Below are 72,089 nucleotides of genomic sequence, written 5' to 3'. Positions count from 1 at the left end.
CACGATCAGAAATGATGTCGAGAGGAACACCATGATGGCGTATGACTTCATTGGTATAGACACGAGCAAGTCGTTCAACCTTGAAATCTTCGCGAATGGGAATGAATTGTGCGGACTTAGTTAAACGATCAATGACTACCCAAATGCTGTCGTAACCAGAAGGTGTACGCGGGAGTTTAGTTATGAAGTCCATCGCAATGCTATCCCATTTCCACACGGGGATTTCAGGTTGTTCGAGTAGACCAGAAGGTCGTTGGTGCTCGGCTTTGACTTTCGAACAGGTAAGACACTTGGAAACGTACACAGCAATGTCTTTCTTCATACCGGGCCACCAATAGGATGTACGTAGATTATGGTACATCTTGTCAGCGCCAGGATGAATTGAGTACTTAGATTTGTGTGCTTCGTTCATGATAAGGTCACGAAGATTGTCACGATCCGGAATCCAGACGCGATCACAACAATAGAGGAGACCATCAGGTTTTGAAACGAGTTGACTTTCAGATGCTCCACGTATTTCTACAGCCATGGAACCTTCATTGATAGATGAGTACTGTGCTTCACGAATACGATTGTGAAGATCACTCGAGATATGAAAACAACGAATGACATCTACACGAGCCTTACGACTAAGTGCATCGGCCACGACATTCGCCTTACCAGGGTGGTAGCGAATCTCGCAGTCGTAGTCGTTGAGCAATTCCACCCAATGTTGCTGTCGCATATTGAGTTCTTTTTGGTCAAAGATGTGTTGTAGGCTCTTATGGTCAGTGAAAACAACACACTTAGTACCATATAGGTAGTGTCGCCAAATCTTTAACGCAAAAACAACTGCGCCAAGCTCGAGGTCGTGGGTAGTATAATTTTTCTCATGTATTTTGAGTTGGCGAGAGGCGTAAGCGATGACTTTGTCTCGTTGCATGAGCACACAACCAAGACCACGATTCGATGCATCACAATACACCACGAAGTCATCATTCCCATCAGGGAGAGCGAGGATAGGAGCGTTGCAAAGCAAGTCCTTGAGGGTTTGAAAAGATTCCTCCTGCTCAGGACCCCAAGCAAAAGGTTTCTCTTTTTGAGTCAACGAAGTGAGAGGAACGACGATCTTTGAAAAGTTCGAGATGAATCGACGGTAATAACCCGCCAATCCTAAGAAAGAACGGATTTCAGAAGGAGATTTAGGCGCGGTCCAATTCTTCACGGCTTCGATTTTTGAAGGGTCGACATGGATTCCTTTTTCACTAACAACGTGCCCAAGGAATTGAACTTCTTTGATCCAAAACTCGCATTTAGAAAACTTAGCATATAAACGTTCAACACGCAAAAGTTCAAGTATAAGGCGGAGATGACGCTCATGATCGGCTCGAGATTTAGAATAAATGAGGATATCATCAATGAAGACGATCACGAAGCGATCCAAGTAAGGCTTACAAATACGATTCATGAGATCCATAAACACAGCGGGTGCGTTGGTCAAGCCAAAAGGCATAACCACGAACTCGTAATGTCCATAGCGTGTGCGAAAAGCGGTTTTTGGAACGTCCTCTTCGAGGACTCGAAGTTGGTGATAACCAGAACGAAGATCGATTTTGGAGAAACAGGTAGCGCCTTGAATTTGATCAAAGAGGTCGTCGATACACGGAAGGGGATAACGATTCTTAACGGTGAGTTTGTCGAGCTCACGATAGTCGATACACATGCGGAAAGAACCATCTTTCTTTTTAACGAAAAGCACATGAGCACCCCATGGAGAGGTACTTGGACGGATAAAACCCTTATCGAGGAGTTCTTGAAGCTGAGAAGACAATTCTTGCATTTCGGAAGGTGCAAGACGATAAGGAGCCTTGGCAACAGGAGTCGCACCAGGTACGAGGTCAATACGAAAATCAACAGATCGAGGAGGAGGAGGACCGGGTAGATCTTCAGGAAAGACGTCAGGGAAGTCGCGCACCACTGGAACATCACTTAAACTTTTTCCCTTGCCCTTTTCTTCCACAACGTGGGCTAAAAAAGCAAAGTACTGTTTGCGTAAGTACTTGTTCGCTTGTGTGCAGGACGTCAACTTTAGTCCCCTTGAAGGTCGGTCTCCATAAACGTGTAAAACGTCACCAGATGGAAGAGGTAAGCGAACAAATTTCTCGTGACAAGCGATTTCAGCATGATTCTTTTGAAGCCAATCCATGCCTATGATGACGTCGAAACTACCCAATTGCATGGGTATAAGATCAATAGAGAAAGCATGCTCGTTAAGAGTATGACGGCAATCGAGGAGAATGGAATCGACTAGGATAGACTTGCCATTGGCGACCTCAACGGAAAACGACTTAGGTAGCTTAGAGCGTGTGCAATTTAACAATGATTCGAATTCTAAGGACACAAAGCTTTTGTCCGCACCAATATCAAATTGTATCGAAGCATAAAGATGGTTAACAAGGAACGTACCGTTAACGATATCATTGTCGTTGCGCGCTTGATTCGCGTTTAGGTTGAAGGCACGTCCACGAGGAGGTTGTTGCTGCTCTTGATTCCATTGTGGGCATTGAGGACGAAGATGATTAACATCCCCACATTTGAAACAAGCTCTAGCGGGCCTTGCATTTTGAGGAGCAGGTAGGGCTTGTTGGGCTTGTTGGGCTTGCTGAGCTTGCTGAGCGGGTGGTGCTTGTTGTGGTTGTTGGCGACAAAAATTGGTAGTATGACCATAACGGTTGCAATTGCCACAACGACGGCACCTAGCATTGACGGGGTGATGGAAATTACAAGTGGCACACTTGGGGTGAATCCCAGTGTACGGCCTTTGGGTGTTATCAGGAGCAACAGGGTCAGGGTTAACAGGCGGCACAATCGCGTTACAAACGGGGTTGGATTGCTTTCGCTTCTTTCCCCTATTGTTATTCGATTGTTGGGTGATTTGGTTGGCTGGCTTCGAAGGAACGAGGTTTGCGGCTTGCTTGTCGCGAATACGGTTGTTGTTCAAGGACGCGGCCAAACGGTAAATGTCTTCGATGCTATCGAGTTTGGCTGCCTCGATTGTGTCACGCATATTAGGGGGTAAGCCATTGATATACTTGCTTTTCTTGCGATCAGGGGTCGAGACAAGGTGAGGGACAATGAAACAGAGTTGTTTGAAACGGGTGGTGTAGGCTAGGTTGTCATCACCAATCTGCTTTAACACCCAAAATTCTTCCTCCAACTTTCGTTGCTCATGCGGAGGACAAAACTCATCCATCATTAGGGCCTTAGTCTCTTCCCATGTCAAAGCATATGCCAGCTCGTTCGAACGTATGTTTCTTTCATTCGTCCACCACTCGAGAGCTCGGGCTTGGAATACCACAGTCGCGCTGTGCGTCTTGAGCTCATCGGGGCACTCGTTATTGATGAATGTGACCTCTATGCTGTCAAACCACTCAAGCATGGCGGTCACCCCATCATTGCCAGTGAATGGCTTTGGATTGCACGATGAAAAGTGCTTGAAGTTGAACGAGACAGGCTTGCGTGCTTCGACCTTAGAGTCGACGGAAGAGTGAGGAGTCTCAGAGGCTCGAATCTCGGAAATGACCTTTGGAACGACGCGAGCAAATTGATCGGCCATGAAAGCCATCATCTTCTTGGTGGAGCGAGACTTTGACTTCTTAGACGCGTTGGAGTGACGAGAAGACATCTAAGATTCAAAAGAACGAATAGGTGAGACTTGGTCATAATGTTTGTTTAAGAAAACGAAATTGATCACATAGCATAAAGGTTCACATAGCGTAAAAGGTTCAATTTGATTCACATTACATAAAAGGTTCAATTTGATTTACATAGCATAAAAGTGTTTCATATAGCATAGTCATGAATTCCACATAGCATAACATGGATAAACGAAAGCATCGTAAATTTAGTTTGTTCACGAGGAATTATTATTGTTTGTGATTGCGATAACGTGCGAAATGATTAAAACGACATTTGGAAATGAATGAACGTTCAAGTATAAAAATCACATATAAATTGAGATACATAAAAGAGAGGCTCAATAAAACATTGGATTGTTTCGGGTAGAGAAACGTCGACTATTCCAAAGTGGGTCGAAAGTTCTTTCGAATTAGAGATATTGTGCTTTGGCCTATAAGTAAGATACTCTCGTCGAGAAGCGATTAACGGTATCTTACCCTTCCGGTTACTACACATCTCTAAATGATTGAAACATTCGGGACTTTGGCGAGAATAAAAATCGAGGAATGGGATTTAATCGACGAGATGCGGGTTTCACCCCTAACTTGACGATTTCGTACCCTAAATGTGGTTGGTACTCGTCGATCAAAATAAAATTTTGACACTTTGACGAGGGTCCACTAGAGTTGAAATGGAAATTACCATTAAGTTGTGGATGTCACTCCTAGCTTAATGGTGAAATTTCGTGCAAAATAGATTAAAGGTAGAATGAGAGTCGTTTACCAAATTGTGGGTTTCACGCCTATTTTGGTAAATTCTTCTCGTTGGTGTTATAAGAGCATAAAAATAGCATAAGTGTATTAGTGTTAGCCTTAGGAAAGGCACATAATTTTAATAGAAAGTATAGCTAGGAAGCATGCATGGTAGAGTACAAAAGTTTTAAACAACAAATAAGAGGCAAAATTCCTAGAACTATAGATTAGGGCAAAAGCATGGCAATTTTCCTAATTCCCTATAGTTATGGCTCTGATACCAATCTGTCACACCCCAACCGATGGCGGAAACATCGGGATGAGACGAAGTGTGTATAGATTGCTAGAGACGTCATAACACTATGTGACAATATTTAATTAAATTCAAATTTCATTGCAATACTAAATGTCATACCAATTCAAAAGGAGATAACAACATTGTTTCAACAAAAATCATAACAACAAAAGATAGATAAATTTAGGTGTGTATCTAGCCACCCTAACTTGTTTCTTCAATCATCCATACTTCAATAATCAACCTGCAACATGTATTAAAATAGAGTTTCAATGCAAAAGCAAAGAGCGAGTATACAAGTTTGTTTACATAGCATATAGAATAAAAACTCATATCCAACATGAACATATTAAAATAGTTTCAACCATGCTAGTTTACGCAGTCCAAGTGATAGCCCAAGTTTCCAATGCGTTAAAGTACCTAACCCAAAGTTTCACGGGAGGTTAATATGTCTCCTCCTAACAATACCCCAAAGACTAACGGGGAGGTGCATTACCCCTATAGCGCTACCATTGTTAAGGCGGAACTACACACAAGGATTAAACGTTCACATAGCACAAAATAGTCTCAAGTTTCACAAGTTTCATGTTTTATGTTTAAAAGGATAGAGCATGATTCAAATAAGTTTCAAGTGTCACGTGGGTTTAATATAGAATACATGTTGCACCCAAAGTGTTTAAAAGTAAAATGGGTTCGAGTATACTCACGGTAGTTGCAAGCTTTCCTACTTGAAATCCCGCGAGCGAGTTTGGTGGATGGATTAAGTTGGAGCACCTAGTCCTTCTACACAATGAAACGTAGGTGTGTGAGTTTGGCGTACAACGGAAGATTATAGTTTGGGGTTTAACATAGCATAAAGTAGGATATCAAAATAATCATCCTTGACTTATACTCTTATATGACACTACGTAACCGCTAGGGTTATATTGTATTTCATGGGTAGTAAGCCCATTAGAATCATACTTGGAGTGTTAAGTCTTAGATGTCATTCTACTACTTTAACATATAAACACAAGTTTAATATTAAAGGTTCGAATGTGTATGTATATATATTTAAGTATTACATATTATTAAGTTCAATATTTCAAGTAGGAGGTAGAAGATTAGGATCTTCGTTTAGGTACCTCGAGTCATTCATGAATGTCATGTATGGGGTAGGAAGAACATGCTCCCATTTAGGGACCCCCTGAATGTTCACCACTTCACTTGATGTAAAGACAACCAAGGAGGGTCACGAACTAGGTTTAGTACAATAATACAAACAATCTAACTAAAGAGAAATCATCAAATCATGTGAGGATTTTATGTTGGAACAACCCAAGTTGTTCCATAATCACTTCTCATCAAGAACCAAGCTTGAACATGACTTGTGGGTGAAATACCCTAATAAAACAGAAAGTATTTGAGGTTTTAACCTCTGATTTATAGTGTCTCAACCTTGTTTTTAAGCTTTACCAACCATAAGAGAGGTTGTAAGCGTTAGGACATAGGCTTGAGATGTGTTAGACACAAGTTGGATGAGTTTAAACAAACTTTTGAAGAACTTGAAACAAAACAGAAAGTTTGTGGACAATTTCGGAGCAATTCCAGGTCTAATTTCTCCAAGGAGAAGTCAAGGAATCAAACCCCATGATTATCCAAGCAAGTAGGAAGAAGAATCGAGTGATTTCGTTAAGAAATGAGCAAGTTATACTCACTTTTGTGCAAGAGTATGAATCTGTCCGAAAATGCAGATTTACAACTGAATTGAGAGTGAATTTGGAGTGATTTGAGAGGTTGAAAGTGTAGAAATGCTTGGAGAAGGTGTATATTTATAGTGGAAGAGTTTGAGCATGATTGGAGGTGTTTAGAGGTGGCTTAATGGTGATTGGGGAGTGTTAGAACTTAGGATTTCGTGCTAATTCGCGTAGATAATCAGCTGTTGTGTTTTTTCCCGATCTGGCATCCCCACGCGGCCCGCCTGAGGTTTTTGGCTAAGTTCACACGGGCCGTGAGCCTTTTGTGGTTCTGGGTAAGTTTCATTTTTTTTACAATTTGGCCCCTGAAGTTGTGTAATTGATGCTTTTAAGGTGTTTTAAGGGCCATTCTTGTCACAAAAGCATGGATTAGGTTATGATTTAGTATGAGGAGTATAAACTAAGTATAATCAATCGTATAAGTATCAAATCAAGTGTCGTTCTCGTTCAAAATACGTTCAATGCATAAGTTTAGATTAATTGCAAGTTTCACACATAGTTTCCAAGAATCACGTTTAAACAGTGATTGATTCACGAAGTCGAACATACGAGCATATATAGAATGCGTATAACATAAATGTAACAAAATACAAGCTTCATTAATGATCCAAGTCTCGGTTTGACAATGATTACAAAGAAGGGAATGATTACAAGAATACAAAGTTTCCAAAAATAGAAATACGATCAAAACCTTCTATAAATGGAAAGTACAAAAGAGCCGGGCGTTACACTTGCAACTTAAAGCAAAATTCACTTCCTTCAATATCCGCCATATCAACAGGAGTGAAAACAAACCTGCGGATGCACTTTCAAAGCTCGCAGCCACCAGCTTCCAACACATGGCAAAGGAGATACGTATCGAGATTCTGCAAAATCCCTCAGTACCCCTGCGCCAAGTCAATGTCATCCAGCACGGTACAACATCCTGGATGACACCAATGATTGCATACTTGCAATCAGGTGTTACTCCTGAAAGCAAGGCAGAGGCACGCAAGTTGCAATACAAAGCGTGTCATTATCAAATGGGAGACGGTATCTTATACCGTAAATCATACCTACGGCCAATCCTACGATGCGTCGACCCTCAAGATGCCATGTACCTTATCAGAGAGATACACGAGGGAATATGTGGCATACATGCAGGACCACGCATGGTAGTGGCCAAAATTATGAACGCCGGGAACTACTGGCCCGGTATGCACCTGGATGCGATCAAATTCTTGTGCAAGTGTTTCAATTATCAGCGGCATGCTCCCAAGATCTTGCGCCCCAAAAACAACCTGATCCCCGTCACCACCGCATGGCCATTCCAAAAATGGGCAATCGATGTGGTGGGACAATTTTCGGACGCACCAGGTGCGGTGAAATTCATCATAGTGGCTGTTGATTATTTCACAACTTGTGTAGAGGCAAAACCGCTCGCCTCAACCGCCGCTATGATAACATGGAAATTCGTCTGGGAACATCTCATCTGCCGTTTCGGTCTACCGATGTGCATTGTTACCGACAACGGCACCAACTTCGCTGCCGACGACTTTCATAACTGGCTAAAGGAACTACACATTGAACACATATTCTCCTCAGTGGCGCATCCGCAAGGAAATGGCCAAGTCGAGAGTATCAATAAAAACTTAGTCGAAGGCATCAAAGCACGGTTGGGAACAGCCAGACGTGGCTGGGTCGATGAACTCCCGAGTATCTTATGGGCTCACAGGACAAGCCCAAAAACAAGTCACGGTGAGACACCCTTCAGCCTGGTCTATGGCTCCGAAGCGGTGATCCCTGTGGAAGTAGGTCTCCCCTCACCCAGAATGTTGGCTATCAGCAAGATAGACAACAGTGAGGAACGCAGGCTTGACTTGGACCTCCTAGAAGAAAGGCGTGAAAACGCTGCCATCAACGAGGCCAAGTACAAAACCAAGCTTGAAAAGTACTACAACTCACGCATCCACGTTTGTACTTTTAACCCGGGAGACTACGTCCTTCGCGATAACGAAGCATCTAACGCTGAGCGCCCAGGGAAACTCGCCCTCAAATGGGAAGGACCCTACCTCATCCAAGAGGTTCTGGGCAAAGGCGCGTATAAACTACAAACGTTAGAATGCGAACCTATCGCACACACATGGAATGCACAACAGCTTCGATGTTGTTACATGTAAGCCATGTTTTTACATTTTCCATGTAACCTATCGGGCCGCAGGCCATTTGCCAATAAATAAATAAACGATTCAATGCAATATTGTTTATTACTTCTATTACAAATGCGTGTTCCACTTTGCGGTGTCTGCAAAAACAGATTGGCGAAATCTTTATTCACGATACCTACACAAAGTGGCAACCACACACAAATATTGAAATATGCCAGCAAAGGCAAAACATTAAATGTCTATCCGGCTGGATACACGTTTACGGTTTTTGCAAACCCTACACAATTCCTAAGCCCTAACGGGATAAAAACAGGAATTGACTAATACTCATACGACAAAGGTACAGAGCATACTCAACTGCGCTTTACAGCTAACAGAGTCATATGCGCTCACACAAAGAAAGTAAATTTTTTTTACACTTTAAGCCACACATACTTGCATATCACCTAGATACGCAAAAGGCAAATTCAGACTTAATGCTATTCACAATAACATTAACTCATACACGTTCAAGCATGCAAGTAGTAAAAACAATTGTATAAATTGACCAAAACGATTAAACTTTGTATTCAAAAAATTTCTACACCTACGCGGTGCACAAGAGATTTACATAAAGTTTCTAACATTTACATCGAGGAAACAAAAAAGGGCAAGCAGGCCAACCTAGTCCTTCTTTGTACCACTGGTACCCGCACCACCCGTGCCATTACCAGCGATCTCTTCCTCCTCTTCCTCTTTAGGATCACCATACAACGACCGCAAGCGGTCCACATAATCTTCCGCCTCCAAGCATTTATCAACTTCCTCGAGGGCGGAAATGGACAGGTCGTTATACGCCGCAACAGCGACAGCAAGACGCGCTTCAGTATCTACGCCATGGAACCCAGATCTTTCATCGATAAATTTACCTTGAGGGATAAAAGGTTCATATGGCTGATACATCGGTTATAGCCAGCTTTAAAACCAGCCTCCCACGCGCGCTGCTTAAGCTCCTCTACAGCAGCTGCGTTCTCAGGTGCGTCAAGGATAGCTCCAACAATCTGCAAAGAACAAGCAATAAAGTTAGCAAAGGAAAAACTAAACGATAGCAAAGGCACCGGGTACTTACATGCCCGATACAGTGATCACGCATCCAATCGCGGTCTGCCTTCAGCTTCGGCCGCGCAGGTAGTAACCTCCGCAAGAATGGTCACACGGTTCTGCACTTCAGCCTTTCAACAACAAAGAAAACACAAGTATACAAAGATAATCAATCATACTTGTGAAACAAAGATACAAATTCAAGAGCAAAAACAACTCATACCTAGAGGCCCTCAACAGTTTTGTTTAAATTGGTGCGGTCAGCATTTGCCTCTTCAAGAGCCTTAGCAGCGCGGGCCTCCGCCTCCTTGGCCTCTTTGGCAACCACCTCAGCTGCGACCTTCTCCTTGATCAAAGCAGCATTCGCTGGCTTGACATTCGTCAGCTCCCGACGAACACGAAACAACGTTTCATTCTGTTTGGCCCAAGATTCTTTCCAACTCTTGCGCTCATAAGAAAGCGACTCTTTCCAACTCTTACGCTCATCAGAAAACAATTTTGCAAGAGTACGAACCTGTTTAAGGCCAGCAGTTGCAGCCCACTCCTCAGTCTGCTTATACTGCTCAAAAGCAGCCTTCTCCCTTTTAAGCTGCTCCGCACCCTCCCGAGCAGCTTTCACCAATGCTTCAGCCTCAGCCTGCAAGCGAGCATTTTCCTCCTCCTTACGTCTCTGCACCTTGTAGTCTTCCATAATGGCATTCGCCATTATGGAACTCCCAACAAGCATGGACGAGAGTTGGTTGATCCGGTGTTCACAAGACAGGCCGCAGGCACGAAAGACCTTAAAAGAAGTGCCCAAACCACTCAAGATATCCCTGCACGCGGAGGGATCAGTGTAAATATCATCCCCTTGCATAACATTCCAAGGGGGTCGATGTTAGTTCACACTCTGGTCTTCCGTATAGGTGCGGTAGTAGAACTCCAATTCAGACTCCCCAGGCTGAATAGAAGGCTCTTCAACACCCGCACCCCCAGGAGCAGAACCGGAAGCCTTCTCGGCAGCAGGGGACTTTTGCTTTTCAGCAGTAGCAAACTTAAAGTTGCCAAGATCCCCCGAAAAGATCAGATTATCAGAAGAATCCACTGTATCAAAAATTTGATTCGTGGTCTTCTTCCCAACATCCTCTGCTTGCACAGAAGGCTCTGTAACCACTTTAGCAGAAGGGTTTATTGTAAACCTTTTGTCCACCCCCGCATCCACAGCCGCGTCATGCGTGGGGGAAGGAGGAGTATCAAACAAGGAGAAACCTCCATCTTGCGGTTCTGCGAACAAAGCAAAAACAACTATCAAATACAAGTTACAATGACAAACACTTGTAAGGTTATAATCCACTTACCAGACGCAACCGCAGGCTTCGGCTGCGAAACAGCAGTTGTCCGTTTCGTTTGCAACCTGTAACGTTTCCGTTCACCGGCGCCAGCAGCCTTCTCCTCTACCTTCATTTTCTTCTTCTCATCAGCAAGCTTGGAACCCGCAGAGGATCCACCTGCAGCCGCACCACCACCTGGAACACCCAAACCCTAAAGGGTGTCAGACACTACCACGTAATCGGTGTATCTACGGAAACAAGTAGGAGAGACACCTGCCCCCTGGGACACCAAAGGAGGAACAACAGCAGCCTCAGGCTTCTTCTTCTGGCGAAAGCGCATACCTTTCACCGCCTGTTTCTTGGGAACACCCTTCGCGTCAGGATATCCCAGGGCCCCAAGATCACCTGCATATAAACCATCAAAGAAGCAAATCAGTAAGGCCATCTTCTTTATGCAACAAGTAAAGGGAAAGTATCCACTATACCTTTGCCTTGCGGTAACTCAACTGTCGATGCGGCCTCCGTAGGCACCCGGAAGTTGTCACGGATGATGACGTTAAACCCATCCTCATCATCCGCACAAGCAACTGTCACAACCTTGCCCTTGAAGTCCGAATCAAATATCCTCCACAGGGCAGCATCCTATGATAATACACTTACAAATCAGCAATGCATAAGGAAGTAAGAAAAACCGCACAAGAGAAAAAGTACTTACCACCACTTTTCTCCCGCACAACGGGCCTTGCTTTCCTATTCATCCTAGTCAACATCATCCGCAGCACCCACAGCTGCGTGTTGTTCAGCTTCTTCCACTCAATGGTCCGCAGCTGTGGAAACCAGTCCACCGTGTCAGCCCGGGGTACAGCAAGGGTCTCCGATATGATTGTCTCGGTCACATTTCGAAAGATTAAAGTAGCAGTGACCGCGGCAAACTTGATGTAGAAAAACTTTGTTTTCCACTTTGTAATACTCTTGGGAGGGGTCATCAACTTGGGACTACCGTCCCGTTTACGGAAAGAAAAGAACCCCAATGACACCGTCATTTGATAGAGCCGTCGGAAATCTCCGACAGTAGGCTCCATACCAAGAGCACGAAAAGTATATTCAAAATTCCGAATCCGGATCATACCAAATGGACTCAGTTGGGAAATGTGGATCTTGTACCACTCCAAAACCTCAACGACGAAAACAGTCAATGGTAACCGGAGGTTACAGTCACCGAAAAAATCTGCCCACATAGTGACGTAACCGGCTGGAGTATCACCCTCTTGTGGGTAGATAGCACCATATTCTTGAGGCATCTGAACCTCGGTCATTAAACGATCAAAAGTGGATTTTGGCCACTTCAGCACCGGCAAGCCACCACCCGGTGCACCACCTTCTTCCTCTTCCTCCGCCGCCGCCGGCAACGAATGATCAGGGTTTTCACCCTCAACATTATGTGGATTCGATGGTTCAGACATTGAAATAACGAAGACAGAAACAAGAAGATGAGTTCAAGAAACTCAGAAACTTCACCGGAATATCAAACAAGTTCTCGGAGAAGACGAAGGACACTCTCTTTCTCTCACCGGAATTTTTTTGAAATTTTGAATAAGTGAGGGGAAACCACAAACGTTTTCCCCTTATATACCTATCACAATTAATGTGAGGCAGTAACCGAATCATCACGTTTGAAAAGAGCGAGTTATGCGACGCCACGTGTTCAGCGATGGTTTCGCTGACGGTTACCACGCGCGGGTGGCCGCCCACGCGCCTGACAAAAGAGACTTTTTACACTCCTGCTACAGTGCATTTATGACCTTGGGCAGTGCAAACGTCCTTTCGTTTTAGCACATGCCAGGAAATCCTACCAACTTTCACCAACTCACACGTGCGTTCAGCCACGTATGCAACAGAAAAACGACAACATTATCCAAATATAAGCGGCATGCAGTTTCTCTGGTATACCGCACCATAACCCATACCGCATGTCGTTTTTTACATACCCCTTCAAAAAGGCAAAAATATATATCTCTACATTATGTAAGGAGTATAACTAATATCCTCATTTGCCTGCGAGCACACGTGGAATATGCGGAGATGACACACACGAGCCCGCACAGGTATGTCAGATACTCAGAACCAGCGTTGTTCTTTGGACTGCGAAAACCGCTTCTCAGGATGAAGCCAACCGCATTCCTTTCCAACTTCTTCAAGCTTCAAATCCCTCGTGTCCGGTTCACAAACACAGAGGGTGCGCAAACAGCTTCTCGTTAGGGAAAAGGATAAGTATGATGAGCGACCGCACATCAGCAACCCTGACTCCTGATCCTTCAAGAGCCACATCCAAGTATAACACTCTTTTAAAGCGAGTCTTCTGTGACAAGCCGCAGACACTCATGAGTCACTGCTGTTACACATTAAGCTCCGCGATCGGTAGCTACGGAAGAGCCACAACTAAGTCATCACACAGATGAACGAAGCTACTTCAAGGAAAACTGCTTCCCATTGAAACGTGAAGGAAAGTGGCTACAGAACGAGTGCGGACGAGATTCCCAATCATCTAAGGGGATCTCCTTGAGCAACAAGCCAAGGAACAGTGGTAACAAGTCTGCTTATGACTTTGTTTGCCCACCTATGAGCCGCATAGAATAAACAATGGTGGGCACCACCATGCATATGACCATGTTTATTGGCCCATAGTACAGATTCAAATTGTTCGACCAAACACGACCAACAATAACGCAACGAGGTAACCGCAAAGGACGTGAGGTTACTTGAGAGCTAAACTGGAAAACACGAACACCCCACAAAATAGGGATCATCGTTGCATGTCCAGTTGCTGAACATAGAGCTTGAGCAAAGCACTTACAGCATTGCATCAGCTACCGCAGGGGTTACAACTAGAGTTGCAGTTACGGACATCTTCCGTCACCGTCTCAAAGGTTGGTTCGAAACCCTGCCGACATCTTCAGTCAGGATCTCAGAGGTTGGTTCGACACACCAACAGGTGGCACCCAACCCTGATGACATCACAAAAAGGTAGACCATACTATCGGATCAAAATCCTAGGCTGAGAATTTCGCATCAGACGAAACTTGCTCACCGGTACGGAAGAGACGTCACACGACTCTACCAGATCCCCAGCTTTATTTACGAAAAGCAGAAGACATCTACATGGCCTAGAATCATCTCCAGGCTCCAAACTACCTTCTAGACACCATAGTCCAGTGCTCCTCCCACATACAACTTGCACGAGGCAGCAACACTAGACTGGGGGGACTTGAAGGGGTATGGTCCTAGATCTCGCGCCAACTGACCGCGAGTGACCATTACCCTTATCAAAAGCCCCCACCAGCAAGAACTTATCTGTGTCCGTGCGGGCACGCACGAACACACCCTTCGAATGCAATCGGTCAAGGGATAAGAAGAAGCCTTACCTTGTGTATGAAAACGGGTGTACATAGCGATGCGGCTGGCACCGCATCCTATGGACATTTTCGTCACGACAAGGGATCTGGGCAACAACAACGGTCATCACGAGCGGCGATGCGGCTTGGCACCGCATTCCGCATATGTCTCCATCTGAACGGGAACACGGGAACATTAAAGGTTACCGCAGGTAGCGATGCGGCCCGACACCGCATCCTGTCCATAAGGCAAGTGGGACTGACACCACAGAGCAAGTGGCACCACTGGCAGTCGCCTGTCAGTCCATACGTAAGCAACAGACTGACACTGCAGTAGGATGTGGCTTCACCTCCACAACCGACAAGCCTAACACACCTGCATAAGGGCGGCACGTCGTCAGTCTGTCCCCTCCTTCACTCCTCGGCTATAAATACCAACCCCAAACCAGGTTTGAGGTATCTCTTCACAACTCTCTCACTACTACTACTATCACACTTTGCTTCCCAAGCAAATTACTGATTCACACGCCGGAGAGTGGTTACAAGGAGCACCCCCACCCCATCCTCCTTGTTACGAGTCACGGCTTGTTTCCTTGTGCAGGAGATCAACCAGCGGACGATCTAGCCAGCGATCCTCAGAAAGAAGGGATTAACCCTACTTGACGAGACCAGTGAGTTAACCATCTCGGTTAACCATTGTTTCATCACATTCCAACTAAAAACATTTCCCTGTCAGTCATAATATTCTTCTTCTACTAAGCAAGTGTTAACTAACACTGCACGGTATCAGGGGCTTGGAAATAACGTGGAAGTCCTTTCACGCTGAGCACACCAACCCGTGAGGTGGAATGGGGAGGGGAAGGGGAATCTCACTGGTGTGGGGTAAAGGTGAATTTAGTGAGTCGGTGCGATTTGATTGATGGTTTATGGTTGGAGATTGTTGATTGATGGGTTGTTTAATCAAATGTGGTTTGAGTCCTATGTTTTAGTTGTGTTGAGTCCTGGATGCTCTTTTTATAACCCTTTGAGTCTAAATTTTTAACTCCATCCACCAAATCAGTTAAGTAGAAGGGTATTTCAGTTATTTTAAACTTTGGTACAACCCTTTAATGCATAACGTATTTACAAAATATTTTATCTATTTTATTAATATACACACACATACATTCACTTCACACACACACCCCTCTCTCTCTCTCTCTCTCTATATATATATATATATATAGGGTGAGGTTCCTGTAAAAAAGACATTTTTTACAGGGTTATGATAAAATGAAAACTTATATGAGTTGTGAAAACTTAGAGAACTCCGCCTTATGAAAGGTTTTTTCAATTTTTTTTACAAAAAATCCTAAAAAACAACTTTTCCAAAAAAATTAAAAAAACTAGTTTTTTTATTTATGGCAGCCGTAAATGCTGTAAAAAGTGATGTCATATTTATTTCATCAACTTTTTACAGCTGCTGTAAGGGGCCAAAAAACTCCACTTCGATTTTTTTTTTGAATTTTTTTGCGGCAGCCTTTTATAACATTTTAATCTAGGGTGTGAAAAAAATGGGGGCAAAACTTGCACGGAAAGACCGATTCTCTAAGTTCTCACAACTTGGAAGAGTTTTCCCTTGATCTTGATCCCCACCACCAAGAGGCACTACTATGTAATCAAACCACCTGAATCTATACTTCTATACTTATATAATAAAAGAAACCATTTAGGGGACACTTGTTATCATATTAGGTCATGTATCTTTTGATTTTCTCATCAATCTCTTATGGATAATTATTATTTATAGATAACCCTCCTACTAAATATTATTTAGTTTAATCTCTTATGAATAATTATTATTTAGCTTAATCTGGTCTAATTAATTATAGATAATTTTCCTACTAAATATTATTTAGTTTAATCTCTTCTACTTAATTATAGATAAATATTATTTAGTTTAAATTTAATGTATAATTCTCATTTATAATATTATTTATTTGATTTTCTATATCATATTATTTTCATTGTTTATATTACCTAACGTGCCATATAACAGCTACAATTTTTAGTTTCATTTTACCCAAATTATTAATTCTTTTTGACAGATACCTACTTTTTATTTGTAATATACAAACTTACTCTTATTCTTTTTGATGATATAATTATCTCTAATAAACTTTTACCATTAAATAGATAATGCTAGACATAAAATTGAAAAACATTTTAGATGGCATCAATAACTTAAAACACAATATAATTATATGTATAATATGCACTTTTTAATAAAATAATACCAAATAAAATTACAAATATAAAATCACTGATTTTACTAACAATAACAAAGTTTTAATTTTTTTTGTAAATAATTCAAAAAATACATAACTAAAAACATATGACATTATAATAAAGTTAAGCGATTTATCATCATACAACCTCCTACTATTTAATCATATTTTTTCTATCTTATATTCACTAAATAATAAAAAATAATATTAAATCTTATCCGACAACCTGGGGCTAAGGTTGTTGAATGCAAGTAAGTAAAAATAGATTACTGAGTTAAGGATGGGATAAGTGCCATAGAAAGCTTGAAGTTTCCTCCTGTAGGTAGCTCAAAGTACGGTTTCGAAGTCAACTTCCCTAATTCTATTTTATTTCGGGTAGCTAAGACTTTAAGTTTAGTTATCGGAAGAAGCTATGGACTAATACCATTGCAAGGTATTAGTCCATAACAATCTATCCTCCCTAAGGGCCAACGTCCTCGTTGGTTATGACCATGTTGGTCACGGCTGGCTCTTTACAGGCCACCACTCCATGGGCCACCATTCCGAGCCTCGTTGGTCACGGCCACGTTGGTCACGACTGGCTCTCTCCCTGCCACCACTCCGAGTTCTGGCTCTGATACCAATGTTACATACCAAATGAGAGAACTCAACCCAAAAGACTAATCTGGTGGGTGAGAGAGCTCATTTGGTATATAAACCCCAGATCAGTTGCCCATACAACCGATGTGGGACAAGTCCCATACCTTGCAATGGTATTAGTCCATAACAATCGACCCTCCTTAAGGGCCAACGTCCTCGTTGGTCATGACCACGTTGGTCACGACTGGCTCTCTCTAGGCCACCACTTCGTAGGTCACCACTCCGAGTTTGGCTCTGATACCAATGTTACATACCAAATGAGAGAACTCAACCCAAATGACTAGTCTGGTGGATGAGAGATCTCATTTGGTATATAAACCCCACATCAGTTGCCCATATAACCGATGTGGGATGAGTCCCATACCTTACAATGGTATTAGTCCATAATATATTATGTGTATCTTGTTACGTGTTCCTTGGCTCCATTTTGTTTCCCACTGATCATCCAAAATCTTTTTTGCAATTTCCCATCGATTCAGGGTTTTGAGGTGACGACGGCGTTTGAACATGGTGCCGTGTGAAGCAAGTGCAGATTGGGGTGCCAGATCTGTTGTACGTTGGGGTGGAGCAAGTGGAGAGGGTGGTGCCAGATATGTTGTGTGGTGGTGGGGGGATGGGGGTGGTTTAGAGAGAATGAAAGAAAGAGATGAGAGATAGATGTAGATTTTCATATTTTTTAGAGAGGGATAGATAAGGGAGAGAGAGAAGTCTAATAATAAATTAATTTTATTTTTCTTTTTTTAACTACAGGTGTAATTTAGTCATTTAACAAAAAAATCTAACATTGTTAATAAATTAGACTTAAAGAGTTACAAAAAATGCGTTCAAGTACTCAGTGAGTTAAACATTTTGATTTTGGACTCAAGTTATTAATACCACTTAAGCACAGGGACTCAAAAAATAAATTTCTCTCCTTTTTTAAACCACAAAAAAGTGGTCCCCTTCCAAGCCCAACACCAACCCATGGTTTTTGGGGATTGAAAGTGGAAATACGTGTCGCTCCACCCCCCGGCAACCTATTCCACTCCGAGTAGTCTAAGGTCTACAACCCCCGTCCCCTAATCACCCGGGAACGGGCGGCCGCGAGCCAGTTTAAGTGGTATCGGTGTTTATCATTATTTGGCAGCGGAATTTACATCAGGACCGTAGTTAGGAAATATTTTATCAGAGTAAAATACCACATTTTTATAATTTTAAACACATGGGAAATTCCCAAGTTTCCATTACAAATATTTTCATAGGGATAAACCCTGTTTTATTGAGTAAAACATCTTCTTTATTTAGGTAACTTTTATAGCCACTTTTCCAAGCATTCAGTGCTGTCCAGCTGGCTTCTAATTGGCTTTCACATTTTGTTACCAGAAACGCGTTTAAAAACATTTTGTCAGTGGGAAATACTGGTGAGTGAATCCCAATTTAATCAAGACAGGTTTTATCAGTTTACAGTTATTGAGGGCGATCTCGCAATTACATTTGTTTATTTTTCTACTTTAATTACCACCCACGGTACTGTAAACCCGACTTGTGGTCATGTTACTACTCACAGTGTAGTAACAAATTTTGTATACAAAACCCCAACATACCAACGATAATTATAGAATACAAATACTCAATCACTGTTTAAATATAAATTGAAACACTTGAGGTTTTGTAAAAACAGTTTGCAAAAAGGTTTACAAAAATGAGATTACTCACATTGCAACTTTAAGGTTTTCCTTTGTGTTTTCCTGGTTATAATCTATTAATTAAACAATGCACACGCGTTAGTATAATAATCCAATATTTACATTAGTTATACCCTCCTCGAGACAGAACTTCAACGACTACGTCAAGCAGAGCCTCGACAGCCGTTACGGAGCGCTAGATCAATCGGGCAGCGTATCTAATACGTAACCGGGGGTTATGATACTTACAACGAGGCAGAACTTCGTTATTTAGGGGGGTATAATGCCCAGGTATAGTGTCTACTATTCAGAAATTAGAGAGAGAATTTGTGTGTTGAACGATTTCAAATGAGAGCCGAAACTCTCAATTTATAGGGTTGATCAGACATGGCGTCGCGCCCCGCGACGGAAACGGAAGAGGGCTTCGCGGCCCGCGAGACCAGCTAGGGTAGGCCCTAGCTTGGCTGATTCGGCCACTAGGCTTGACACACTGCTGACATGTGGCGGCACCAGGTGCCGGCCTGATCCTGAGCTATCGCGGCCCACGACGAAGCTTGCTAAGGGCTTCGCGCCCCGCGAGCGAGTACTGAATTTTTTTATTTTATTTTTATAATATTAAAGTATTTAGGGTCCATAACACGTATACGAGGTGTATTTTAAGACGTATAGGGGTGTTCTAAATATTTTAGGGGTGTCAGAAATATTTCAGGAGGGTTGTTATACAAACCCAGATAGTTTATGGTGCTAATATGGCAAAAACTTTGTTATTTTTTTGGTTGTTATGTGGCACCTTCACCACCTCCACCACCACCACCACTACCACTACCCACTGCCATCAGCCACAACCACCATCAACCTGAACAAACCAGCTCTACTATTAATCCACCTGCATCCGTACCACCATAGTCAACCTCAACCCTCATTGTCATCCTTAACCCCCAGCCTCACGAAAAAACGGGAGACGCTACCATCAAACTACCATCCACAGCTCCAACCTCATACGCGACCGCCACCATTAATCTACCATCCAAAACTCCAACATCATTGGAAAAAAACAGAAGACATGACGATGTTAAAAATGTTAAATGATATTTTAAAAATGAATTTTAAGGTTTTCATTTGAATTTTTTTTTGAGAAAGGGGGAAGTGGTTATTTGGGAGGGATGAAATAAAACATAAATATTTATTTTTACTTTTTGAGAACCTAACATATGTTTATAAAATTTGAATTATTTTGGTGCTATATACAACTCACAAAGTTAAAAAAAATCAATTATATGGTGTATTTTAGTGTTATTAGCTACTTTCAGCCTCACCAAAATCAATTTTATGGTGATGTATAACTTGTAAGCATTTAATGGTGTTCTGTAATCTATTTTTTGATGATATGTTTATTTAATAGTGGGGTAATGTTGTTATTTAATCAGAACATAAAATTATATTATTGAATTAAGGAGATTACAAAGGTCCTATATATAGATAATACTAATTACAATTCAACACCCTTAACAATAAGTAAATTGACAAACCAATAACTTAGTTTAACATTCCCCCGCAAGTTGAAGGCGGGAAACGACCTGCAACTTGGGCCGTAATGATAAGAATCTCTATGTGGACAATGGCTTTGTAAAGATATCAGCTATTTGATCATCAGTAGAAATAAAGTTAACCTTCAACATCCTATGAGCAACTTGTTCACGAACAAAATGATAATCAACTTCAACATGCTTTGTTCATGCATGAAAAATTGGATTTGCAGAAAGATAGGTCGCACCAAGGTTGTCTGTAACACCCCGAAATTTTGTGTCCAATAATGTGTTAACACGTGTCATGAGTTTACACGTGGCATTAAATATTAAATAAAGGACTAAGGTTGACAAACTTTGAAAGTATGTAAATTCAAGGGTTATAAATGTCAACGAAGGGTAAATATACTGTATAGTAACCCTAAATGATGCTCGTACCTTCAAACGAATAAATCATGGATCGTACGGAGCGAAACGCGGAAGAAAGTGAAAGATTACAAGCTATAGGGGTTAATTGTGTCAACATGTTTAATTTATACCTCTGAGTGACCCTTTGACGAACCCAAGGCTTTGTAACAGTAAAATACGCTCACTAGAATATATGATATAAATTTCGCGAAGTTCCGTTTTAAAACGAGAAAGTTATGATCAAATTCGTATGCGAGGGGTTAAAAGCGTCAACAATAAAAGTTAAGGCTTTTCGGATAGTAATTAAACTAACCGGGGGCTTAATAATGCAGGTAAAAGTCACGAGGCCCTTAGTTGTAAATAATCGAGGGCCAAATCGCAAAGTTACTCCTTCGAAACCGAAAGGTCAGGTTAATCATTTCAAAAGATTTGAAAATCTTGGAAATCAGGTCTAATGCGGGTCGCGTTAAGGTTTTGGGTGAGCTAATGCGGGCCGCGCGCCAGTTGAAGATCTGTTTTCTGACATTAGGATCCATGTGGCCCGCGTGTGAGTTGCTGAATCCTAATGCGGGCCGCGTACAAGTCCCAGATGCAGAATTCTTGGACAGACTTGCTGTTTGAAGTTGTGAACGATCATTTGAGCAATAAATGAAGCATGGGCGCCCTCTACATGACCCCTAGCACCCAGGGCCACCTGCTGAACATCCATGATGCCTTGTAGGTTGATGTGTAATGATCTTAAGTCCATTTTTTCACTATAAAAGGCACCACATTGTGCATAAGTGAAACACACCTCAAAACCTGCTCTCTTGGCCATCTCTGGAGCTCTCAAGCACTCTTCTAACATTCTAAGTCGTGCACCAAGCTTCTGTAAGTATGCCAACCCTTTTATGGCTTAGTTATTGCTTAGTTTAGCTTAAAAGTCAATCCGTCGTAACTAACGATTGACTTTGCGATAAATCACGAATGGTCCAGTGGTTTGACGAATCAAAGATAGTTATATGATGGTAATCATGTGGGCATTAAACCCCTAAAAGGGCACCCTCTGTTTCCCACTCTAACTAGTCCGAATGTCGAGTCAAACGTGCTTAGAAAAAGTCAACAGAAATGTCATTTTGCGATTTCTTGCATAATCTGTAATGTAGATGATATGTAACCTGTTTGAACACTCATAAAACATGATAATAAGTATATAAACTAGTCTAAGCTTGTTTGATCCGACCATTTTCTGTTTAGACCCGGTTCGGAGCCGAAAGTCGCAAAAGTTTGACTTTTGCATTGACTTCAGTTCTGACCCGTTAAAGTTTGATTTAGATATGCCTTAGGACTCTCTTAGGACCAGGTTACATGATGGTATAACCCTCTGTGACCGGTTCGTTGTTTGTCCGAGTCTCTTACACATTTCCGTTAAATGCTTAAAAGTTGACCGTAACGCCCTTTTTAAATTAAAACGAGAATTTCGGACATGTGAAAGGATCATAACCTTGGTTACTGATTTCTAAGCATGTCCCTAAAATTTCATGTCAATCCAAGGTCCAGAATAGGAGTTATGCTAAATAGCGCAAATTGCGAAACTTTAGTAATTAAATAGCGCAATTAGCATAACGCCTATCTAAACCCGGATTTCGACACCAAACCTTTTACTCACTGATGTAAAATAATATTTTGGGATTTTTAAAGATTTTTAATTATTTTTAACCTGCTCATAACCTGCGGTTATGGCAACGGTTCGGTAAATACCGAATATACCCTTTTCGGCCATAACTTGAGTTCTACAAGGTCTTTTGACCCGATTCCAGTTGCTACTGATTTTAATTAATAAATAAAGTATTTTAGAATTTATAAACTATTCGGGAAACTCAGATTTCCTGTAGAACTCATAAACCTCTTTTATAATCTTTAAAAAGACCGAAAAACCCCTACGGGGCATAATATTAACTTAAACTCGTTACGGGCATTATGGAAGGCATCCCACTGATACCACAACCTCTTTAAAGCATGTTGACTTAGGAAAACAGTGTAGGACTCTTACGTTTACCCGTTGCGCCTTTTGCGCGCACGGTTCGGCTTATGTAACTAGTTTACATAAATTAGCCGAAACGGGTCAAACCATATTGTTTTGACCCCAAAATCCAGAGTATGATTATTATACCCATATAAAACAAGTCTTCAAACTTGTTGGGTCAAAATCACACTCCATTCACGGTTTTCGCCTTTCACGCGATTAAACCGTAACTATCCATTGAAACTGACCGGTCTAAGCTACGGCTAAAATAAAGACCCGTTAGGATTCTAATAGGTTAATTTAAACCTTCGTTCCAGAATATGGGACCAGTAAAAGCTATCTGCAATTTATTTCAATTAAGGAATTATACTTGCAAAGGTAAATACTTTTAACTTATTTTCCGTTATACGGGCTTGGGTTACGGTATTTAAAATTCCGCTTGGTCGGGAAATTGACCCCAACTCATTAGTAGTTGGGTATTATCAATGTGACCCGTTTAAAAATTTGTTTTGTTTGGCTTAACGCCTTTGGGGGCTTAATGACCATGTCCTGGATATCCTTGGCAGCATTTTACGAAATGGCCACGACCTTGACATCCGAGTGTAGGCGTACACTCGACATTATGTCCATGACTATAAAAGTGTAGCCGTTGGTTACCCGCCACGGTTTTGTGCTATGTGGTGTGTCTATTAAACTTTAACCCGGCACGACCCGGGCGACCGAATGCATAGTAACATGTAATTCTTTACAAGATTTAATTATAAATTATCCCAAGTTATAAAGAGTTTGTGCCTTGAGCATTTAAACCAATTTCATTAAACATTTTACAAAAGTGTCAGTTGAATGTATTTACCAGTGTAAACTGACGTATTTTCCCCAAAATGACTAAATGCAGGTACTATGCGTAATTGGCTGGGATTTCTCCTTAGCATCATTAGAAGTCTCGCAAGCTTAAGATGCCTGAAGTCTGTTGAACAATACTTTTGTTATTATTATTGATCCCCTGTGGATTTTATTTCAACAATGGTGATACTTTGATATTACACTTAACGTTGAAATATATATATTTATCTTTATGCTTCCGCTGTGCATTCATATATATTGTGTGGTTTAACTATAATGTTGCCAACTACGTCACGGTAATCCCCCACCGGGCCCACCGGTGAGACATGTGGAAATCGGGGTGTGACATTGTCACACCAAAGTGTCGGTGGTTTATCAACCATACCAAGTTCACGAAGAAGGGATCTTAACCAGATCAGTTCTGCCACAGTATCAGCGATAACCTTATACTCTGGTTCTGTAGAAGATCGAGAGACGGTGCGTTGCTTTCTAGCAGCCCATGCAACAAGATTGGAGCCCAAGTAAATAGCGTATCCCCTGTGGACCGACGATCGATATGGCAACCAACCCAATCTGAATCGGAGAAAGCCTGAAGATTGGGCCATGTTGAATCAGAAAAGGCTTGTAGATGACAACCTGAATCATGATGGAATAGTAAACCAAGTTGATCCGTTCCTTTTAGATAATGTAGAGTGCGTTTGACCGCAGCCCAATGGTTTTCAGTAGGTGCATGCATAAATTGACAAACTTTGTTAACTGTAAAAGCAATATCCGGTCTGGAAAAAGTGGCATACTGAAGCGCACCTACAGTTTGCCGATATTTAGACGGGTCATCAAGGAGGGGACTATCATCAGGAAGCAAAACATCAGAAGTACTCATAGGAGAAGCAACCGGTTTGCAATCAGAGAGACCTGCTAGTTGAAGAATATCCAGAATATATTTGCATTGAGATATGATAAGATCAGGACCCATTCCCAAAAAATAATGCAGTTGTCCAAGATCCTTGATAGCAAATAAAGAACTGAGACGTTGAATGATATCAACTACAGCTTGAGGTTGATTTCCTGTGATTATAATATCATCCACATACACAAGGACATAGATAATAGTGCCATTTGAGTTAAGAATAAAGAGTGACAGGTCAGTTTTGGACCCGTAAAAACCAAGCTACTGAAGTGCCGTGGACAATTGAGTAAACCAGGCACGTGGAGCTTGCTTGAGCCCATATAAGGACTTGTTTAATAGGCACACATGATCAGGTTTGGTGGGATCAACGAAACCAGGATGTTTCATATACACAGTTTCTTGAAGATCACCATGCAAGAAAGCATTTTGAATGTCTAATTGGCGAAGTGACCACTTATTCATAACAACAATAAATAAAACAATGCGAATAGTAGTAGGTTTAACTACTGGACTGAATGTTTCATGATAATCCACACCAGGTTGTTAGTGAAAACCTTTAGCCACTAGTCGAGCTTTGTAACGACTGATCTTCCCATTTGGATCTGTTTTCAACCTGTAAACCCATTTGCAATCAACAATATTAGCATTCCTAACAGGAGGAACTAATGACCACATCCCATTAGTATGTAGCGCAATCAACTTTTCAGCCATGGCTTGACGCCACTCCGAAGATTTGTTGGCAACAGTAAACGAGGTAGGCTCAACAGGTAAAGTGTGAGTGGTGGTGGTAGTGTAACCAACAGGGTTATAGTGGGTGGTAGGTTTGGGGTTAGGCCGAAGGTTGGAGGGGCGAGTGTGTGGTGGTAGGTTGGAATGGGTTGTGGTGCTGGGTCGGTTGTAGGACTGTTCTGGGCATGTAAGATGGGTTCGGTAATGGGTGACAGAGAGGAAGTGGGATCATGATGAGCTGTGGAAGTGGGTTCGGTAGTAGTAGGCTGAATGCTGAGTTTGATTGGTGGTAGTAGCAGAGGGTGGATGGTAGCGGGGTGGTTCGGTGGGAAAACCTGGTGGTGGGTTTGGAAAAACATAGATGTATGGTGTGTTGGTGTGTGAGGATGTTGATTCGGTAGTAGATGGGACTTTATGGTAGGGAAAAACATGTTCGTTGAAGCGAACATGCCGGACAATATATACCCATTCGGTGCAAGGGTCGAAACAACGGTAACCGTGGTGAACAGGGCTATAACCAAGGAAGACACACGGGGTAGAGCGAAACTCGATTTTGTGGTGGTTATACGGACGAAGATGAGGGAAACATTGACATCAAAAAACTCGAAGGAAGGAATAATCCGGTTTGCGTTTAAAAACGTGTTCAAAGGGAGACTTGTTGGAGTAGACACGAGAAGGAAGCCGATTGGTCAAATAAACGGCGGTTTCAAAGGCAAATTGCCAGAAACGTTGAGGAAGACTGGACTGTGCCAAGAGAGTAAGTCCCGTTTCCACAACGTGTCGATGATGGCGTTCTACAATCCCATTTTGTTCACTTGTATGGGGACAAGAACGTCGGTGAAGTATGCCACGGTTGCGAAACTCCTCTCTCCAGTCCGAGTGAATACTTTTTAATTTGGTGATCAGAGCATAAAATTGTATTATTGAATAAAAGAGATTACAAAGGTCCTATATATAGATAATACTAATTACAATTCAATACCCTTAAAAATAAATAAATTGACAAACCAATAACTTAGTTTAACATATTTGGTGCTTTGTATTATGAGAGAGCATCAAAAAAATAAAATTAACACCACCAAAAAATTAGTTTTATACTAGTGGTTAACCTGAAACACGACACAAGCTTATTTCACATGTAAATATATAAATTGTACTAGGGCTCATCTATTCGCACATGGGTATATATTATATTGGTTATTTGGTTGTATAAACAGTCACGTACTTGATCCACTTGTTGCATAACATTTTACTACTTTTGAAAAGCTGATCCTTTTGACATCCGATGGTTCCGCACATGAAAACTTGATCAGTAACCACATATTGTGTCTGAATTCTAGAAATTGATTTTCTTGAATTGTCCCAATTGATGAAGACTTTTCGTTTCTGAATTTCCATGCAAGGTGGAGGACATAGGCTTTTGCTTTTTGGCCAGTAAGGCTGCACATGGTTTTGTTAATTTGGTGACCACTTCACTTTATGATCATGAACACATAAACCAGTTTATTCCATTATCTTTACACTCCAGTTTATCATGAACACATAAACTAGTTTATCATTGAAGATAGTTGAAAAATTCAACCATGAACACACTGAGACCATCAGTAATGGAATGCCCCTAAGGAACACCACATCAACATCATAACTTCTTTTTAAAAAAATGTATAATGATTAACGCCTCTTAATATCCTTTCCATCATTACTTTTCAATTTTTTTCCTCCTCATTTGAAATTATACTAGAAAAGCGTCCCTCCCTCTTCATGCTTCTATAACGCTCAGGAGGTGCCATGGGGACGTTATCAAGGTCCTTTACGCCCCTGTAATGTCCATTACGCATGGGCTAAGTTTATTTTTTACTAAAGCAAAGAACTTCTATCAAATTATAATACCATAACAAAAATATAAAGATTATCAACCACACAAAAAAAAAAAAAACGAATAATCCAAATTTCCACCACATAAAAGAATGGCTGAGAGATTATAAGTTATATTAAAACACATTACAAATTTACTATAGCGGGACAGTACTACAGTGGGTTTCTTCTTATTTTTATAGCTTTTTGGAGTTTCAAATTATTCACATGCAAAAACAAACGTGACATTAATGTAGGTATTCAGAGGGTGTTTGGGATTACGTTTTGAAGTGAATATTATTAGATTATTGCGTTTGTAAAACATAAATAATCTAAAAAAGTGTTTTGATGAAAAAAATGATTATCTGCCTCCAAAACGCAGTTTTGGAGAAGCATGTACCTACATGCTTTTTCAAAACGTACGCAAAATCTATTTTGAAAACGCAACACCAAACACCCCCTTAATATTTTGGTTGACAAAAATAAGTTATGTTAAAAGGTCTTTTGTCACTTACTTCCAACATATCAGGGCCATGCATCATTAAATCTGCAATCATATTCTCTTCCTCCAGTACCAAAATCCCTCAACGTTTCAACCTAACAATCATCATCAATTGATCTATTTCTCTTCAGTTTTGCAGGTATTTCTTGATGAAATCTACACTAATGTGTACTGCATTCATCACTTGTGATTTGGTTAAACCTTAATGATTTTTTTTTGTTGTTTTTCATTTTCGTAATTTGAAGGCCCATTTTAATTGAAATGTTATAGGGTATAATGTAGGATCTGAATGAATTAAGGCATGCTTCCTCAGGAATATTACATGTTTTTTTTTTATATATATTTTATGTAGAAATTATTAGCGGCTGTCTTCTACAATATGAACTTTCACATTTTTTTTTTTTTTTTTTTTTTTTTTTTTTTTAACATTCTAATATCCTCCTAATTCTACACCCATTTTCCACCACAGGAGTCGAACCCTCTACCTTTTGGGGTGGGACACCATTTTACATGCTTGTATACCACTAGACGAAAGACCCTTTGATATGTTTTGTTTTCTTGATATCAATTACAAGTATGATATGAATGTATAGAGTTTGGTAGTTGAGATCATGTAACTGGTGTTTGGATTTGGGTCTATCTAATTATGCTGACTTGAAGCATCATAATCTGATAACTAATTATGACTAAAGGGTTTGTGGTCTATTGGTATCAAGAGTCTAGTAACGATGTTCCTCCCCAAGTGGTTGAGGGTTCAGGTCCCATGGTGGACACTGACGTAGATTTAGGAGTAGGTTTAAGTGGGTGTTTGAGTTAGCCGTTAAAAAAAGGCAAATTATGAGTTTGGGTTTTTTTAGAAAGGCGAACCCAGACTCCCTATCCTACCTCTAAATCTACACCATCGTCCACCAACAAGCAACTAGAAGTCTCGAACCCTCAACCTCATGGGGAGGGACACAGGTACACCACTATGAACACACCTTGATACCAGTCTACCGCTAGGCTACAAGCCCTTTGGTAACTATGAGTAAGGTGATTGTACATTTATCTCAGTAATCAAGTTTCATGCAGCTTCTATAATTCTAATTGTTTGATCCTAAATAATTAGAAAATTACAATCATAATCAGCTTTTGCCAAACACTCCAAACTGATTATTACTCCACTTTAGTGTATATTTGTGACAGAAATTGCTCTAGTCTCATTGTTTTTACAAAACATGCAATCGGAGTTCCATAAATGTGATGATCTGAAACTTTCTACTCATGATTCTGAGTGGTTTAAAAGGTCTTATTTTGCAGAAAAACAAAATGAAATTGATAATGTAGAAGCAGCTGGTTTAATTTAAGTAGGGGAAGATGGTTTTTAAGCCCCTAGTTACATTTTGTCGTCCAGTGGAAAAAGGCGTATGGGCAACCGCAGTGGAAAATGAATTCGGGCCTTACACACCCTGTGCAACGGATTCTTTGGTCACTGGCATCTCCCATCTGGCCATTCTGGGAGTTTGCATATACAGGATATGGGTCACAAAGAAGAATATGAAAGTGCAAAGGTTCAAAATAAGGTCAAATATCTATAATTATTGGCTCGGGTTATTGGCTTTTTACTCTGCTGGTGAGCCGTTGTTTAGATTGATAATGGGCATTTCGGCTTTTAATGTTGATGGAGAAACTGGTCTTGCTCCATATGAGGTTTGTTTATTTTTGTATTCATTTTCTTCAACTTGCTTGTTTGTTCTAACCTACGTCCGTGGTGACCCTTTTAGAAAAAAAGATTGGATAAACAAAGAAACAAACCTAGTGAAGTAGTTTATTCTAACCTTACTATGTTTTCATTTTAACTGTCATTTCAGATTGTTACCTTAGTTATTAAGGCTCTTGCATGGTGTTGTATGTTGATCATGATCAGTCTTGAAACAATGGTTTATGTTTATGAAGTTCGTTGGTTTGTGAGGTTCAGTCTCATTTATGCTTTGCTCGGGGATGCAGTGGTGTTCGGTCTTGTTCTTTCTGTGAGCAAATACTACACCAGGTTTGTTCTATACCACTTGAAATGGCTTGCAAATAAGACAAGGAGTTGTTAAGTGAACTCATTAATTTATGATTGAACTTGTCCCTTGCAGATATGTTCTGTATCTCTTTGTCAGTGAGGTGGCCATACAGGTTAGATGTTCTTAATGTTATATAATTTGTTCTTTTTGTTTTGTAACTTCACTTGATGTAATTTTGAATTAATCGTATTATCCTTTTTTTTTATTTGAAATAGCAATAAGTACACTAATTAAACTACCACTTGCAAAAGAAGGTTTCATAACTTTGATTAGTAATATTCTTATGAAAATAAAGAGGAGGTGCCCATTATAAAGACTAGTATTACAAGATACATACTAAACATTGTGCTTCTTTTAATTGTTATTGCAAACTGTTATCTACTTCAAATTTGATTGCAGCATTATGTATCTCAAATTATGATTACCCTAAATTCTATTTATTTCAAGCCTGTTTTGATTTACAACATCGATAACGGATATACAACATGATTGTAGTATGTTTGAATTGTAAACTGGTTTATCAACTATCATACAATGTAGGTTCTGTTTGGGCTATGCTTATTTGTCTATCTTCCTACTTTGGATCCTTATCTGGGTTATACCCCGATACGGGCTGAGTCTTTGGATGATGCTGAATATGAAGAACTTGCTGATGGGGAGCAAATTTGTCCCGAGAGGCATACCAACATTATTTCTAGTAAGTTTACTAATTTAGTATGTTAAAAATTTATGTACAAAAGCCATTTAAATTGTAAAGCTTTGATTATTGATACGAACACAAATGGTAATCGAGAGTAAGATCGATAAAGAGAAGAAGAAACCCTAAAGAGAAGAAGTAAACTCAATTCATCGATGTCTTTATTCATTTCCCAGCATCGTTTAAGTACACAAACATTAACGAACTGACCCTTATACTATTTAATAATTCCCAATTGACCCCTACACTATTATTACCGTAACAATACTCCCTTCCTATAAAATTTTTGACCTCAAAAATCAAAAGTTGAAAAAAAGAAAAAAAAGTGCAATTCTTTTTAAGCTTCACTGCAGTAGTGGAAAGGCGGCCCTCCTTTGCACTAACAATCTTGGACCACCATCTCTTCCTATGCCTTCCAACAAAAGCTTCACAAAAATTGTTGTCATTAACTTTGTTTTCTGCTACTTCCTTGCTTTCATTTAAAACACTCCAATTTATGGACATAACCATTGGCAATAGCTCCTCTGCGATGGTAAATGAATACCCCAAAAAGGTAAGTCTTTGGCACTTTGTTTCAGACTTAGAAAGTACAACTTCCTTTAACTCCAAGATACTATTGTCCTCGGATAGTTCGGGTAAAGCTTTTATCAGTTCATCCATGCATCGATCAAAAAGTTGCAAAATTCCAAACAAAACATTTCCACCCAAGTGTAAAATCACTAGGCCTGTTAACTGCTCCATTACGTCTTCAACCATGAAAATGAACTTGGTGCCGCTAACAAATATGAAGCCATCTGATGAGATGGCAATAGTTGACAGCGGTAATCGATGAGCTGCAGTGGAAGCTTGAGCTATGATGACAGGAAGTTTCCTATCAAAAGGTGCAATTAGATAGTCCAAAGAGTTAGCCAATATCTTCAAGTGACCTTTCTTATGAGCCTCCATATAGACCTGCATGTCAGCATCTCCAATGTCAACGAAGGCTACATTCAGCTGATTGCTCTCAGGCAATTCAGTCATGTATATTCCAAGTGCTAGAGCTGTTGTAATTGTTCCATGCATCGAAAGTGAAGGATGCAAGCTTGCTATAGTAGCTACACCCATAACACTCGTTCTTTTAACATCAGTGAAATAAATTTGTATCCCAATGCAGCAATTCACAATAGTTAAATTCAAGTTTTTCTCTGCTATCGTAGTTATAAGGGTTGATGCACTATTCTTGAGCAAAGACAAGCATATGTACTGCTTAATGGTTCCAACATCCTCACGCCTAGAGACCCCTTGTTCTTTATTATTGCAATAATGCCATGAAAGTTCAATATTTCTATCTGTGTAACACCAACCCTTGATCACAATGGAAACATCAGTTTAAGTTCCCATTTGTGGTACATGCACCCCTTTACCCTCCATTTCCCACTACATCCATCCACGAACTTGAAAGAAAACAACCGTTTAGGTTTCCATTTGTACCATATATGCCCTTTTTTGTTTTTTAAACCACTTTTGGCCCACCAAAATTTGAATTTCAATTTATAATTACTCTCCTTAAAATCATACTTCCACGGTTCACTACACCAATTCTTGGACACAATGAGGAACATCAATTTAGATTTCCATCGATGCCACATGTGTTCTAGTACAATCAACATCTGGATTTGAAATACTTTTGGTTTATCTTTGTAATCAAGTCGTATGATATCTTTAAAACCTCTAAGAACCTGCTCCACTTCAAAGGTTTCATTACTCACTTCTTCCAAAATTTTATCAAGAACATCCCAAGAAACAAATAAGCACCCTAACTTGGTTACCCCAGGTCTGCTATTTACAACTTTATGGAAAACATTAATTTGATCTCCTGGTCTATTAAAATTCGGTAAAATCACAACAGAACCGCAATCAATAGGAAAATCTTGACTTAAACAACATATTTCCTTTTCAGTTCTACTAATATCCTTTCCCTTTTCCTTTGAGTCATCTATTTCTTTTTTCTTTGAATCCTCACCCATACCCACATCCTTTTTATTGTCAAATCCAACAGGCATTTCATCAAACACCTTTGGTGCAGTTTCAATTTTAGTAAATTGAAAAAAATCTTGTAATATAATACTCTCCCCGTTATCATTAGTGGAACCGGAATCTCGTAGGGAAACGACTGTACATACCTCAAAGTTTGATGCCCTGTTTGTTCCTGAAGTTTGATATCGATTCGTTTGAGTTGAATTCCCCTGCAGAATAGTTTCCCGCATCCTGGCCAAGGAAAACGCCCTCTCCAACTTTAAACCAAGAATATCACCAATTTTTGGTTTAAGACCGCAAATAAAGAGATATGTTGCATAGTCTTCAGAAATTTCTTCAAAAATTTTGGCCCTACTAAGCAAGACTTTGAATTCATCAAAATATTTTTCAACGATACCTTCTTGGCTCAGTGACATAAGTTCCTCCATGGTAATCTGCTCGTTAACTTGTTGATGTTGTGAATCTTGATTGCTGTTGTTGCCCTAATTATTGAATCGTTGATGTTGATGGTTGTTACTATCGCTGCCCACACCCACAGTCAGAGGAAAGAATGCTCTGATACCATTGATACGAACACAAATGGTAATCGAGAGTAAGATCGATAAAGAGAAGAAGAAACCCTAAAGAGAAGAAGTAAACTCAAATACTCAATTCATCGATGTCTTTATTCATTTCCCAGCATCGTTCAAGTACACAAACATTAACGAACTGACCCTTATACTATTTAATAATTCCCAATTGACCCCTACACTATTATTACCGTAACAATTATATACTTTATTTATCCGTTAATATTACACTGCAAAGATTTTTTTATATACCACATTATCATGCTATATGGTATCTATTTACATGGAAGTTCATGCTTTATTGCATCTGTTTATGATAAATTTCATATTCTTTTTAGGTATCTTCTTCTCATGGATGGATCCACTCATGTCTTTGGGATACAAAAGACCTCTTACAGAAAAGGATATATGGAAACTTGACACCTGGGACCAGACAGAAACACTAAACAACAAGTATTTTATTGTTTCTGCTTACATATTTTGTTAAACTGATGAACTTTGAATGTTTGTTGGGGTCTTTTCTTCTTAATGATAAATTTTGCACTTTAGATTTCAATCATGTTGGGCAGACGAGGTCCGTAAACCTAAACCATGGCTTTTAAGGGCCTTACATCGTAGTCTTGGAGGAAGGTTTGTCCAAAGACTTTATGTTACAAAGCTTTGTTGCCCATTACAAATATTTTCACTAAGAATGAGAAAGTCTGAATATATATCATGTTTGTTTGATTACAGGTTTTGGTGGGGAGGCTTTTGGAAGGTACCCTATGAATATTTCAGTTCTGAGTTCATTGATTTTTGCATACGTTTGAAAAAGTATGATGAATATGTCATGAATTTTGACTTTCTGATGAGTTACTCATTGTGTAATATATGGACATTTTTGAAACTCAATATGTCATATATATGAATTCCTTATTACTGAACCAAGCAATGAACATTAGATAAGATAAAGGTAATAATATTGTTCTTCCTTTGCTCATTTGTAGATCGGCAATGATCTTTCTCAATTTGTTGGGCCACTGATTCTGAACCAACTGTTATTGGTGAGTTAGATGACTTACATTTTTAATCTCCGTATCCAAATTATTAGTTTCTGTAGTTTCATTTCTTATATGTAACTAGCTCCCTAAATTTATGTTCTAATTGATTATACTTTTTAGGCTATGCAAGAAGGTGGTCCGGCTCAGATTGGTTACATCTATGCTTTCTTAATTTTTGTTGGAGTGGTACAACATCTATAACTTTCTTTTTTATTAGCATTTTTGTATATTAAAAGATATGTATGTCTTCCAAACATTCTCTGATGCATCTGATTATATGCTTCTTTAGTCATTGCTTGATACTTACTTCTGTTTCTACTACATTGTTTTAACTTAATTTTAAGGTTTAAAGATAGTTATTATATTGGTTATGAATTTAGGTACTTGGTGTGCTATTTGAGGCTCAATATTTTCAGAATGTGATGCGTGTTGGATACCGCCTTCGTTCGACTCTGGTAACAACCACACTCTTTTCAAGTGCAATTACTGCTTATTTCTTATAAAATGTTCGGAAATTTGACATGCAAAATGTCACAAATTCTTGGGAAAGAGAGGCACACCTTAATTCTTATATGCCTTTCTTCTGTTATCTTTTGTTTACTTTTGAATCTATTTGTATTTCAGTTATTTCTGAGTCAGCACCGTTTCCTTTAAATGCTGTATTTCTTTCTTGCTTATTTGAACCTGTGATCTCTTTCAAGATTGCTGCAGTTTTCCGGAAGGCTTTAAAGCTAACTAACGAGAGTCGCAGAAATATTGCATCCGGGAAGATTACCAACTTGATGACAACCGATTCTGAATCCCTCCAGGCATGTTTTATTAGCATTTATGTCCTTTTGAATCGTATATTTTCAATGAGATAAAAAGGGTTGGTTTGACCCGAAACACTTTTTGTCCAACTTTAGAAATTTTTGTTTACAAACAATTAGTGTGTCAATATGATATTTTGAATAAAAAAGATTTAGGAGGTTTTATGCACTAAAATACACTTTGGGGTGACTTTCGACCCATTTGACCGTGATGAAAACAGCAAATGCAGTTTCTGTAAGCATGAAATTTTCTAAAAAGGGGGTCCGAGTGTAAGCCTTACGGTTTCATTTTTGTGGTCTTTTCCACAGCAAGTAGCCGAGTCACTTCACAATTTATGGTCTGCCCCTTTCCGTATCATTATTGCTTTAGTTCTTCTCTACCAACAATTGGGTGTCGCCTCAATTCTTGGTTCATTATTGCTAGTTCTCATGTTCCCCATACAGGTACAAAGATATTCATTCATACATACATACATTTTAATATATCTACTGTTCATTCTAAAACTGTTTATATTTTGGAAACAGACTTTGGTTATCAGTAATATGCAAAAAATGTCAAAGGAAGGACTGCAGCGAACTGACAAGAGAATCGGTCTCATGAATGAAGTCTTGGCAGCCATGGACACTGTCAAGTCTCTATCTCTCCCAAATATTTTTTTAGTTTTCCATTTTACAATACCATCTTTTGTAAATAAAAATTTTAAAAATTTAACAATCATTTTAACTCGTTAGATTTCTGTTTTAGATGCTATGCTTGGGAAAATAGTTTCCAAGAAAAGGTCCAAAGCATTAGAACTGAAGAGTTATCATGGTTTTGGAAAGTACAAATGCTAGGAGCGGTATGTTACCAAACATGTATCATGTACATGAAATATTTCTACCTGATTTTATGATTAAGTTACATGTGTTAAATAAATTCGAATTATTGTTAATTATTGTATTGCAGTTGAATACATTTATATTAAATAGTATTCCAGTGGTGGTGATTGTGGTTTCATTTGGGTTGTTTACATTACTTGGAGGAGAGTTGACACCTGCTAGAGCCTTCACATCACTCTCTTTGTTTGCCGTACTACGTTTTCCGCTCTACAATCTTCCAAGTGTTTTGAGTCAGGTTTTGTGCAATCCATTAATCAATTAGTTCGTTTTTATTTCATTCCAAGTTTATATAATTTATATAAGTTTATCTGCAGGTCGTAAATGCCAATGTGTCGTTGAAACGTTTGGAAGACCTACTTTTAGCTGAGGAGAGACTTCTTCTTCCAAATCCGCCTCTTGAACCCGGCCTTCCGGCTATCTCAATTAAGAATGGATTCTTTTCATGGGATTCAAAGGTATTTTCTAAACCTTTTCTAACGTGTCACCACGCAAAGCGTTTATTTACTTCTTTTACTTCTTGCAGTCAGATAAACCTACATTGTCAAATATAAACTTAGATATACCAACGGGTAGTCTGGTGGCGATTGTTGGAAGTACAGGGCAGGGAAAGACGTCACTCGCATCTGCCATGCTTGGAGAACTTCCACCAGTTAGTGATGCACATGTTGTTATCAGAGGAACAGTTGCTTATGTCCCACAAGTCTCGTGGATTTTCAATGCAACGGTATGCCATGGATTTTCGTTAATATTTGCTAGATGCCAAGGTTGGGTAACGGGTGAAAAATGGTTAGGGTGAAATTGGGAACTTCTTTATACAAGGTGAAACACATTGGGTTGGGTTCGGTTTAGAACCATATGACCCATTTATATAAATAACTTATGTTTTAAATATTGTTGCAAATATAATATATTTTTCCAAAAGAAAAAGCCTTTTAGGAGGTTGTATGCATTTGAAATACACTTTGGGCAACTTTAGACTCGTTTCCTTCATAATTCGAACTGTTTGAAATGAAACGTTAGCCGAATCAAGCAGTTCATAAGTTAACGGGCCAGAGATGCCACCTCTAATTGAGATTCATATTCTTGTATTATTATAATCATCAATAATGATTAACGAATATTCAAAGTGCCACTTAGTTCTAATGGATTGATAATTATACACTTATTTTCCAGATACGCGACAACATATTGTTTGGAATCCCCTTTGAATCTGCAAAGTATGAGAAGACACTAGATGTAACTTCATTGCGCCATGACATGGAATTGCTTCCCGTAAGTATCATTGTGGTTCATCGAAGTTCGAGTTTACTATATCTTCTATCTAATTATATATTGTGTGGTGTTTATGGTAGGGCGGTGACCTTACTGAGATTGGTGAAAGAGGGGTGAATATCAGTGGAGGACAAAAGCAAAGAGTTTCCATGGCTAGAGCTGTATACTCTAGCTCAGATGTATATGTGTTTGATGATCCTTTAAGTGCTCTTGACGCTCATGTGGGCAGACAGGTAAGTTACATAATTACCCCTAGCTTCAAGAACTTGATCATATGATGAAGTGTTCTTCATGTATTTTAATTACCAGATTTTTGAGAAATGTATCAAAGAAGAATTAAGAGGAAAAACACGCGTTCTAGTTACAAATCAGTTACATTTTCTTTCACAAGTAGATAAGATCTTGTTGGTCCATGAAGGCATGGTGAAAGAGGAGGGATCGTATGAGGAACTCTCGCAGAACGGTGTACTCTTCCAGAAGTTAATGGAAAATGCAGGAAAAATGGAAGAATATGTGGAAGAAAAAGAAGCAACTGGAGATTCGGATTCAAAGACGTCAAAACCTGTTACTAAGAGTGAGTTAGTTAAAGATTCTGACAAAAAGAAAAAAACCAAATATGTTCTTATCAAGCAAGAGGAACGGGAAACAGGTGTTGTCAACTTCAGTGTCTTAAAAAGGTAATTATCATTGTGTAAATCTAGACCAATTTTATGTTGTGTGAAGCCAACCACTTGACAACTTGATCAATTGTTGAGTGTGAATCCACTAGAGCAAGTGGACATCAGGTAATCATTCTTATCAAAACAGCAAAAGAAGATAAAGGGCTGAGAGATCCAATCTTCTCAGCAACCCATTATTCACGGATCATGTTTTGTGACAATCTTCTCTTTCATCCAATCTTATATAAGAGATTGTTTGTATCTGTAAATTCTTGTACCAAAAGCTTAATAACAAATATTCCTAGTTACCACAGTGGATGTAGGTCAGAATCGACCGAACCACTATAAATCTTTGTGTTCTTCAACAGAAAATTGCGTGTGTGTGTGAGTTCTGTGTTCGTGAGTGCATCCTGAACCTAACAACTTGTATCAGAGCTCAGGCTCTTGTTGTTAAATCGAACAGAAATAGAACAGATCGAACTGAAATCGATCAGATTCGAACAGAAACGAAGGTGTAGAAGAAGGAGATACCTGAAGGTGCAGAAGTCTGAACTAGGGTTCCGATTTGCATCAGTTTCAGCCGGTCCTTTCACGCCAGTTTCCTCTGTTCAAGTCCGCAGTCACTGTTCAGGGTTCTGAACCAGTAACCGTCGCCGCTGAGGTGAATCATAGCAGTGATTCCGAAGCCGCCGGGTTTCTGATCAGAAAACCGCCGTCACCACAGCCGTCAGAACCGCCAGTAGTTCCGCCAGCCTCCATCTTTCCAGCGCCGTCGCCGCTGTCTAGGGTTCCGATTGAACCCAGTCTTGCTCTTGTTTGAAACACAGACATAAGAGAAGAAGAAGTGGAGACCAGAGTTTTTTTTTTTGGGTGGAACTGGGGAAGAAGAAGCACACATACATGCTTTTATTCTGGTGGAAAATTGAAAGTTTCAATTTTGATCAGAAAGGCCCCTCCTCTTTTATTTCTGGTGGTGGAGAAATTGAAGTTTCAATTTTGATCAGAAAGGCCCCTTAACTTTTATTTCTGGTGAAGAAAATTGAATTTCTCAATTTTATTAGAAAGGTCCCTCAACTTTGAACAAGATCTCATTATCCATCAATACTTGTCCTTGCCACTAAAGCTTGTAACAGATAAGTTATTTGTTTCTGATTATCGCTTTCGCTCGTATAAATTACCACTTAGCAGTACAAACCCGTTTGGTTAGTAGTAATTTGGTAATTCCTTTTTTTAATGGCAGAAGATAGTAAAATCAAGATTGATAAGTTCGATGGTAGTGATTATGGATTTTGGAAAATGCAAATTGAAGATTTATTATATCAGAAAAGTTTGCATTTGCCTATGTCAGGTGAACAACCAGATGACATGTATGATGAAGATTGGATGCTATTGGATAGACAAGCTTTGGGTGTGGTTAGGCTTTCTTTGGCAAAGAGTGTTGCTTACAACATTGTCAATGAAACAACCACATATGGTGTATTGAAAGCTTTGTCCAACATGTATTGAAAGCCATCCGCTTCAAACAAAGTATTCCTCATCCGACAATTGGTTAACACCAAGATGAAGGAAGGCATGTCGGTTCCCGCCCACATAAATGAGTTTTAACTCGATTATCTATCGTCTAGCCTCAGTTGAAATAAAGTTTGAAGATGAAGTACAAGCACTACTCCTTTTATCATCGTTGCCCGACAGTTGGTCAGGCACAGTCACAGCTGTTAGTAGTGCATCCGGCACTACCAAACTCACTTTCGATAGTATTCGTGACTTGATAGTAAATGAAGATATCAGACGGAGAAGCAGTGGTGAGACTTCTAATTCTAGTTCTTTATTGCATACAGAAAGTAGAGGAAGAAGAAACGAAAGAGGACATAATCGAGGCAGGTCCAAGTCCAGAAGAAGGGGACAGTCAAAGAACAGAAAAGACGTTGAATGTTGGAATTGCAAAGAAAAAGGTCACTATAGAAGCCAATGTACAAAACCCGCTTCAAAGAAAGAAGTAAATAGTGTATCCTCGGAAGAACAAAGTGATGTTCTCATCTGTTCTGTTGAAGATTCAGTTGAATCTTGGATTATGGATTCAGGTGCTTCTTTCCATGCTATCTCATGCCCAGATATGGTCAAGAATCTACGAATAGGTAACTTTGGTAAAGTTCGTTTAGCAGATGATCAAATGCTTGATATCACAGGTATTGGAGATGTAGACTTGAAGACCTCATTAGGAACTATATGGACATTGAAAAATGTCAGGGTTATTCCTAATTTGAGGAGAAAGTTGATTTCAGTTGGTAAACTGGATGATGAAGGGTTTAATGTTCACTCTGGGGGTGGACAATGGAAAGTGATCAAAGGCAATTTAGTGATTGCCAAAGGAAAGAAGCAAGGTACTCTATACATGGCAGAAGTTTCTGCTGAAGGTGTTCATGCAATGACCACCGGTCCGAGTCCATCAAATTTATGGCATAACCGACTCGGACACATGAGCGAGAAGGGATTGAAGATGTTGGCTCAGAAAGGTAAGTTTCCAGACTTGAAGAAAGTAGAAACTGAATTCTGTGAACCTTGTGTTCTTGGAAAACAAAAGAGGGTTACTTTTGTGAAGACATGGAGGACACCGAAAGCTCAGAAGTTAGAGCTTGTTCACTCGGATGTATATGGACCAACCTCAGTTTTATCTCTAAGAGGCTCAAGATATTATGTTACTTTCATCGATGATTCAACACGAAAGGTATGGGTATATTTTCTTAAGCATAAATCTGTTGTATTTGATGCTTTTAAGATATGGAAATCTGCTGTTGAAAATGAAACTAACTTGAAGGTAAAGTGCTTAAAGTCTGATAATGGTGGAGAATACATTAGTCAGCAGTTCTCTGACTATTGTGCCAAGAAAGGGATAAAGATGATCAAGACAGTTCCCAGAATTCCTCAGCAGAATGGTGTAGCAGAGAGAATGAATAGAACTCTAAATGAGAGGGCTAGAAGCATGAGGCTAAATGCCGGGATGCCCAAGACATTATGGGCCGATGCAGTTAGCATTGCAGCCTACTTGATCAACCGTTCACCAACCGGTCCCTTAGATTTCAAGTTGCCTGAAGAAATGTGGCAAGGAAAAGAGGTAAGTCTCGAACACTTACGTGTCTTTGGTTGTAGTGCTTACGATTTGTTAGAAGCTGGTGACAGGGATAAGTTAGACTCAAAATCCAAGAAGTGCACATTCATTGGTTATGGGTCAGAACAAATGGGTTACAGGCTTTGGGATAATGAAGGCAGAAAAGTAATCAGAAGCAAGAATGTCGTCTTCAATGAAAACGAATTGTACAAAGACAGAAACACCAAAAGACCAGAAGTTCAGAAAGACTATGTTGAATTTGAAAATGGTGAAACAAGGAAAGAAGCTTCAGTCGACATTCCAGAAAATGGGAATGAGTCAATCGACAGTGGGAGCTCAGGGGATGATTCTAGTAATGATTCTGCAGAAGAAGAAGAAGAAGAAGAGGTCGCTCCTCAAGTTCCAGAATCCCCAGAAACTCCCCAGTTTCAACCAAGAAGATCCTCCAGAGTCGTTAGACCACCAGACAGATATTCACCATCCGTCAATTACATACTTTTGACAGAAAATGGTGAACCCCAGTGTTACTCAGAAGCCATGGGGTTGAAAGATTCATTGCAGTGGGAGTTAGCAATGAAAGAAGAGATGAAGTCGCTTGAGAAGAACAAGACCTGGCTCTTAACAAAACTTCCAGCTGGGAAGAAGGCTCTTCAGAACAAGTGGGCTTTCAGGGTCAAAGATGAATATGATGGTACCAAACGGTACAAAGCAAGATTAGTAGTCAAGGGATTTCAGCAGAAAGAGGGAATTGATTTCAATGAAATATTTTCTCCAGTGGTGAAAATGACTACCATCAGACTTGTTCTCAGTATTGTAGCAGTAGAAGGCTTGCATCTAGAGCAGCTAGATGTCAAGACAGCTTTTTTACATGGTGACCTAGAAGAAGAAATCTACATGACACAGCCAGAAGGTTTTCAGGCTAATGGCAGAGAAAACTTGGTGTGTAAGTTGAAGAAGAGTTTGTATGGTCTGAAACAAGCGCCCCGGCAATGGTATCTGAAGTTTGATAACTTCATGGGAAGAGTCGGATACAAGAGATGTGACAATGACCATTGTTGCTACATCAAGAGGTTTAAGGGTTCTTATATCATTCTATTACTATATGTGGATGATATGTTGATTGCAGATTCAGACATGACAGAGATCAAGAAGCTGAAGAAGCAAATGTCTGAAGAATTTGAGATGAAAGACTTGGGAGCTGCAAACCAAATACTCGGGATGAGTATTTTCAGAAACAAAGAAGATGGTTCTTTGACACTCTCTCAAGAGAAGTACATTGAGAAGGTGTTAGAAAGATTCAGCCTTAAAGATGCCAAGATTCGAAGCACACCTTTGGGAAGTCACTTTAAGCTTTCTAAAGTTCAGTCACCCAGATCAAATGAAGACAAAGCAGATATGGCTAAAGTTCCGTATGCATCGGCAGTTGGTAGCCTCATGTATGCAATGGTATGCACGAGACCAGATATAGCTCATGCAGTGGGAGTTGTTAGTCGGTTTATGTCCAATCCAGGGAGAGAACATTGGGAGGCAGTTAAATGGCTGCTAAGATATTTGAAGGGGACTTCAAAAGTGGCATTACAGTTTAAGGGGAAAGAGGTTATTCTGAAGGGTTTTGCTGATGCTGACCTTGGTGGTTGTAAAGAATCTTACAAAAGCACCACCGGATATGTCTTTACAGTGGGAGGCACTGCAGTAAGCTGGATGTCCAGACTGCAGAAAAGTGTTGCCCTTTCAACCACAGAACCACAGAAGCTGAGTATATGGCAGTTGCTGAAGCAAGCAAAGAGCTTATATGGTTGAAGAATTTTCTCAAAGAGCTCGGCAAGGAATAAGTTGATTGTGCACTATTCTGTGACAATCAAAGTGCAATTCATCTTGCAAAGAATCCTGTCTTCCATTCGAAGACAAAGCACATACAGCTGAGATATCACTTCATCAGAGAGCAAGTTAGTGAAGGCACTCTGAAGTTGAAGAAGATCAAAGGAAGTGAAAATCCATCTGATATGTTGACTAAGGTTGTCACCTTAGAGAAGTTGAAGCTTTGCATAGCTTCAACTGGCCTTCAGGTTAATTGAAGAGAAGGCCGGGTAACTAGGAATGATAAAGATCAAAGTTTTTTACAGAGATACTGATGCACAGTTGAAGCGCATGTGAAGATTATTCCGTGGCTTCAAGTGGGAGATTGTTGTGTGAAGCCAACCACTTGACAACTTGATCAATTGTTGAGTGTGAATCCACTAGAGCAAGTGGACATCAGGTAATCATTCTTATCAAAACAGCAAAAGAAGATAAGGGCAGCAACCCATTATTCACGGATCTTGTTTTGTGACAATCTTCTCTTTCATCCAATCTTATATAAGAGATTGTTTGTCTCTGTAAATTCTTGTACCAAAAGCTTAATAACAAATATTCCTAGTTACCACAGTGGATGTAGGTCAGAATCGACCGAACCACTATAAATCTTTGTGTTCTTCAACAGAAAATTGCGTGTGTGTGTGTGAGTTCTGTGTTCGTGAGTGCATCCTGAACCTAACATTTTAGATTTACATTGATATTAGAAATTACTTTTTTTTTCTTTTTTTTTTCATTTCAGGTATAAAGATGCATTAGGAGGGTGGTGGGTTGTGGGTATACTGTTTGGATGCTATGCAGCAACGGAAACTTTAAGAATACTGAGTAGCACATGGTTAAGTATTTGGACAGATGAAAGCACTCCAAAGACCTACAGTCCACTGTTCTACAATATTATCTATGCACTTCTATCACTTGGTCAAGTATGTTTCTAATCAGTTTTATTATTTCTTGGGTTAATTTACATTATTCAAAACTTACGGGTTTACAATTCGGTTTTCAGGTTTTGGTGACGTTAGGGAATTCTTATTGGTTGATCATGACAAGTCTTTATGCAGCTAGAAAGTTGCACGTTGCTATGCTTAACTCCATATTGAGGGCTCCTATGGTCTTTTTCCACACCAACCCACTTGGACGTATTATTAACAGATTTGCAAAAGATCTTGGTGATATAGATCGAAACGTTGCTCCATTCGTCAACTTGTTTTTGGGCCAAGTAGCACAACTCTTGTCAACCTTTGTTCTCATAGGATTAGTGAGCACCATGTCTCTTTGGGCTATCTTGCCACTTTTATTGCTCTTCTATGCAGCTTATCTGTACTATCAGGTATGTAAGTTCCAAATGTATATACGCAAAGTAGAGTGAAAAATGGGCCGGGCGTGTTGGATAACGGGTCAAAACAGATAATTTGGTAAAGGATGAAACGGGTCTGGTCAGATTGTGTTGACCTATAACACTTTCCTTCCTAATTTTTAATTTAGTTAGTGTGTTAAAATATGATTAAACATAGCTATATTACTACAATATTAATCCACTTTTTTCACACGAGGCGGCTTATGATCCACCCATTTTCTTTTTTATGTAAAATTTTGATTTGGAACATTTGACTCGATAGGGATAAAATATAACCCATACCAAGCCAATTACTCTTAACTTTCTTAGCTATATAATCGGTTATTGGTTCCTTTAGAGCACTGCTCGTGAGGTAAAGCGAATGGATTCCATCGCAAGATCTCCCGTGTATGCACAATTTGGGGAAGCACTGAACGGTCTATCAACCATCCGTGCATATAAAGCCTATGATCGGATGGCCAAGATTAATGGGAGTTCCATGGACAATAGCATCAGGTTCACATTAGTCAACATGAGCGCAAACCGTTGGCTTGCCATCCGATTAGAAACGGTAGGGGGTCTCATGATTTGGTTAACCGCAACTTTTGCTGTTATGCAAAATGGCAAAGCAAGAAATCAAGAAGCATTTGCATCCACCATGGGTCTACTTCTAAGTTATGCATTAGACATCACAAGTTTATTAACAGCTGTCCTTAGACTTGCAAGTATAGCTGAAAATAGCATGAATGCTGTTGAACGTGTCGGTACATATATTGACTTGCCTTCTGAGGCTCCTTCTATAATTGAAGATAACCGTCCGCCACCTGGCTGGCCTGCATCAGGATCTATAAAGTTTGAAAATGTAGTTTTACGGTATAGGCTTGAACTTCCTCCTGTGCTACATGATTTGACTTTCTTTATTCCTTCGAGTGATAAGATAGGAATAGTGGGGAGAACAGGAGCTGGGAAATCCAGCATTATCAATGCTTTGTTTCGGATTGTGGAATTGGAAAGTGGAAGAATTATTATCGATGATTGTAACATCGCAAAGTTGGGGTTGACCGATCTTCGCAAGGTTCTTGGTATTATACCTCAAGCGCCTGTTCTGTTCTCAGGTATATATCTAGTAACTTTTTATAACTGTTTTGACTGTCATTAACTGATAAGATGGCTCTCCTTGTGTATTTGTTTTCATCACTTGTACTATAAGTTCTTTTCCTGACTTATAGAATTGTCTTTCTAAAGGGACTGTGAGATTTAACCTCGATCCTTTCAACGAGCACAACGATCCTGATCTTTGGGAATCTTTAGAGAGGGCCCATCTTAAGGATGTTATTAGGAGGAATCCATTGGGTTTATATGCTGAGGTACATGTCCATTATCCTTGTTTCTTGCATATATATTAAGCAAACTATGTTTTTAGTTTATTTTATTAGTGTATGGCGCATAGTCCCGTTATAGGCTTCTCTATGCTTTGCTTCCTGTATGTATGTATTGAGGTTTCCGCACTGTTTGGATTTTCCAGTTTTAAATTTATTTTTGTGGTAATAAAGGTGTCAGAGGCTGGAGAGAATTTCAGTGTTGGACAACGACAGTTATTAAGTCTTTCACGTGCATTGCTCAGGAGATCAAAGATTCTTGTTCTTGATGAAGCAACTGCCGCTGTTGATGTTAGAACAGATGCACTTATCCAAAAGACCATCCGTGAAGAATTCAAGTCATGTACTATGATCATTATTGCTCACCGTCTAAATACGATTATTGATTGTGACCGTATTCTTCTGCTTGATGCTGGTCAGGTATATAAACATTCATCAAGTTAACTTTTTTTTTTTTTCCTTTTTTCATATAACTAGTATGTTATAATGTTATATATGATCAACCTATTATTGAAGTAATTTACCTTTCTTATAAACCGATTTAGAAGGGTTATAAACACTTGAGTATACTTTAGGAGTTTAGGTGACTTTTTAACCTTTTTGTGTGTTTTCTTTTTGCTAAACGTTTTGGTTTACGCATTAATGAATCACTCTACTAAAATCACACGATATCGGTAGAATTTGACTGAAAACGGTAAAAAATAAATCGAGTTTGTTAAACAAACCATATTCAAAATCAAGTAGAAAGGTCAAGTGTTGGACCTGAAGAGCCAAAATGTAACTTTTTGGCATGGATTGGGTCGACCCAAAACACTTGTCCACAATTTCACATTTTTATATAAAATAATTAGTGTGACAAATGAGATCACAATTATTATAAACTGGTTTATGGAATATCTCAATAATAGTCGAATTATTTAAATATATTACTTCAGGAAGTTTCATGCATTTAATTACACTTTTAGGTAATTTGTTGACATGGGTTGGGTTGACCCGAAACACTTATCATTTTATATTTTTCTATATAGTGTGACAAATAAGATCACATTTTGATAATAGTCTTGTTTTTTGAATAAACTTATTCAGGATATGCATTTAAATACCCTTTTAGGTGACTTTAAAGCAATTTAAAATGTAACTTTTTGGCATGGATTGGGTCGACCCAAAACACTTGTCCACAATTTGACATTTTTCTATAAAATAATTAGTGTGACAAATGAAATCACAATTATTATAAACTGGTTTATGGAATATTTCAATAATAGTCGAATTATTTAAATATATTAATTCAGGAAGTTTCATGCATTTAATTACACTTTTAGGTAATTTGTTGACATAGGTTGGGTTGACCCGAAACACTTGTCATTTTATATTTTTCTATATAGTGTGACAAATAAGATCACATTTTGATAATAGTCTAGTTTTTTGAATAAACTTATTCATATGCATTTAAATACCCTTTTAGGTGACTTTAAAGCAATCTAAAATGAAACGGGTCGAAATTGCTACCTCTACATAATCTATTTCATCACGACTGAAAAGGGACTTATATTATCCCAGGTTGTTGAGTACGAAGCCCCGGTAAAACTTCTGCAAGATGAACACACTTTGTTCTCTAAAATGGTTCAAAGTACAGGGGCTGCAAATGCGCAATATCTACGTGACTTAGCATTCGGAGCAGAAGAAGAGAGGGCAGAGAGGGTGGCAAGAGATGGTCAAAGGAGGTGGCTTGCCTCCACACGGTGGGCGGCTGCAACCCAATTCGCACTAGCCTCTAGCCTCGCTTCATCTCAAAACGACCTCATGCAAATAGAAACCAAAGATGATAACAATATCCTCAAGAAAACAAAAGATGCAGTTGCAACTCTTCAGGGTGTTTTGAAAGGTGAACATGATAAAGATATTGAAGAGTCACTTGAACGGACCCACGTCGCGAGGGAGAGATGGTGGTCAGCTCTCTATAAAGTAGTCGAAGGTATGTTGGTAACAAAAGCACGTCAAACACTTAGCTACTTGAGATTGGCTATGCTAAAAAACTTGAATCAAGCCATGCTTAAACAAGCTTGAGCCCGAGCTTGAGCCTATATTGGAGCTCATTTAGTAATTGAGCTTGGGACCGAGCTCAAGCCTATATAGGATCTAACTTTTTGAACGGGCTCGAGTATGAGCTTCACATGATATAGAGTTTGACTAAACTTGCGAGCCTTTACATGTCGAGCTTGAGCCTATGTTTATATTGTTTTCATTTGATATATACATAATAATTACAATTATTTATTTAATTATGATAAAAATATCTAAATAAAAAATGTTTGTTATATATATATATATATATATATATATATATATATATATATATATATAACAATTAATAAATAGTAAATGAGCCCAACTTGAGCTTGAAAACTACGTACCAGTCGAGCTTGAGCCCTCTAAGCTCAAAGCTTGTTTACACTCCTACATCGTATAACTTGTTTTATTACAACTAGTTATTTGTTTCTCATTATTCAAAATCACATAATCACTTTTAAATCGTCTCCAGGTCTTTCAATGATGGGCAAGTTGGGTCGTAACAAGCTCCGGCTATCAGAATACGGCTTAAAAGATGAACGGATCGATTGGGACCATGTTCAGATGTAGGATACTTGCTGCTCAAGTTAAGATCCATGTTGGTTTATTATGGAAACCATTGGCGGTAATTCCCGACTCATCACAAGTCGGTGATGGGAAAGGGTGACAAAGGAGTTCAAGTCACAAGTCGGTGAACTTGAGGGATCAATGTTGACAAATTGGTCATAGTTGGTTAAGTTTCCTAATTATTTTATAATTATATTTGGTAATGTCTTGGTAACCAAGTTACGGTTAGCCTAGATAAACCAAGTTAGGGTTAGACATTATTAAGAGAAGATAAACCAAGTTATGGTTAGTTTTTGAGTTATATTTTCTTGGTTATAATAAAAGTTCTGAGCTATTCCATTCGTTCTTGTTCTTGTTCTTGTGTTTGATTATTCGATTGGGACTTGAATTGGTATCAAAGCCAAGTTCAATCGTCGATATCAAACAGGTACTTGAGGTGATCAATGACTAAGGAGTTACGAGTCGGTGATTGGATTGCAAGTTTTATCGGCGGTAACGGAGTCATCTTTTCCGGCAACCAAAGGCAATCAAAGTTTACGAACCGACAGGAGGTCGGTCGGACCAAGTTACCGGCGGCAGCAGGTTACCCAGTTTGTGTACGGGGAGAAGCGTTTAATTGTTTCTTCAGTCGGCGATCTTTAATACAAGAGATAAAGGTTTTTTCTTTTGTTTCTATCGTAGCAATAAAAAAACATCATAAAAGAAGTTTGTTTGAGATAAAGAAACAAAAAGGTCAAAAGCTTTGGCTTCATTTGTTTTTATCGCTGACTAATAACTAGAACCGAAAGAAAAATAAATCATCAAAAAATATAGAGTAAATTACTTTTTGAGTCCTTGTGTTTTAGTGGTTTTAACCATTTGAATCCAAAATCAAAATGTTTAACGTCCTGAGTCACTGGACGCTTTTTTATAACCTTTTGAGTCCTATTGAGTCGAATCTATTAACCATTTGAGTCCATTTTCTTAACAAAATTGGACTCAAAATGTTATAAAATGAACAAAATTGGACTCAAAACGTTATAAAATGAGCGGTTAGAGGCTCAGGGCGTTAAACTTTTTGATTTTGGACTCAAGTGGTTAAAACCACTAAAATACAGGGACTCAAAAAGTAATTTACTCAAAAATATAATAAGTGGATTTGTTTCTTTTGATTTATTGGTTCAAAAGGTTTTGCTTATTTATTTATTTTGGTTCAATAAGTTTGGGTTCATCTATTAGAACGTTAATTATTATTTGAGTTGAACAAGCGGGTTCAATTCAAGGTTTGTTTTTTGTTCCGGTTCACGAGAAGGATTCGCTAAATTTGTGAGTAGACGGTTTGTTCTAAAAAGTTGTTCAGAAATCGATGGCAGATGAGAACAAACCACCACCGGTTGTGGTTAAGGATCAGAGTACAACAACTTTACAATGTCCAATGTTAACAGAAATTAATTACAATATTTAGGCTATTCGTATCAAGGCGATATTCAAGGTTCATGGAATACTGGAAGCTTTAGAATCGGGCAAAAAGGAGGTAGAGGTCAAAAAGGATGACATGGCAGTTGCACTTCTAATTAGGCCTATAAACGAGCCGAGTCTAGCCGAGCTCAACCCAGCTCGAGCTCGGCTCGAACTCAATTCGAACTGGCTCGGCTCGAGCTCGAATTTTAAATCGAGCTGAGATTTGAGGCTCGAGCTCGACTCGATTAAAATTCGAGCTAGCTCGGCTCGTCTCGATCTAGCTTAAACTAACAAAGAACCAGAAAATTTACTACTTAAAAAGCCCTAAAAATGAATCTACATAGGCTAAGGGCCATAATTGCAATTTAATTTAACCAAATGGCTAAATATGCAAATATAAATAGTTAGCTCACTTTATACATTGTCTTTACCTTCTTTTATAGAGGAGATACTCCCTTAGTTTTTGTCTTCTGAGCGATGTGTGACAAAAAATGAAGGATGTAAACCTTATCAAGCCGGCTCACGAGCCGAGCCGAGCCAAGCCAAGTTTGAGCTCGGCTCGTTTACAAACCGAGCCGAGACGAGCTGGCTCGTTTACAACCAAACCAATTTCAAGCCGAGCTTTTTTCGAACTTTTTTCGAGCGAACTACGAGTCGCGAGTCTTTTGAACACCCCTGCTTCTACTTCAGGCAATACCCAAAGAGCTCGTGTTTCAAGTAGCTCAGTTTCAGACTGCAAAGAAAATCTGGGAAGCGTTGAAGACACGGTATGTTGGGGTTGAACGAGTTCGAGAGGCAAAGATTGAACAACTGGAGATAGAGTTTGGATCTTTAAGGATGAAAGAAACAAAGTCGATTGATTCTTTCGTGGGCAGAATAAGTCAGTTGGTGACCAAAGCAGCCAGTTTGGGAACCATCTACGAAGACAAGAAGCTTACCAGAAAATTGTTAGGCTCAGTTCCATGGAATTATGTTCTAATTGTAGCTTCAATTGAACAATTCGCAGATTTGAAGACCATGACGTTTCAGGATGCAATCAGTAGATTGAAGACGTTCGAAGACAGGATTAAGGATATCGAGTGTTTAGTAGAAAATCAAGGTAATCTAATGTTTGCCAATGGTGAATAGTCCTCGAATCATAAACCCTATGGCAATACGCGGGGGTGTGGGCGAGGCGGTTCAAGTTATCAAGGCAAACGTCAAGACCGAGATGATGAGGACCAAGATGGAAGTCAAAGCTGAGATGGTCAAGATCATGGGTCAAAGAAGACGGTTCAAAGAAGAACCAATGATCACCAAAGGGGAAGGAAAGATAGATCACATGTTCAGTGTTACCGTTGTGATAAATTTGGTCACTTTGCGTCAGAGTGTCCGGATCGTATGAAGAAACAAGATGAAGCTAACTTAGCTAAAACCGATGATTTTGATCCATCATTGTTTATGATGAGATGTGATCAAGATACGGTTTTTCTAAATGAAGAATGGGTGATTCCAAACCGTTTTGAGACCGATCCAATGGAGAAAGACATTTGGTATCTCAACAATGGAGCATCGAATCACATGACGGGTAATCGAGCTTATTTCTTTGAACTGAATAAAGGTGTCATGGGAAAGATGAAATTTGGAGACGGATCTTGTATTGATATACGGGGAAAGAGATCGGTATTACTTGAAGGGAAGACGAGATAGAAGCACCTTTTGACCTATGTTTACTACATACCAAGTCTACAAAGCAATATCATAAGTCTTGGTCAAGCAACAGAAGGTGGATGTGACATTCACATGAAACGTGATTTGCTAACCATTCATGATGATACAAGTAAGCTTATGACGAGGGTGACAAAGATCGAGAACCGTTTATACAAGATCAATCTCAAGATAGCAAGTCCCAATACACAAGCTAGCATGATTGGAATAAATAATTTTGCGGGTAGGGATCTACAAAGAGTTGAACTGAAAGATGATACGCAAAGTACGAGTCAGATCTTCTCAAAGATCCAAGTTTAATGAAGAAACCAAAATTCAAAACCCAAAGAAAAATTTTCAAGAATTCCAAGAAAAGATCAAGCAAGGGATTCAAAATCAAGGAAGTACGTTTAATGATCCAAGAAAGCTAGTGTTTGCTCAAGGTCGCAGCCGAGTCAATGGTGGTGCGAGTTCTTATGACCAAAGGACAAGTCGAATAGAAAGGACTAGTCGAGTACAAGGTCACAAGAGGATATTGGTTTGTTGTAACGTATAAAAAGTGTCAGTTCAGTACAAGTGTTGGTGTTTATATTGGTTTAGTTTCAAACGTAGTTTCAATGTCAGTCTCAGTTCAGCTTCCGTATGTGGTGTTTCGTTCTCGTTCGTTCGTCTTTACATGTACTTTTGATATCTCTATTACTGAGCAACTTTTTAGCTCATTCGTAGTTTTCTTTTTGTGTTTGTATTATTTGTTTGATAGGTAATTTGGGAAACGTGAGGAATAAGTGAGGAGTGCCTTGAAGATCAAGTTTTGTTTCATTTCAATAATGTAAGAAAATGTAATTAGGATTCTTTTATTAATTTGTTGGATTGGTTTTTGGATTGATATCTGTAAGAGTGACACGTCAGCCCTTCTGGGCTGGGGTGTTACACCACCTCTAGTGTAGCCACACCTATTGTTTGGGGGGTCGAGAATTGTCAAAGGATTGAGGATGTGGAGTTGCAGCAATGACATTTGGCATGAGTAGATAGCTAAGTTAAGACGCCATTTGTTTGAGATTCAAGAGCTGCTAAGGTGATTGAGCAGGAGTGGTGGAGGTGACAAAGGTTGTAGCATTAGTAGGTTGTGGGGGTTCTGTAACCATGTAGTCGTGGTCTGTGAGCAAACCATATAGCTCATTAAAGGCTAAAGGAGTTGGAAAAGCCAAAATATTTGTTTTAAATCCATTATATTCATAGCGCAAGCCACATATCACGTGCAGGACAAGATCTTTGTTTTTTACCGGTTCACCTATGTTGGCAAGAGCATATGCAATCTCCTGTGCACGACTAAGATAAGCGAGTGGTGTTTCATCACCTTTCATTTGCAGCTTAAGAAGTTGAGTCTTAAGTGTATATTCCTTAGAGACAATGTGTGGAGCATAGGCTCGAACAAGGAAGTCCCATAGTTCTTTAGCAGTAGATCCTTGAACATGGGCAAACGATACTTTAGGGATAGTTGATATAATGATCATACGAACGTGTTCATCTTTTGCAATCCAAGACTGATAGTTGGGATTGGTTATGAACACATATGAGGATTCAAATGTTGTGATAACAATGGAAGCCGGGCAAGGAATAGAGCCATCAATATAGCCAAATAAGTTGTTTTTTATCAGAAATGGTTCAATCATGGTCTTCCAGTAGCCATAGTTTATCGGAGAGAGAGTAAAAGCAAATTTGTATGAATTGTGAGATAAGGTAAAAGTTGTAATTGTTGTCATTGTCTAGAAATTTAGTTAAAAATCGTGAGTGTCGAAAGCACAACGTTTTGTTTTTTATCTACAATGCCAAGCAATTTATGGCTTTTAAAGCACTTGAACTTGCATTCAAGATTTAAGTGTCGCCGAAGAGTGTCGTTGGGAGTTTCGCCAATGCACTTGTTGTGAGTGTCGCAGGAGAGTGTCACTTGGCGGTTGGATGACGGTTGGCACGACAGCGGCAATGCTGAGATGATGGTTAGGTCAAACTGGTCAAAGCTACAAAATGTGTATGTACGCAAGGTATAAAATCTTTTATTACAAAATTAGATTTTAGTGTTATTTTACTTATTTATTTGTATTTAAATTTTAAACCATTCTTTCTTGGATATTTGAAGCGGCACCTTCTGTGCACATGGAGGTCCGCAAAGCCGAGGGGATAAATTGGAATTTCACAAGGTATTGCAAAATATATTGTATTGGTTTGCATTATTTATTTTTTTCTTTTACTTATATACATAGGCTAGAAGGGTGTCCGTGTGGCATGGTGAGAAACAAAGACACCTTCAGAGTGTGTATGGTTCGATCGGTTCAACTATTGCCCTCAATCGGAGCCAAAATCAAAGATATCGATTAGTCTATTTTATTTACCAATAGGTTTTCGGTTAATCAGTTTGGTTTATTCAGTTAGCTTAACGATTTTTAGCTCAGTTCATTTAATTTTGGTTAATAGCCAAAACCAATCTTAGGCTAAAACTTTTCCATAGAAATACATGGATTTAGGTTTAAATACATTATATAGATGTATAAATACTTGTGGAAGTATAAATAATGAAACAAAGGTATAAAATTTGAAATACATGAACTGGGTGTATAAAACTAGAAATATATGAAAATATGAATGGTTCAGCTCGGTTAATCTTTGTTAAACGGGGGTACAAAAAAACTGATAACTGTTTTTGGGTTAATTCGATTTTTGGTTAACCGATTATCAGTTAATGCAGTTTTTGTTTATTTCGGTTAACGATTCAGGTATTGTTCATCCATAGACATTATTAATCACGTAACATATCAAATTTTTTTAATTGGAAAACTATAGCAATACTATAATCAAATTAAGAGAATAAAATGCTCATTTTATGGTGTATTTTTTTTAATTAATGTATGAAAAAGTTATGGTCATTTAAAATTGTGGGGGTAATTAGTTTTTCATAATGAGGTAAAGCGTAACTAATAACTAAGGGTAAATTACATTTTTCATCATTTATGTTTGTATCAGATTGCAATGGATAGCCTTTAACTTCAATAGTTACAGTCACAATCCTTTGTTTGAAATACTCATTACACTATAGGTCCTTTAGCATTAACCAAGTTAAAAATTTCAGTTAAGTATGACATGTGCCTTGCACATGAGGGTAGGTTAGTAATTTTACTAGTACAAAGGACAAAAAGTGTAATTTACCCTTCAACAAATAAACAACCACCACCAAATCCCACCCCCCACCACCTAAACTCCCTCGTCCACCCCACTAACCTAAATGCAAATCATAACATCATACTCCAAACAATAAATCACACTCTAAATTCACAACTCACACAGCATATTCTCAACAAATTTAACTAAAACACATTTAACAGGTTGAAATCTCTGTCTACGGTCATAATTGACGTACGGAGAAATCGGAGGTCACAACAGGAGCTGCACGGCGATAGTGGAACAAAGTTCCGATGAAAACACGCCGGAGTGGTGGTCATGCTGGTTGCAGAACACATGTTGAAGTATTCGACATTGAAATTGTTGGATTTTGTTAGGGTTTTAGTGGTGAATAAACTGGAAATTTGGGAGTTTGAAGTGTTGGTGCACTGATGTCTGTTAACTTCGTCTTTATTGAGTCTTGTATTGTATTAGATAGATCAGGGCACAGAAATCAAGAAAACGGGATTAAAGGGTAATTTCGCTTGAAATGTGCTTAATGTTATTTCAAACGGAATTAAAGGTTTCAAGCGAGATTACTAATTCCGCACGGAATTAGGTAATTCCGGTTGAAAAAGTAATTCCGGTTGAGTTGGTTTTAAGCGGAATTACACCCTTATAAATACCTGATCAAGCCGTGTCATTTGAAACGGAATTAGTGTGTGTGATTCAGAGCCGAGGCGCTGCCCGTTTGTCATTTGATCTATAAAAGCTCAGAATCGGTTAATAAGAAGATAATTAGAAGAAAACAAGCTGTTATAAGTATATTTCTCTTATTCCGCCTTTGAAATAGATGTATAACTCTTTAGATTGACTCGTTAGGGTCACACGACGATCCAACAAGTGGTATCAGAGCTCAGGACGAGGAGTTCATACCAATTCAGCTTGATTTCATCAGATTCTCTCTCTTCTACTCATTCTTTTCTGATTTGAACGAAATTTAACGGACAAATGGCTTGATTCTCACATATAATAAGCGAAACATAGTTTTATCTAATCCTTGAAAGATTTGGACCTTAATTCGACTTAAATCTGATAAAACTTGTAATTCCGCTCGAAAGACAGATCGAACATGCTGACGTCATAAGTAATTCCATTGGAAACCATCATTGTAATTCCGCAAGGAATTACACATCTGGCCTAATTTCGTTTGAAAAGTGTTGATCATTTCACACGGGATCTGATTTTGTTTGAAACATTCAAACGAAATTACTAATTTCGCTTAAAAGTACCTAATTCCGCTTTAATTGGCTTAATTTTGTTTGAAACTAAGCTAATTCCGCACGGAATTAGATATCGTTTGACAATTTCGTTTGAAATACTTAATTCCGTTTGAGTGGGTATTTCGTTTGAAGAACTAATTCCGTTTGAGCAATTCCGCTTCAACTAATTCCGTTTGAAATTACTTTTCAAAATTCCAAAAATTTTTCTAAGTGTTTGTTGACTGTTTCAGGTACTTGAAAGATGGATGATTTCATGAATCCTTTTTGTGATGTGTTTGCATTTACCAGTGGTTCGAGAGATGGAACATCAAATAACACGAATGAAACTACACCAACACCGAGTGCAAAGAAAATTCTTTCTGATGCTATGAGTGTAGACAGTGCATATGGAACATACAACAAGCCGCCCAAGTTGATGGCAATTGAAGATTACAACAGGTGGGCTACAAGATTTGAAGAATGGCTTAAAGCGTTTGCATATCCAGTTGGAAAAGCTTGAAAAATGTTTTGATTTGGGGAGAACAGATTATGAAAATTTAGAAGATAATCAAATTGAAAGATATGTTGCTGAACAAAAGTGCATTGCTCTGCTTCACCAATCTGTCAGAGATGACATTATCTCACTGATCGAGTACAAAGATTCGAGAGACCTTTGGGAAAAATTAAAAATAAAATGTGTAGGCAGTGCTGAAATAGTTAAGAACAAAAAGAAGTTGTTACGAAAAGAGTTTGATTTGTTTGGTTGTTTGAAGAACGAGTCTGTTTCCAAGATGATTGAAAGATTCGGGCATTTGAAGATGGAGCTTGCAAGACACAAAATAATATATACTCAAGAAGAGTTGGTTGACAAATTGTTTGATTCACTACCGAATGAGCAAGATTGGTAGTACTTTGCCTTGATGCTGAAAAACACAATCAAGTTAGAAGATTTGACAGTGGATCTGCTTATCGAAAGACTGGAAAGCCATGAATTAGAGATCAAGAAATCCAGCAAAGTCAACAACTCATCTTATCAGCAGAATGTGGAGCTGTATTACAGAGGTAGTATGATTCCAAAGACTGCATCTCCTAAGACAGCTTTTGTAGCAGAAAGCTCAAACACAATAAATCAAGAAACTCCTAGCAGTGGCTATCATGGTGGATCTTCGTCAGATACTTCAAATCAATCTGCACCAAAGAATTTATTTCAATGTAACATTGCTGTTGATCTGAAGAATGGTCAGAATTTTAGTGAAGAATTTGCCAAACAACAGATGGTGTTTTTAGCGTTTGTGTTAGAATCGTACGAAAGTCTTGTTGCAGGAAAGATAGGTAACACCAACCTAACAAAAGAAGACTACGATCAGATCGACCCTGAGGAGATGGAGTTGATCGATATAAGGTGGTGTATGGCGAGTGCAGTGAGAAGAGCGCAACGATTCATGGAGATTACTGGAAGACAGTCTATTGGTGGACCTTCTACCAAGTTAGGATTTGACAAGTCAAAAGTCACGTGCTTTAAATGTAAAGAAAAAAGGTCATTTTAAGCGTGAGTGCAGAAATGCTTACACTGATGATACTACAAATCCTTTTCGAGAGGATTATTACAAAAGAGCAATTTATCATCAAAATAAAGCAGAATCTCCCAGGATGAAGCGGATAGAGGAGGCACCCAAAGAAAAATCCAAGGCACTTGCTGTTTTTCATGATGATGAAGGTTATGATTGGAGTGATGTTTTGCCAGAGGAAGACGCGGTTGGTTATACCTTTACAGCAGCAAAGATTGTTCCTTTTAAAGATAACAGATCTGAAGAAGTGAAGTATGTGAACAGGAAGTCAACAGCTCAATTCATGAAAGGCAAAATTTATCGTACATGGATGGAAGCAAAGAAAGCAAAGAGATGGGATCCTGATAGAGAATGTTATCTCGATCCTAATGGAAACATAGCTGTTGATCCAGATACTGTTGATGTTGAAGTTCTCACCAAACAACTTGCTGAAGAAGAAGAAGCCAGGCAAAGAATGTGGTGGGGAGGTGGAGAAGCTGATGAGAAAGAGAAAGAGACAGAAAAAGAACTGCAGCCAAAGAAGATTGATGATGGAATTATTGATACGTCACAAGAATTCATCGCTGAAAACTTGACGAAGATGGCTGACAAAGTTCTAGCTGCAAAAGAACTAGAGGTAGTTTCTGGTTCTGGAACTGAGTCCAAAAACAAGGCCAGTTCAAACGATACACATGAGTCAGGTAAGAAAGTTAAGTCTGAGAATGACTGCAAAAATTGCATGAAAGAGTGCAAAGTTTGTAGTACAATTGCTTACCTTAGTGGTAAGAAGGTTGAAGAACTGACTGGTAGAGTCAGAAGTGTTGAAGATCAGATCTTAAACCGTGATAAATTGTTAAAAGCTTCAAATGACAAATTAAAAGAATTAACTGAGAAAATCGAAAACGATAAAAATGATGTAGAAAAAATTAGGAAAGAAAATGAAAAATTGATTCTTGAAAATCGTAAAATTTCAGAAAATTTTGAAAAACTAAAACGAACGGTAAAAGATCCTGATGAAAGAAATGGTAAAACAGACAAAGAAAATCTTCAGCTAACTGGTGTTCTTAGAGTTAAAGAGGAGCAAATCAACCAACAGTTGGATGAGATTGCTAATCTGAAGCTTCAAGTTCAAGAAGCTAAAATTGAAAATGAGCGCATTAATATGAAATTAACCAGTTACAACTCCACAAGCTTTGTTTTACAACACATTGTTCCCAAACCCATCGGGAAAAACAAAGCAGGCGAAGATGTTTTTTCGGATGGAACTGGGGTTGGGTATCATCAGGTTCCACCGCCAGTGTTAAATAATTTTTCAAAGAAAAAGTCCGGTTTAGTTAATGATGATGAAGAAAGTGATGAGGTTAAACTTCCAGAATCAATTGATGTTACATTCAATACATCATCCGATGAGGATAGTGTTCAGACAGAAATTGTTAAAAGCATGGCTGAAAATGTTTTGAAGTCTGAAAGTGATTCAGCTGAGGATGAAGAATGTTTCTTGAACAATTACATTCCGAAACCAAAATCCAAAAACAGCTTAAATGAAGAACCTACTCTTGTCATGTACAAGATGTCGAGTTCGGATAAGTTGTATTCAGATTCTGAGTTTCCACTAGAGAATGTTAATGTTGCTAAATTGACAAATGTGTTCAAATTGCTTGAAGTTGATCTGTCTGAAGTAGAAAGTTTAAATCAAACAAAGAGGCAAATGAATTTTGAAAAAGATAAAGCTTACTACAAGAAACCTGTTGTTCCACCGCGTTTTTATAACAAAAATCAAAACAAATGATCGGGTGGATATCAGGGTGGTAAGAATTATCAGAAAAAGAATGTTCAAAACAGAAGGTTTGCTGAGAAAAAGGTGTTTGTGAAAAGTTCAAGTTCGAGTTCACTTTCTGATGAAGAATCTAAAATTTTTTCAAAATCAAACAAAGAGTTCTTTGAGAAGAAGGCCTCACAGCCTCAGTCTGAAGGCACAAGTCAGGTAGTTGACACCCGAACATGCTTCAAATGTAATCATGTTGGACATATTGCACGAAAGTGTACCAACTTGAAGCCTAAGACTGAAGTTGTTGAGATTCAGAAAAGGAAAGTTGATGTGAAAGGTAAAGCTCCAATGGTTGTTGAGCAAAAGGTTCTGAAAAATGAAAACATCAAAGTCAAAACTGAACCTGTTAAAAATATGGTAACTAAAAATGACAAGTTTTACAAACGGGTTGCGTCATCTCAGCAAACATGGAAGCCAAAAGTTGTTGAAAAGAAAACAAGTTCTCCAAAACCAAAGGTTTCAGAGTCAGAAAAACAATCATCTTCTACTACACCGGTAAAGATGAATGTTCCTTTGGATTATTATGAGAAACATGAAGAACAAATGCTCATTTCTGAAAAGAAAAATGTTCAAAAAAAAGACCAATCATCTGGTCAACCTCCTAAAGATGAGTTTTTCTTATACAAAGAGGTTGAGGTTGGATCTGAAGAGAGCTTAAAAATGAATGACAAGAATTTTCCACCATTGTTCACCAAAAGAACTGTTCTTAATTTCCAGCTACCTGAGTCAAAAGAGGCTTGGGTGGCATCCAAAACTAACTAAGCGTTTGTGAATTGTGCAGGAGCTTCCAAGATCCGTTTCGCGATGGATTATGGATAGTGGAGCTTCTCGGCACATGACGGGGAAGAAGATCCTGCTGTACGATGTTCGTGGTTTTAATGGAGGTTATGTAGGTTTTGCTGGAAATCAAGGAGGTCGAATAGTTGGTGAAGGAACGTTATCCAATGGCATTTTCACGTTTGAAAGAGTTAACTACATTGCTGAGCTTGAGAATAATCTTCTGAGTATTTCTCAGATCTGTGATAGGATGTATACAACACACTTCACAGACAAAGAATGTTTGATCTTTAAACCAGGATTTGTTGTTCCCGAAGAATGGATTATCATGAGAGCACCAAGAGTCAATGATCTGTACGTGTTGGACATGAGCGTAGCAACTACAACCACGGGTCAGGCTCATTGTTTTATGTCTAGAGCAACAGAGAAAGAATCACAACTGTGGCACCGAAAGATGGGTCATATACATTTTCGAAAAATGAATCACCTGGTGCACAATGATTTGGTTACTGGTGTTCATGTGAAAGGTTTTCATCTTGAAGGGGAGTGCATTAGCTGTATCAAAGGAAAGCAGAAGAAGAAATCTCACCCCGGGAAGAAAGAAAACTCAATTTCGAGACCTTTAGAGAGACTTCATATGGATTTGTTTGGACCAGTGAATGTCAAAAGCATTACTGGGGATCTCTATTGTCTTGTAGTCACAGGCGATTATTCAAGATTTTCTTGGGTATTATTTCTGAAGTCGAAAGATGAGACGTTTGATCGTTTGATGACGCTTTTCAAGAAGATGGAAAACTTGTACCAGACACGCATTAGAAGATTACGTAGTGACAATGGTACTGAGTTCAAGAATATCAAGATGGAAGAATATTGCGATGAAAGAGGTATATTGCATGAATTTAGTGCTCCTTACACTCCACAACAGAATGGAGTAGCTGAAAGAAAGAACAGGACACTAATTGAAACGGCCAGGACGATGCTTGCTGATTCTAAGCTACCTGTTAAATTTTGGTCAGAAGCAGTATCAACCGCATGCTATACGCTCAACCGGGTTCTCACTGTTAAGAAATTTGACAAGACATGTTTCGAGCTGATCAATAACCGCAAGCCAAACCTGAAGTATTTAGAACCGTTTGGGTCTCCCTGCACTGTTCTAGAGCCTTTTGGTAAATTTGGTCCAAAGAGCATCGAAGGGATTTTTGTGGGATACTCAACTCCACTAAGACGTGTTTTTGTTCCAAGCTTAAAGCGGATCATCGAAGCATCGAATGTTGAGTGTCAAGGTTACACAATGCCACCACAGAATCCAGGCGATTCATGACTTTTTCATTATGACATTTTGTGGAATTCGTTTGACATGGGAGAAGAAAAAGAGGAAGAAGAAGATTTCTTTGACGAGTTGGATATTCTGAGAGAGTATGAGTCATCGTAGGAAAGGTTCCCAGCTTAGTACTCTAGGCGACCACAACAAACTTCAAATGACGATGAAGCAGGTCCAAGCAATGCTGGAGAACATGATGATATCCAACAAAATGAAGTTGCTCATGATAATCAGACGACAGAGAATGATAATCAAGAATCTGAGAATAGACCAGTATTTGATCGTGGTGATTCAGATTCTGTGGGGGGAGCAAATTCAGATTTCAAGTCAAACAAATCCAGTTGGTGAACAAGATGTAAACCAGAATATCACTAATATGGAGGGCGAGGTAGATGTTCCAGGCGAGGCAATGCCAAGAACTCTTTCATACCATCCAGAGGAGCTGATTATTGGAGAATTACAATCAGGCGTTCGCACTAGACGACAAATTGACCAAGGCCTTACTTGTTTGTATTCTACAGTAGCACCTTTAGAAACTGAGTTTTCACTAAGTTGTTTATTTCGCAGATCGAACCGCAAACTTACAAAGAGGCGCTGATTGAAGATTCTTGGGCCAATGCTATGCAAGAAGAGTTGAGTCAGTTTGAAAAGTTAGGTGTGTGGAAGTTAGTAGATTTGCCTGATGGTCACAGGAAGATTAACACAAAATGGGTGTTTAAGTGTAAGAGAGACGATCGAGGGGTTATTATTCGAAACAAAGCTCGACTCGTAGTCCAGGGTTTTAGTCAGCAGGAGGGTATAGATTTTACCGAAGTATATGCTCCCGTGGCTCGACTTGAAGCGATTAGGATCTTTCGGGCATTTGCATCGTGGAAAGGATTTAAAGTGTTTCAGTTAGATGTGAAATCGGTGTTTCTCTACAGGAAGGTAAAAGAGGAGGTATATGTCGGACAACCATCGGGCTTTACCGACCCAATCCACAAAGACAAGGTCTACTTACTGGATAAGGCGCTGTATGGTTTACACCAGGCCCCGAGAACTTGGTACGAGACATTGTCTCAACACCTGCTTGCCAACAGCTTCATCCGTGGAAAAGTGGATGCCACTCTCTTCACCAAAGAGGTCGACGGACATTTTCTGATAGTTCAGATATACGTGGACGACATCATATTTGGGTCAACAAATGAAAATTTGTGCAAAGACTTTGAAAGAGTTATGAAGCAAAAGTTTGAAATGTCATCGATGGGGGAGATGAAATTCTTCTTGGGACTTCAAGTTGATCAACTACCTGAGGGAATTTTCATACACCAGACGAAGTATGTTCATAATATCTTAGAGAAATTTGGGATGCCAGGATCTACTCCAGCTTCAACCCCTTTAGCAACGAATCATGGGATAAACCCAGATCTCACCGGAGATAGGGTAGATGAAACGATGTATCGTTCCATGATCGGAACGCTGATGTACTTAACTGCTTCAAGACCCGATATCATGTATCCGACGTGCCTCGCAGCACGGTTTCAGTCAAGCTCCAGAGCTTCGTACATGGTGATTGTGAAACGGATATTACGCTACCTGAAAGGAACTCCATCATTAGGGTTGTGGTATCCAAAAACAGGCGATTTCACGCTCGAAGGGTATTCTGACTCCAACTTCGGAAGCTGCAAAGTTAACGCAAAATCAACAACTACGGGTTGTCAGTTCTTTGGACCACGTTTGGTCACCTGGCAGTGTAAGAAGCAGACCTCTGTGGCTTTGTCCACATGTGAAGCGGAGTATGTATCTGCTAGCAGTTGCTGCTCTCAGATCTTGTGGATCCAGCAACAGATGCGCGACTACGGTTTGCAATTTCTTAACACCCCTATCTTTGTTGATAATGAGGCTGCAATAAACATTACGAAAAATCCTGTTCATCACGCTAAAACGAAACACATCGAAATTCGTCATCACTTCATCCGAGATTGCTTCGAGAAGAAGTTGATACGAATTGAGAAAATCCACACTGACGAACAGAAAGCTGATTTACATACCAAAGCATTGGACAAAACTCGTTTTAAATATCTTTTAAAACTAAATGGTATGAAGCTTTTATCGGTGTCGGATGAGATTATTGGCGTTGATGAGGATAACATTGTAGATGATGATGTTGAGACACAATCTGCAATGGTTTGTCGATTTTTTACTTGTTTTGGTATTTAGGGGAGTAGAGTAGAGTATTGTATGTTCAGAAAATACAAAAACAGTAAAAAATTCAAAAATCCAAAAACATGAGAAAATTTCAAAATCCAAAAATAATAGAAAACTGAAAAAGAGCTTGTGTAAAAAGGGAAAATGATAGTACATCGGCTTGACAGTTACGGTACGCTAAATAAATGTAGAGTTTTAAACAGTCTCGTTGATGATGTGTCGATAGGTTTTTATACATTCAGTAAATCTTGTTTGAGATATAAACTTAAAATCCAAACTTGCTTATTTTGTGGGGAACAAATCTTGGATATATAGGTAACCCCTGAAATCTTGTTTGAAAGGTCCCTCTTTCTGAGATACTAGGTCTTTATACTCAGTGATATCTGGGGTATTATCCTGGGACTTCTGATTTTGCGGAAGCAATGGCCTAGTCCTCGTATAATACTTTCCACATTGCTTGAAATATAGCATCGCCCTCAGCATAAAAAATGATGAAACATTGCAAAATGCTAATCATGTGTTGTTGAAGAAAAGATTCTCTAAAGGGAATACACCTAAAGTCAAACCGTCATCTCTTTGCTGAACGGAAGTTCTGACCTGAGCTCTCACGGTTTCGCATTTAACCCTTACAGATATCATCTAAGTATACTCACCTGTAAGACTGAATATTGGGATCTGGATACGGGAGTATATTCAAGAGGTGGAACACACATATAAGTTTAAGTCATTAATTCATCTAAATCGTATCCTGAACAGATTGAAGTTTGTATGAAAATTTAATAGGATCAGCATATCGACAATCTATGTGAATTGTTTAAGACTTAGTATGTTATCAAGCTTAACGGTGCTAGTAACTTGTCGTCAGTTGATATGATTCCCTAACACGCTCACCAAAAATATGTTTGTAAATTGTTTACTTTCATTGCATTTCATTTCTGCAATTCATTTTCTAGTTTAGAAGCTTTATTAAAAATCCAAAAAGATTTTTCATTTCTGCTTTATTTTCCGACAAACCAAAGTGGAGAGTTGATCTTCAGATTCAGAAGGTTGGAGCAGATGCAGAAAGATTCTAAGCTGGATGATGAGTTGGGAGCTTAACATGTTAATTGATAAAATGGAAAGTCCAAACAAGTTCATTAACTTGAAACTTGTAATTTTTTTAAAAATAATTGAACAAAAAGCAGTTTGGTTTTGTCTCAGATCAACCAAGGTCATTAAGTTGGACTTGGTAGATAAATTGAGTAATCGGGGTCATTAATTTGGACCTGAATACTTAAGTGGATTTCTAAAACTGATGAACAGTTAATAGAAGTTTAAGATTGAATAGATTATAATGTTATATGTTTGAGAAACAGGAAACAGGAGTCAAGATCCCCATGGTAAAGAAAATGTCAAAGTTTGAACCAGAATTTAAGTCCTAGCTTATCGTGAGGGGGAGTCTTAGAAAGGGGGAGTCAGAATTCTGGATCAACATTTAAAGGGGAGATTGAAGGTTAGAGTTTGAAGATAGAAGATTGAAGGATGCTTTACAATGTCAAGACAATTTAGGGCAGAGAACGATAGATCAAGACAAAAGACTGAAGACTGGATGCTAAAGACTTCGTCAACATCCAAGGGGGAGTCTGTTGGTGCACTGATGTCTGTTAACTTCGTCTTTATTGAGTCTTGTATTGTATTAGATAGATCAGGGCACAGAAATCAAGAAAACAGGATTAAAGGGTAATTCCGCTTGAAATGTGCTTAATGTTATTTCAAACGGAATTAAAGGTTTCAAGCGAGATTACTAATTCCGCACAGAATTAGGTAATTCCGGTTGAAAAAGTAATTCCGGTTGAGTTGGTTTCAAGCGGAATTACACCCCTATAAATACCTGATCAAGCTGTGTCATTTGAAACGGAATTAGTGTGTGTGATTTAGAGCCGAGGTGCTGCCCGTTTGTCATTTGATCTGTAAAAGCTCAGAATCGGTTAATAAGAAGATAATTAGAAGAAAACAAGCTGTTACAAGTCTATTTCTCTGATTCCGCCTTTGAAATAGATGTATAACTCTTCAGATTGACTCGTTAGGGTCACACGACGATCCAACATGAAGTGTGTGGATTGTTAATGGCGGAGAGGGAAAGGAAATCTGGGATATTTCAATACGAAAAGTGTAATTTTACTAGGTCGTCACTTCATCCCCAACCGAACCCTAAAAACACTTTCGTCATTCCCTGCATCTTCATTGCTACCTGCGAATCCCAAAGTTGATCACTGCCATATGTGGATCTGGTTGCATCAAACACCTAAATTGATGCAAGATCTATTGGGGTGGATCCACAATCTCACCGCTTTTCTGACCCGCAACATCATCATCAATTTGTCCCCGACTCACCATCCTCAATGGAAATTGAAGGTCATCGAGAGAGAGGACTGAGGATAGGATCACTTCATCACCGCCCCCGGATTGCTGATTTGGATAGCAGGTTGATTTTGGAGCCCTAATTTGGATGGAGGGTGAAATAGGGGTTGGGTTATAAGATGGGAGAAATTAAGGGTAAAAGGACAAAAATGGCCTGACATGAGGTGCAAGTGATATAACTTAACGTTTAAAACAAACCTGGGTTAGTGCTAAAGGACGTATAGTATAACAATTTTTTCCAAATAAATGATTGTGATTGTAATTACTGAAGTTAAAGGTTATCCATTGTAATCTGATAGAAACATAAAGGACGAAAAGTGTAATTTTCCCAATAATTAATTAATCAAAATTTAGTTAAAGATGAAGGATTAAAATATAATAAATATGGGGAATTTAAATGTAAAGATGAAGGATTAAAATATAATAAATATGGGGAATTCAAATGTAATTAATGTTTAAAAGACTAATTTACCCTCAATTTAGGGTTGTACTTTATGTATTAAATTAAAAAAAAAGTTTATAACTTTTGAGTATGTTAAAATACTCTTCCCTTATGTATTATATATAGTAGGAAAAATTACAAGTTTTGTCCTTTATCTATATATCCCTTTCCAGGCGGTGTCCTTTTCAATGAATTTTGACAGGTTTTGCCTTTTATAAGGAATTTTGTTGCAAGTTACATCCTTTGAGCCTAACCCAGTTAAATTTTTCTGTTAAATCTTATTACACATGGGTAATTTAGTCTGTTTACTTATTTAAAGGACAAAACTTGTAATTTATTCTTTAAAAAATATTTTTTTAAAATATTATATATATATATATATATATATATATGTGTGTGTGTGTGTGTGTGTATAACAAACAATACAAATATTTATCTCCCTCTCCCCCTCCCCCTGTCTCCCTTCACCTACCACCACCACCATATGTTGCCACCACCACCGTCTTCACCAACACTACCATATGTCGCCGCCACCACCGTCTTCACCCTGCTAAACCAGCAGCAAACCCCACTGCTGCAAATAATATTCCTTTATACACAAATGTCCCTAGCCGGTTAACCGCACTGTATGCACCAGGCTCAAACAAGTGGCTTGTTGGCGAATTGGCGAATATGAAAGGGAGGGTTGTTAAATCCAAATGACATGGTGGGTGCTAATAGATACATAAGGGTGAAATTCAAGATTGATCCTACGACTAGTGTCGAAAACACGAAATCATGCTCGTTTAGACCGAAATTTGGGCGCGCAGCCATGTCACCGAACACGGTTCCACTCACACCCACAACTTCCTCCATTAACACCTTGAATGCAAATTGATGATCAGCAGCTACCCTTGATCTCCAACCACTAATTAAAGCCCCGAATGGCCAGAAACTGTCTACCGATGAATTGTCGTCGAATTTTCCTCCTTCGTCTGGGCGACTATCACCACCATTACCTCCACCTCCCCCACCACTTCCATTGCCAACACCAGCACTACCACCTCCACCGCCAGTACAGGGAATCGATTGTCGAATAGATAGTATATCAATTGGCTTAAATTGGAGAGGCAAAGCGACAAGGTTTTTGCAGCTAAGGGTTGGTAACTGAAGGCCAGGAATGTCACACCCCGACCCCGTCAAAACAATGAAACCGCGGCGGAAACGTCGGGGAGTGTTGTAACAGAATTATTGTTTCACAACCATGGATACAAAAGTTTCGTTTTATTGATTCATTTGATAAATTACATTGTCTTAAAACTAAATAAACAAGTTACATATCGTCTATCATTGTTTTTATGTCACTAAGACCACGTCCAGATCCTAAGTGAACACACTTCGTAGCAATCAACATCATGCAACACCACCTGAAACATATGTAAAAATAAAGTCAGCAAAGAAATGCTGGCGAGCACATAAGTTTTATGAGAGTATCGGATTCGTGGCTCGTTTATATGTTGCAGTACCTCATTAGACTACAAGAGTCAAAAGTACAAACCTCGTTTTGAAAAGTGTATTGCAACATAATTAATCAACTCAAATCAAGATGGTTATAGTATATAAAATCTCGTAGCCATGATTCTTAACCTCAAAACATTTGTTTTAGTAAACCAACTCGTAAAACATCTCGTATAAACTCGTTAATAAAACTCGTATGGTTTATATCATTTCGAAAACCTTGTTTGTGTGACATCGTTTCAAAATCGTTTCCCAAGTGAATTAAATAATGACACGCAATGTAATATGATAAGAGCACTTATATATAAGATGTACTAGCGGCGTATCTACCATGCTTTTATCATGCTACACCCGTCCCATTATCTAATCACTACCCAAAACCAATTCGTTTATCTCGTTTAAGTCGTTTCAAATCGTTTAACTCGTCCCAAAATCGTTTTCGTTTTAATTGTGAAACTACTTATGGTCGTCTCGCTAATAACATTCAAACCTTCGTGACTCGACTATCTCGAAACTCGTATTAACAAACCACCAAAGGGTAAGTTAACAATCATCAGATTCGGTCGTTGCCTACATAACCCCCACACATAACCATGGGTGTAGTCTGATAACGGGATTTGTCAGATCCTATGGTACCATAACCTAATACTGGTCGGTTCGGCCAAAATTAATGAATGTCATTCGTTATGTAACTACAACCAACAAGTTCGTTCACATTATCGAAATCATTATTAGTTTAATATAAACCATGTTAATCGTTTTTGAAACCATCGTTAAAATATCGAAATCGTTTTGATACATATGAATCACCCCAAAACAATTGAAAACAGTAAAATAGGGGAACTATGTACTCACATCGAAGTGCAAAGTATCCTCAATCTAAAGAACTCAACAAGCTCAATCAAACCAAGGAAACTCAAGCAGCACCTAATAATCGAATCACTAGTAAATAAATCGACACCTAAATCGGAAGATCGGACAGAATGATGTCTTGTAAACCAAATGAGTATTGGAACTCATGGGGTGATATGGTTTAACAAAGCCTACATTCTAGATCGGAACCTAATCTAAGTGCTTTCGACCCGTTACGACCCATTAAGGTAGCTTACGCCACTTTAACGCGTCGTTCGCGCAAACGCGCGTTCGAGACGTCTAACTAGTCCTATGACAAGTATTATATGCCTAAACATGCTTAAATATGTTACATAATCAGTTAAGTGGCAAAAATTTAAGTTACATATGCTTAAATACCAATTATGCATGAAAAGGGCATTTTGGTCATTTTCCTAAGGCATATAAACTACCTATCATATAACTACTTAAACTAGGTGACCATAAGGTATAACCTCGGAAGGTTATTCCCTAAACAACTATGGTCACTAAACATGCTTGGTCGGATCCTACTGATCGACAAAACGGGTCGAGTTCGAAAGTCTAAGCGGTGGTTTAGACCGCTTGACTTACGACTCTAAACAAGCACTAAACTAAAAGTGACGATCTAAACATGTTGGAACATGTTTAACTAAGTTAGAAAACAGGTTTTGATACCAAAACAAAGTGTTTTGATACCCAAGAGTAGTTTGGTTGCAAAATACGCATAAATACGCATTTTGACCGAAACTACGACTCGTCACTACGCCTAGTCAACGTGGTAATCAGTAGGTATAGCCACAAGGGACTATAACCATCGTGATTACGCTCACGTTGCAAAGTTCAAACGAACTTTGTGTTGACCAACTCGTGGTCAAAGCAGAAAGTCAAACACTGTTTGACTTTCACGCTCGGAAAGCAATAAAAGAACGAAAGAAGCTTACAAAGGGTCCTTGCTAGGGAGAACTTGATCTTAAAATCTCAGGTATGAAGTATTATAACTTCAACTTAGAGAAATCAGATCAAGCGTGAGGAAAAATGGAAGGAGGCATGGCTTTATATAGTTTTTGCAAAACCGTTAGGATCATTCCTTGCTAAAGAGGGAAAGATCTAAGCCATACATGTGGGCTAGTGGTATTAGAATACAAGGGGTACACAAATACCAGTCCATAGAGTGCAAAACCAAGGATTAAAACCATTGGAACAAGTGGAAAAGACCAGATTCAATGTTTCTGCATTTCTGTTGTGCTGGTGGTGGCTTACGGACCGTAAGGTCCTAAGCATACGGTACGTAAGGACCTTGCAGATCAGCAACTTTCAGAAAATGACAATTTAGCCCCTGCACCTTATTTCGTCGCGTTTCGGCACTTCTAACACCCGTCAAACCCATTTTCAAGCTCCATAATGATGTTAAAGCATAGGGAACATAAATATGCTCAAAAACATCTCGGAGGTCGGTTTGTTTGGTCGTACGGTTGCGTTATTCAGGTAATTACAACCGAAGTCGTAACGAACACGTGTACGATCCAAATCAAGCGATTAATGGAATTGTATCATGCCAATCACTAAAATAAAGTGTTTTAATGATTACATAAATTTTTGGATGTCCGGATATATTCAGAACGTAAGATATGCGCGAAAATGCAAACTTATGCACTTTTTGAAGCTTTTAGTCCCTATTGATCAAATAAGTTTATTTTAGCAACTTTCAGAAAATGACAATTTAGCCCCTGCACCTTGTTTCGTCGCGTTTCGGCACTTCTAACACCCGTCAAACCCATTTTCAAGCTCCATAATGATGTTAAAGCATAGGGAACATAAAATATGCTCAAAAACATCTCGGAGGTCGGTTCGTTTGGTCGTACGGTTGCGTTATTCAGGTAATTACGACGGAAGTCGTAACGAACACGTGTACGATCCAAATCAAGCGATGAATGGAATTGTATCATGCCAATCACTAAAATAAAGTATTTTAATGATTACATAAATTTTTGGATGTCCGGATATATTCAGAACGTAAGATATGTGCGAAAATGCAAACTTATGCACTTTTTGATGCTTTTAGTCCCTATTGATCAAATAAGTTTATTTTAGCATACCGAACCCCTCAAAGCCTATTTCTAAGCTATGTAAAGGATATTTAGGGTATGTTTAACTTATGATCAACTTCCGGAATGTTCGTCACTATAGAAATCGGCATAGTTTCGCAATTTGACACAAATAGTCCGTGAGACCGAACAAACTTGTTTTTGACACACCAAACCATCCAAAACTTATTTCTAAATTATGTGAAGGTTATTTAAGGTATGTTAAGCCTATTTCACTATCCCAGAGTGTTTGTCGCGTTAAACTAATTACGTTCGCGCATCAGTTTGCGTATAACTTCCCATAAAGTGATTTAAAGCTTGAAATCGGAATCGAATCAAATCGTAAAATCATCAAACACAAATACACACATAATAACACCAAAACACATTGTTTTAATAATAATTAACATTGTTTCACATTGAACATCGATTACAGAGCACAGTTGTCACAAGGAATACGCGAATGAAGGTGGTAGCGAAGACATACGGTGGTGTTGGTGAAGACGGTGGTGGTGGTGGTGGTAGGTGAAGGGAGAGAAAGGGGGAGGGGGAGAGATAAATATTTGTATTGTTTGTTAGGGGAAGGATCCACTAAAAACTGGATTTTGCCTAAATAGCCTAAGAAGGATTGTGATGATGACATGTGGTACTCCTAATAAGTAGGAATGAATGGCATTTTGGTCCTTATAAATAGGAGTGAAAATGACATGTGTTACCCCTTTGTCTTTTAAAAATACTATAAAAAAATCTAGTACATAAAAATCTAGCACAAAAAATCTAGTACAAAAAAATATAGCACAAAAAAATCTAGCAAGAAAAAATTCAGCAAAAAAATGTAGTACAAAAAAATACAACACAAAAAATTGAGAAAAAAAATTCAGCACAAAAAAATTTAACACAGAAATATAGTACAAAAATCCAGCACAAAAAAATATTATACAACATAGAAATACAACACATTTTAATGGGTTTTTTTAGTTTTCATATTTTATATAGCAATATGGTACTCAAATTAAAGATAAAAAACGCTCGATTTTACGGTGAAATTTTTATGAAAAAATAATGTCGTATAAAATAGTTATGAACGTTTAAAAAATTGGGGTGAAATATGCATGTGTCTTGCATGTGGAGAGAGAAAGTCTATAAATAGGATTTTTCCAAGATACCCTTCCACTCCTCCTTTCTCCTACACTTCCATCTTAACCATTGATTTGAAAAATAAATGGTTAAGATTTCTTCTCATCCTACTTAGGCAAAATAAACTTTTTATTTGATCTTACCCCTTGTTATATATATATATATATATATATATATATATATATATATATATATCCTTGTTTGTTAACACAGGATTTAGAGAAAACGCTCAAAAGTGTGAGAACGGAGAGAACGCTTATGGATCGTCCGATCAAAACAATCTATGGACTAGATTGGCGCGGTGGCATTTTAGTAAATAACACCAATTTTATTACGTGGATGCGCGTCATTAAGGGTAAAAAGGTAAAAAACTATTCCTCACATAAAACGCCATTGAAAATAAAACGCCAAATAAATAAAAAAACACCAATTTTATCTCTGCGTACT

The 72,089-nt window shown here is 38.8% G+C and overlaps 3 protein-coding genes across 5 annotated transcripts; 2 read left to right on the top strand and 1 right to left on the bottom strand.

Annotated features, from left to right (window-relative positions):
• The first annotated feature begins 27,706 nt into the window (after positions 1 to 27,706).
• On the top strand, positions 27,707 to 48,350 carry LOC110911782 (ABC transporter C family member 2). 3 transcript variants are annotated; one of them, XM_035984607.1, is made up of 28 exons: positions 27,707 to 27,852; positions 28,999 to 29,402; positions 29,564 to 29,742; positions 29,834 to 29,873; positions 30,302 to 30,458; positions 33,382 to 33,496; positions 33,593 to 33,673; positions 33,776 to 33,800; positions 34,030 to 34,086; positions 34,204 to 34,269; positions 34,464 to 34,538; positions 34,785 to 34,892; positions 35,202 to 35,336; positions 35,418 to 35,524; positions 35,638 to 35,731; positions 35,839 to 36,006; positions 36,086 to 36,226; positions 36,295 to 36,495; positions 36,945 to 37,043; positions 37,124 to 37,276; positions 37,353 to 37,720; positions 43,402 to 43,582; positions 43,663 to 43,986; positions 44,351 to 45,107; positions 45,238 to 45,359; positions 45,546 to 45,791; positions 46,932 to 47,346; positions 47,914 to 48,350. In XM_035984607.1, the coding sequence occupies exons 2-28, from the start codon at positions 29,070 to 29,072 to the stop codon at positions 48,009 to 48,011; spliced, it is 4,845 nt and encodes a 1,614-aa protein (XP_035840500.1). In that variant the 5' UTR covers positions 27,707 to 27,852; positions 28,999 to 29,069; the 3' UTR covers positions 48,012 to 48,350. The 3 variants fall into 3 exon arrangements, with proteins under 3 accessions (XP_035840500.1, XP_022012127.1, XP_022012126.1); XM_022156435.2 differs by having other exon boundaries at positions 35,202 to 35,524; XM_022156434.2 differs by having other exon boundaries at positions 27,714 to 27,852; positions 29,013 to 29,402; positions 35,202 to 35,524.
• Positions 48,351 to 48,451: 101 nt separating this feature from the next.
• On the top strand, positions 48,452 to 51,137 carry LOC110913809. The gene is made up of 4 exons (XM_022158628.1): positions 48,452 to 48,559; positions 49,453 to 49,521; positions 50,139 to 50,547; positions 50,815 to 51,137. The coding sequence occupies exons 1-4, from the start codon at positions 48,452 to 48,454 to the stop codon at positions 51,135 to 51,137; spliced, it is 909 nt and encodes a 302-aa protein (XP_022014320.1).
• A 1,067-nt stretch (positions 51,138 to 52,204) lies between these two features.
• Positions 52,205 to 52,897, bottom strand: LOC110913808. Its single transcript, XM_022158627.1, has one exon. The coding sequence runs from the start codon at positions 52,895 to 52,897 to the stop codon at positions 52,205 to 52,207; it is 693 nt and encodes a 230-aa protein (XP_022014319.1).
• Positions 52,898 to 72,089: the final 19,192 nt, after the last annotated feature.

Source organism: Helianthus annuus, chromosome 15 (assembly GCF_002127325.2).
Source record: "Helianthus annuus cultivar XRQ/B chromosome 15, HanXRQr2.0-SUNRISE, whole genome shotgun sequence".
Taxonomy (NCBI): Eukaryota; Viridiplantae; Streptophyta; class Magnoliopsida; order Asterales; family Asteraceae; genus Helianthus; species Helianthus annuus.
Note: the sequence above shows the minus strand (reverse complement) of the source record. Positions and strands in the feature narration are given on the sequence as shown.

Coding starts and splice junctions, on each gene's coding strand:
- LOC110911782 (XM_022156435.2), top strand. CDS start 29,070: ATGGTTTTTAAGCCCCTAGTTACATTTTGTCGTCCAGTGGAAAAAGGC. Junction 34,270..34,463: donor TCTTAATTTTTGTTGGAGTG/GTACAACATCTA, acceptor TTATGAATTTAG/GTACTTGGTGTGCTATTTGA. Junction 45,108..45,237: donor AGCGCCTGTTCTGTTCTCAG/GTATATATCTAG, acceptor GTCTTTCTAAAG/GGACTGTGAGATTTAACCTC.
- LOC110913809 (XM_022158628.1), top strand. CDS start 48,452: ATGACTAAGGAGTTACGAGTCGGTGATTGGATTGCAAGTTTTATCGGC. Junction 48,560..49,452: donor AGTTTACGAACCGACAGGAG/GTCGGTCGGACC, acceptor TACAATATTTAG/GCTATTCGTATCAAGGCGAT. Junction 49,522..50,138: donor TAGAATCGGGCAAAAAGGAG/GTAGAGGTCAAA, acceptor CTTCTACTTCAG/GCAATACCCAAAGAGCTCGT.
- LOC110913808 (XM_022158627.1), bottom strand. CDS start 52,897: ATGACAACAATTACAACTTTTACCTTATCTCACAATTCATACAAATTT.